We start from the raw sequence: 72,089 nt of genomic DNA on the forward strand, positions 1-72,089 counted from the left end.
AACAGAGGCAGAAAAAGGGAAAATGATGGGTCCAAGGTCACAGAGCAGGTCAGCCAGAGACAAGAACAGAGCCCAGGTGACCTGACAGCCAGTGCACCACAGCAGAGAGAGTAAACATACACCGTTTACTACTGTCCTTTGTTAGACGCAGCAGAAGTGCTGCTGGAGCAGCCATAAATCAATTTGGGAGCAGAGAATCAGCCGTCTAGGCATAGAGAGTTTGTGGGAAAATGGCAGATGAGCTGCTATTCACGATTCTAGTTGAGTCTACGTCATATTGTCTGCAAAGGGGGAATCAAGCTGTTAGAATTTTAGTTTCAGTTTTATACCTGTTTTGAGCTTGTTGATGTGGTCGCATGGGACCTTCTTTACAAGAATTATTGGATTTGGAGTGCTTGTTCCATCCTTCATATTGTATTTTATCAAGCCACCCCATGGGCAAAATCCTAAATGGGATAAAGTGATGCAGCTCCACTTGACTTAGGTGGCTGACCATTTTATTAACAGTGTGGCAATGTGACTTATTGATTGTCAGGAGGCAAGCAGCATTAACACCTAGTCATTGTAAGTGATGAGTTCTGTGCACCTTTGACATTCATATAATGAGATATTAGGGAAAGGGGATCAGGGACATTCCCACTGTTGCTCTCATCCTGACCATTATCCATCTCATCTCTCCACAGCCATCACACGATGTACTGAGGAAGAAAATGTCCAACCAAACCGTCGTGACCAAATTCTTCTCCTAGATTCTCTGATGTTCCTGGAACTGCAGATTTTAATTTTGGTGATTCCAGTGCTTCACCTGATATCCCGCTGGGAAACTTTCTCATCATCACAGCCAGCCCTTGACCATCCCCTTCACACCCCATGTACTTCTTCCTGATGAATCTGTCCATCCTAGACCTCAGCTCCATCTCTGTCACCATCCCCAAATCCATGGCCAATTCCCATGAACAGCAGATCAATTTCATATTCTGGATGCGCCACTCAACTCTTTCTAGTCGCTGCCTGTTTCAGCAGGTTTTGCCATACTGACTGTCATGGCGTATGACCGAGATATGCTGTCTGCCAACCACTGCACTATGAGATGGTGATGAACAGAGAGCTTTCAGTCCAAATGGCAGCCAGTGCCCCTGGATCCGTGGTATTCTACCTGCACTGCTAAGACTGGGAACACATTTGCAATATCTTTCTGTGGAAGGCACACTGGTGGATCATCAGTTCTTCTGTGAAATTCCCAGCTACTCAAGCTCGCCTGCCTGGACTCATACCACTTTGTGTCGGGTTTCTTATCTTTAGTATGAGCTTAGCCTCCAGCTGCTTGCCTTTCATAATTGTGTCATATGTCTTGATCTTCAAAGCAGTGCTGAGAATCTCTAAGCAGGGCTGGCATAAAGCCTTCTCCACCTGCCTCCCTCACCTCAGGTCTTTGTTCCTCTGTACTTCTGCCTTTGGCCTACCTTGGAACCCACCTCCAGCTCAACATCAGGTCTGATCTACGGCTGTCTCATTGTGTTGCCACCAGTGATGAATGCGATCATCTACAGCATGAGAAAACAGAGATCAAGGATACTCTATAAATGGATAGCTGAAAGGTTAATCACTAAGAACAAAATGTCCATATTTCCTCCTTCAATAGCAATTTCATTCCTATGTGTCTTTATAAATATAATCAGTTTACGACATTATTGCTTCCATGAGAAAATACTGTGCAGTCATTTATGAGAATTGGGTATTTCCACTAGTAAAAATACAGACAAACATGACTCAAGAATAAAAGGAGTTTCTATATAAGTTTGGCATATAATGTAAATAAGATCGTAATCTATCTATCGGTACTGCTACCAATTACCATAGTATCTGAGACCGCGTTTGCAAATCAGTAGCCATAGCAAAGTCCATAGGGAGGTGTCATAGGTTTATTCCCCACTTTGAAATTTAGCGCCCAAAAGATGGGGACCTGGATGGATCCTTCTAAGCTTAAATCAGCTTAGATCTGGTACTTCCTGCCACCAGCCAGGTTTCCAGTGTTTTCCTACACACTCTCTGTTCCCCTTTCCATGGGGAACACAACCAAACTCCTGATCTTAACACAAAGGGAAATAAACCATTCCCCACCTTTCTTTCCCACCTGTCCCTGGTGAGTCAAACTAACTCCCTGAGGTTTCAAACAAGGGAAAAATCAATCAGGTTCTTAAAAGAAAAGCTTTTAATTAAAGAAAGAAAATATAAAAACTCTCTGTAAAATCAGGATGGAAGTTTACAGGGTACAGCTTATAAAACAAAAGGGACCCATCCCCATAGCTTAAGTACAAGTTACAGCAAAACAAAAATAAAAATATGGTTCCAGCAAACACATATTTGCAAATACAGAAATTAATCAAAAGACTAATTTGCCTTCTAATACTCACTATACTGCATGAAGAGGAAGATTCAGGGGTTTAGGTTTGATATACTGCCTAGCTGAGATCCAAGAGAGAATGCTGCACTGAAACACTAGGTCTAAATAAAGACTTCAACCCTAAACTATCTTGTCTTGATTTTAACCCACAAAATCTAGCATTGAGGCTTAGCAACTAGTGAGACTTAATCTATCCATCTGTTCTGCTGATAGAAATATCCTTCTATTGCCTTATATTTTGGGATAATAACAGATTATATCAATGCATTTGTTCTTTTGTGTTTTTGGTTTGTTTTGTTTCTGTTATTTGTGTATTTAATAAGCATTTTTATTGATTTTTGCTAAACTGGTTGGTTGGTGGTTCATGGTTTCTTTGTTTTAGGAGGTTTTGAAGGTGGAAAAGTTTGAGGAGATTATGAGTGTTTGGTGAGACAGAATTTTAATGTTTGTCCTGTCTTGGGAGTGTCAATATGTCACTTCTTTGATGGAGTTTTCTGAGCAAACTGAAGGCTTACTCCCCACAATGATAAGAATGCAAAAGGGGGTTTCTGGTGGCTAAGTTCCTGCTGAAATGGATTATGTGTGTATACTGTTGGGATATTATTGTATTAAAGATGTTAGGCATCTTTTAATATTTTAACCTAAAATGAATATGTAAAACTGTCATTCTTGCTATGGTGGAAAGGCTGTTTGAAAGAAAAACTTTTTCCAGAGTTTCCTAAAGAAAATCTGACTCAGAATTAGAAACAAATTAGGTTTCCATGGAAGTGATTGGGGTTTAGCTCACATCAACAACATCAAGATTAGGCCAATAGCCATACACAAGGATTCAGATTTGGCTGACAGCACTGAGAAAGTGAGGTGACAGAGATGTAAGGGTCGATTTCTTAACGTGCTACAGATTCAGCACCACAATGCAAAGTTTAATACTGATGGAGGTTCTGGCCCAAAGTCTCTGGGCTACACTTAGTAGCGACATGAACAATGGTGGTAAGTTTCTTGTCTGGGGTCATTTTATTCTAACTCTGGTTTGTGCACTGCTCTGATGTGATCTACTCACTTCTAAGCTGAGAGATGATCTCAGAATCTTGGGCCAGTTATTAGTATTAGAATATCATTTTTGTGCATGGTTGTGTACATCATATATATGACAGACAAAAAGCAGAGTATGTGATTAAGTAGACAGACAGACAGGACCATTCCTTTGTCTTAACACACAACCTTTTTTTTTAGTCATAATGATGATTTCTATTTGATTGTGAATTATGTTAGTTAGCTAGATAAAATAATTCGTATGGAAATTATTATTATTCTTTTTCCTATTAATGATTGTCTATGTCCAGATCATAATTTTCTTACAAGCTAATTCTTATTGGAACAACCATTATTTAACAAGGATTTCTTTTATGACTATAACTTACTCCATCGCACATTTACAAACAGCTCATCAAAAGTACTTGGTGCCAGACTCTGACACTGTCTCCCATTTCTCTCCTTTCCCAGTCAACTAAAGCCTTACAATTGCTGCATTGGAATTACTCTCCCTTCTGGCTTCTTTTTTTCAATAATTAGGATTCTGGGACCTGACGTGTCAGTGACTCTTTGCACCACACCGATGAATGAGTAGAGAGATGAGAGATCAACATTGACAAGGACTTGCACAGAGAAAGGATGCAGTGCCACTGTCCATGTCATCAGTGTGAGGGGTATTCTCTCTCTGATGTGAGGGTCCCACAGTCACTCCAGTTGAAGCGGTTCCACTTTGGAAAATAATTAAAGAGTTATTGAGCAGGGGAATTGGGACACTGGTCTGCAGGTGAGTGCGCTCTGACCACTAGGCTACAGGGTAATTCTCATGTTCTCTCTCTCTCCCTCTCCTGACTCCAACGATTCTTTAATTATTTAACCAAAGTGGAACAACTTGAACGGATTGAGGGGAGCCCCACATTGAATATCCCACAGCCCAGTGATTAGGGCACTGGGTGGCAGATCCCCTTCAAATCCCTTCCTCCTTGGGCAGAGGGGAGACTTGTACTGGGGTTGTTCCCATGCCAGGTAAGTACCCTGAACCACTGGGCTGCAAGTTAAACAGAGGAGGGCCTCTCTCCTGACACACAACACCACAAGTGCCTGACCCCAAGGATAGGGTTCCCAGTTATGGATCACAAACAGGGATAGGTGACACCCACTAGCTCTGACCTAGGCAATTATCTCTGTGCAGGAGGTGGGGGATTGGCATCTTGTCATCTCCCACACAGGTTGGTTAGCGCCCCCCACCGCATGCTGGCAAACAGTGGGATCCCATTTAGAACAGGGATCCTGGGGCTCCGAACACAGGCTTTGTGAATCATGGTGATTTTCTAAGTGCCTAAAAGTTAGGTGCTGCAACGCTCAGTGTTAGAATACACCAAGGGCAAGATTTTGGAAAAGGCATTTAGTCTTGTCCAGGTGGGATTTTCAAAAGCATTTAGGTACCTAAATCTGATTGAAATCAAAAGGTGTTTGAAAGTCCCATTAGATGCTTAAATACCTTAAAAATCAGGAGCCTAATTCCTTCTGTAGAATCTATCCTGAGTGTCTGAGATCTCTCAAGAGGCTTTTTAATAATGATCATCCCAGAATGCTGGGGACAGATCCAAAACCATTTTAGTTTTTGAGCTCCTTCCTCTACACTTGAAGGGGCTTTGTAAATGGCAGCCATATCCAGAAATGGGTTCTACAAATGGTCCTGTCAAATCTCTTTAACATGAGCCAACACAGACCCCAGGACCAAACACTCATGAATTTGAGGTTTTGAAAATATAGGCCTTAAGTTCCTATCTCAGCTGGGACCATCTGACCTCTCAACATCATGCAGAACAATCTGGTGCCAGCAGGGTATAAGTAAAAGGTTGTTATTCATCAGATATCTGACAGTCAGTGGTAGGTGGACAGTTTTTGAAAATAAGGCTGCTTTGAAAATACCAGCTGAGGCTTCTTGTCAAGTGGAAACTTATCTCATTGTCAGATTTTACAAATGGCCCCTCTCTTCATCCTTTGGCCAAACAGAAACATCCATCCTCAGCTTTGCAGTGTTCAGCATCCAGCCTTGCATTCATCACTGCCTAGGGCGAACAGGGACCATCTCCTCCGCCAGGCCGCTACTTACCATATGTTGGTATAAGCATAAAAGTTTGTGCCTTGTGATGGCTTCATTAGTGGCTCTTTTAAGAAATGGACTAGGATCTTTGTGCAGTTCAGAAGACGTGTCCTCACTGAGCTTTTAGTTTAGTGCTGTCTGTAGTAAGAGAAAATTAATGTAATGGCTGAGACAGAATGAATGAAATTCTGGGCCATTCATAAGAAACATAAGAATATAAGAAAGGCCGCACCGGTCAGACCAAAGGTCCATCTAGCCCAGCATCTGTCTACCGACAGTGGCCAATGCCAGGTGCCCCTGAGGGAGGAACTCAACAGGCAATGATCATGGATCTCTCTCCTGCCATCCATCTCCATCCTGACGAACAGAGGCTAGGGACACCATTCTTACCCATCCTGATTTTGCTAATAGCCATTTATGGACTTAGCTACTATGAATTTATCCAGTCCCCTTTTAAACATTGTTATAGTCCTAGCCTTCACAACCTCCTCAGGTAAGGAGTTCCACAAGTTGACTGTGCGCTGCGTGAAGAAGAACTTCCTTTTATTTGTTTTAAACCTGCTGCCTATTAATTTCATTTGGTGACCCCTGTTCTTGTATTATGGGAATAAGTAAATAACTTTTCCTTATCCACTTCCTCAACATCACTCATGATTTTATATACCTCTATCATGTCCCCCCTTAGTCTTCTCTTTTCCAAACTGAAGAGTCCTAGCCTCTTTAATCTTTCCTCATATGGGACCTCTCTAAACTCCCTAATCATTTTAGTTGCTCTTTCTGAACCTTTCTAGTGCTAGAATATCTTTTTGAGGTGAGGAGACCTACATCTGTACACAGTATTCGAGATGTGGGCGTACTCATGGATTTATATAAGGGCAATAATATATTCTCAGTCTTATTCTCTATCCCCTTTTAATGATTCCTAACATCCTGTTTGCTTTTTTGACCGCTCTGCACACTGCGTGACATCTCCAGACAACTATCCACGATAACTCCAAGATCTTTTCCTGACTCGTTGTAGCTAAATTAGCCCCATCATGTTGTATGTATAGTTGGGGTTATTTTTTCCAATGTGCATTACTTTACATTTGTCAAGAAAACTCAGTTCTCACTTTTGTTTGGATGCAGCAAAATCAAATACTTTATTATTTCTCCAGTAATTACCATGGAGGGAGAGAGTGCCATAGGACACAGGTCCTGGACAGGTCTCTCAACTGGTAAACAATTACAGCAAGCCTTTATACCTTTACAGACAATTTCTAGCAATAATACAGACAGTAAAAACAACAAATACATTTTGTTTATACATACGTTTTCCTGCTATCTCACTAGAAAACAAGACTGCAAGACTGCACATTGCAAGGTCGTAATAATTTTCACACAATTCACTTGTCTTACATTATCTTGCTTCCTCACGTCACCAGGGTCACAGTTAACCTAACTCATGCTAACTAACATTCATTAAGATCTTCAAAACCTTGTTAATTATTTACTGGCTTCCACACTCCCCTTTTGTACTTAGTACAACAAACATTTCAAATCCCAATTTGCATCAAACCATGGATATCAGATTCTACAGCAAATATGTCAATCTTAGGGTTTCATGGGATGTAATGACAATGTGCATGATCAGCACGAACATGAAAGGTATTGCTATTCTTACGTTATTTACAAGAACAACAACAACAATATAATCCTAAATTAACTAACAACACTACAAATAATAACAATCCTATAGGAATAATATAATGGGGCTGTTGTACAATCGTGAACACAAAGCACAAAACATCATACCTAGTACATAAAGTAACACTCTATAAGCTGTATGAAAGGCATTCCTTCCAGCTTGATATACATTCTAAAAACATGGGAATTTGCCCTTGCAATTCAGAGATTCTTCGAACCTTTGGTAACAATGAAAGCAAATTTTGAAACCAATCAGGTACTATTCTAGTCCAATTAAAATATACCTGAAATCTAAGAGCTACATGTAACATTCTATCTGCAGGCCAGGAAATGATAGGATTGCCTGCAGCAGTGGTAAGATCAATATGTATATCTTGTAAAGTGGTGTCATTAACGCACACACAGCTATCATTAGCTTGAAAAAGTGGGTGTCCTGTCAGGTAGTTCCTTGACCTCCACCCTCTCAACAAATATTGTCATAAACAGTGACAATCTCCCTAGCTTCAGTTTATAGATACACTGAGCTGTGGTGGTTCTAACGGCCAAAATGTCCATTGACTCTCTATTCTTATCCAAAATGTCAGGTGTCAGTCCAGGGGTACTGTCTAGAAATCAGTTGGAGATACCAGGTGGTCTAATTTCCCAGATGTCTCGGTAAACACTACAGTCCCACAGGCATCCTCCCCATGGACCCAGCAGGATTCGGTATGTGGGAGCCCACACCCACCCTAACCGGTCCATATGCTTGGAAGGAGCACTGTGAATGTCCACACTTCCATCCAGAAAGTGTCCAAGCATGTCTTCATGACCACAGATCAGATGGTACACCTGACGTGTCTGGAAGGGCAGTGGGCCAAGTCTGGTCCAGATCCACACCACACACTGCAATACCTTCCCAGCCTCAGTGATATGCACCATCTCTGTCAGTAACTTCTGGGTCATAGAACTAAGGGTGGAAATTACATGTAACTCAGCAACTCCAGCCTGTACTGAAGATAGCTGAGCTTCAAAAAGACTAGTGGCCTTGTAGTTGCCCCAATTTCTTATCATGTTCTGGCCTGGAAGAATAGTCCAAATGGCTACTACACTATTGGCCAGATGAAATAACCCAGCCCACAGGGATCTGGTCAATTCCCTTTTTGTCCAGAGGAAATAACTCAGGCCTTTTTGTTGTGCTAATCTAATGGTAGCCCATTGTGAGCAATCTGGGTATGTAGAAAACTGGATAAGGGCAATGTCAGGTAAAATCCAATTAGGGAGGGCAATACATACTGAAGGATTTATCCAGAACACAGGGCGCAGCCTGTAGAATAAACCCCAAAATCCAATTAATACCACAGTCCCAAGCATGGGTCCCACAAAGTACTTCCTGCCAGTATGTAATTCTTTGTTTCTTCACCAGGGTCAGCCTCAGTGTCCTTTTCAGTCAGGAATTCCTGGACTTTGGCAATGTCAGTGGAGTGAGTGTGTCTTCTTCTTTCCCAAAACAATCGAGGCTTAGCATCCTACAGGGGAGAGGTTTCCAGCACATATCACCCTGTAATAGCTGTGCTCTTTTCTAGAAAAGTCTAAAGGCACAGTTGGTCCGTCAGTGGTCAAGGGAGCTTTTTCCCTGCTGTCCAGAAGTACAGTAGAACTAGAAGAAAGATAGGCTAACCATCAATAGGAAAATTCTTCTGATGTGGAGGGTCTTTGCAGTGAGAATCCTGGGTCCAAGCAGTCAGTTTGTGGCACTTCACAGCTGTGTCGGTAGTCAGCAGGACTGGGAAAGGGCCTTTCCAGCATGGGAGCCAAGGCAGTCTTTCGCTGATGGATCTTTATGCAGACCCAGGCTCCTGGTTCCAACGAGTGGCAAGGTTGCACAGGATCCTTTGGTAGTGCTTCCATCACCTGTGTAAAAAGACTTAACACATTTCATTAGTGCCTGACAATATTTAAGCATTATGTTATCCAGCAAAATGAATGTCCATCTGAGCTGGGGTTAGTGGGGGTGCAGTTGGTAGTCAGCATTGGGTGTCCTGTCAAATTTCATGAGGGCTGAGTCCAGTCGTTCGATTGGGAATGGCTCTCATACACCCTGGCAGTGCCAAAGGAAGGGCATCTGGCCACTTTAAGTGTGTCTCAGCACAAATCTGGCCAGTTTATTCTTTAAAACTTGTTCTGGCGTTCCACTGTCCCAGCAGATTCTGGGTGGTGAGGGCAGTGAGTTGCACATAACTCCTTTACAATCTGTCCAGTAAAATGAATTCCACGATCACTGCTGATACCCACAGGATGGCAAAACGTGGCACAAAAATCTTAAGCAAAATGTCACAACAGTCCTGACACCTGCTTCCCTGCAGGGAAAAGCTTAACCCAATTGGTAAATACATCAACTAAAACAAATACATATCCAGAACCACAACATGTAGACATCGAAATAAAATCAATCTGAATATTCACAAAATTCCCCAAGGAGGAGAGTGGGCTACGCTGCACACCAATCTGTGTAACTGCAACAACCATTTCCTTCCCTTGGTAGGCAGCCAAGCGGTGTCCTTGACTGGGGCCAGCGCATGTTAGCCATTCTCCTCTACTTGGCTTTTTTCTTCATTTAACCTACAAAGGAAACTTTACTCTTCAATTATACACCTTTTTCATACCATGAACACATAAACAGTACTGTTATACAGTACAGAAGTATTATCATTCAATGTATGCCACATATACCCTTTCACTAAAATAACCTTATTACAGAACTTTGGAAGAACAAGCCAGGACAAGCACACCCACTTTGAGAAGTTCACTTAATATAACTTCTAGTCCAATAGCTATCCACCATCCCCAGCCCTCTGGCTAAAAGTCTGAGGTAGCCAGAAGGATCCTCGTACAATATGGAGTGGGAGTGGGTTAACTTTTCATGTCCTTGCTTCCAAAGACTGTCAGTATGCAAATTTTAACAACAATTCTCAATTAAAAGATTTGGCCAATGTAGTTTCTTTCCTTACTGAAGAAAATGTATTATACTTTAGTATATCACATTTTTCTGATGTAACCAAACACTTGTACTCTGTTGAACAAAACAAGTATCTGCATTGCAATGCAACATTTTCGCTTGATGTCAAATCAGACCATCTCATGAAAATATTAAACACAACAATTTTTTTGGCAAACACCACAAAACAGAACATAGAACACACAACATAATTGTGACTGCCAGTAAATCATAGTATGTTGAATGCTGTGTAGCTGGTATTAATGTTCTTTGATTATCTGAAAGACAAAACAGAGGTCCACTCTTCGGGGCAGTTAAATACTTAAAATATACAAATACTCTTGTTGATTCTAGGCAAAACAGAGGAATTACCCCCATATTTTCTCGTATGTGCTTCTTAGACAGCCCTGGTTCAGCGGCCTCTACCTTATCAGTTAGTTAATTTGCATTAACACAGATGCTCTCCGCTTGCTTTTTATTTCTTTTAACTCCTGCTTTTAAACACTGAAAGAAAACATCACCACTTATAGTGCCTGTAGGGCCTAATACAATGTCATTACATAGCACTGTATACATTCTTCAACTGATTTAACAAAATTGTTCATAGCCAAATGAGTGCAATCTAATAATTTCTTTGCCTGAATTCATTCACAAACATGTCAAAGACACCAAAACTGTTCTCTTCTAGCTTTTTCACAAAGTTCAAGTGTTGTTCCCCCCAGCAAACACAGAGTCAATTTTTCATTTTCCCTTAAAAATCAATTGCTTTTCCTTCCAACAGCCACTTTACCAATGCAAATCACCATTCCAAATATCCTCTTGAGTATGTGAAATCCTCATGCTTATTTTCACTTACTCCTTCTTTCCACTACACCCTCAAAAATTTCCAACCTGTTTTCCAATCTCTGTCTGTTGCCTGCCCGTCTGGGCCTGATCCTTTTTCCTCGCTGAATCGTCCCGTCCATGGACACTAGCTTGTTCCACAACCAGTTCTAGCTAGGAGGGTGAGCTCCTCAACTAGCCCCACCCTTCTGGTCTTTTCCCAAAACATTTCTACTCACAAGACTACCTAAGTCCTCCCTAGTAAGGCTTGCCACCTGGGCAAAAATACATGGCCATTCACTTAACACATAATCCAAACCCCTTTGGGGCATACCCAGAGACCCACCCATTTGTCTGATGACACTTAAACAGAAAAGAAAATTACACAAAAAACAAAGAAAATTACAGTCTAAGCCAAATTTTTCTACTTCTATTATATTGTCCGCTACGGGGGGGCGGGACTGTAAAATTTCAGGACAACCTCAGATCTTCATCGCACACATGGCTTCCAATTCTGAGGAATTACGAACGAAGTTCAGTTCCGCCACACACCTAACGCCCAAATTAACAGAGCAGAAAACATCAGTAACCGTTAAACAAAACAGAGCCAAAGCTAAATAGTGCACCAAACCAAATAGTGTTTCCTTATTCTATTAGAGCTCACCTATAATCATGCTATTCTTAACACAAAACACCAACAGTACCAAACAAAGCAAACATAAACTAACAAGGGCAAAACAGATAGATGGTGTAAATTCTGCAATTGCTCACCAAATTGTGATAAATTCCTATTACTAATTTATCCTCATGTCAGGTGATCAAACTGACAGAGCATATAATCAAATTTAAAGCTTCATTAAAATAATAAACAACAATGGAGAGTGTTGGGAATGCTCCTACATCACTCGGGAAAAATATGAATGCCCCAAGCCTTAAGCCACTTTAATACTTACACATATCCAGACTGGCATGTCTGTGTATAATGTTCAGAGAAGGGAAATAGGTGGACGGGAGATTATCCTGTATACAGCTTGTCCAGCATTTCCAACATGCTGCCACTCTTGGGATGGCTGTTCTTTCACACCCTGGAATCTCCTGCGCCTCTTTCAGAGATTCCAGTTCAGGTCAGCTGCCTGTCCGGCTTCAGGGTTGCAAAAACTGTTGGATCTCACTGAACCGTTAAGTTTTGCAAATGCAATCTCAGTTTTGTAACTTATACTGCTTTTTTTTTTATTTTCCACAACCAGTTGGGGCTGAAGCAGTTTTACTTAGCACTTAGCATAGTCCGCACTAATTCATGACCTTGAAGACAAAACAACTTCTCCCTTATCTCAGGGCTGTCGAATTTCAAATTAACCTGTTCCTAGACAAATTGCTCACACTGTAACAGAGGTTTTTCTGTGAATAAAGCTCCACTGAGATATATGATGTTATCTAGATTGAAGGTACTTTCTAATGGGCATTGTTTAAATGAATTTTTACGCGTATACAGATTCCAATTATTTAAATACCTGCAGGTTTTAGGACCATAATGTACGTACATGTAATATGCTGGGGCACCCTTAGGGGGTAAGGTGGAATATTTAGACTGTCCCTTACCCATTTTCCACTCACACAGGAGAGACTCACAAGGAAAGGGGAGGGAAGATGGGTTCACACACTACTAGACCCAGGCAGCTTCCGCCGGACTATGCCAGGCTGAGTCAGCCCACCGTGGGTCGGATCTCCTAAAGATCCACTAGTTACTGGCTAGCCCAGTAACAGCCACTCACACTGGTGTACACACACACACACCCAGGCCTCTTTTTCTTCCTTTTTTTTTTTTTTTTAAACCATGATGCATCTTTACCTGGTCCGGACCAATACCATGAGGCGGTATGACAACCCCTCTTGAGGCGGTAAAAACCCCTCAGCACTGGTGCATTCTAATGCATTTACCTATGCATTACCTTATGCATTACCTTATGCATTTCCTTGGCCAACTCAGCAGTTCCCAGTACTGCAATAAACTAACCTTATTGGGGCCTCTCCCCAATACCACTTTGCATCTGATCCTGCTGCACAGTCAATAAGTTCAGATGGCGTGAGCCCAACAGAGAGACAGACGTCCTCAGGGAAAATCCTCCTCCGATACCCCAATAGAGATTTCAAAAGGTCTCATACCTCTCATGTGGCGCCATGGGGTTCGAAGGGAATGATCCGTAGTAGTTGTTCAGGTCCGTATGCCATCCCGGACGAGCCCCAAATTGTCGAAGAAAAACTCAGTTCTCACTTTTGTTTGGATGCAGCAAAATCAAATACTTTATTATTTCTCCAGTAATTACCATGGAGGGAGAGAGTGCCATAGGACACAGGGTCCTGGACAGGTCTCTCAACTGGTAAACAATTACAGCAAGCCTTTATACCTTTTACAGACAATTTCTAGCAATAATACAGACAGTAAAAAACAACAAATACATTTTGTTTATACATAAGTTTTCCTGCTATCTCACTAGAAAAACAAGACTGCAAGACTGCACATTGCAAGGTCGTAATAACTTTCACACAATTCACTCTGTCTTACATTATCTTGCTTCCTCACGTCACCAGGGTCACAGTTAACCTAACTCATGCTAACTAACATTCATTAAGATCTCTTCAAAACCTTGTTAATTATTTACTGGCTTCCACACATTTATCCACATTAAATTTCATTTGCCATTTTGTTGCCCAATCACTTAGTTTTGTGAGATCTTTTTGAAGTTCTTCACAATCTGCTTTGGTCTTAACTATCTTGAGTAGTTTAGTATCAGCTGCAAACTTTGCCACCTCACTGTTTACCCCTTTCTCCAGATCATTTATGAATAAATTGAATAGGATTGGTCCTAGGACTGACCCTTGGGGAACACCACTAGTTACCCCTCTCCATTCTGAGAATTTACCATTAATTCCTACCCTTTGTTCCCTGTCCTTTAACCAGTTCTCAATCCATGAAAGGACCTTTCCTTTTATCCCATGACAGCTTAATTTACGTAAGAGCCTTTGGTGAGGGACCTTGTCAAAGGCTTTCTGAAATCTAAGTACACTATGTCCGCTGGATCCCCTTGTCCACATGTTTTGACCCTTCAAAGAGCTCTAATAGATTAGTAAGACACGATTTCCCTTTACAGAAACCATGTTGACTATTGCTCAAGAGTTTATGTTTCTCTATGTGTCTGACAATTTTATTCTTTACTATTGTTTCAACTAATTTGCCCGGTACCGACGTTAGACTTACCGGTCTGTAATTGGGATCACCCCTAGAGCCCTTTTAAATATTGGCGTTACATTAGCTAACTTCCAGTCATTGGGTACCGAAGCCGATTTAAAGGACAGATTACAAACCTTAGTTAATAGTTCCGCAACTTCAAATTTGAGTTCTTTCAGAACTCTTGGGTGAATGCCATCTGGTCCCGGTGACTTGTTAATGTTGAGTTTATCAATTTATTCCAAAACCTCCTCTAGTGATACTTCAATCTGTGACAGTTCCTCAGATCACCTACAAAAGCCAGCTCAGGTTTGGGAATCTCCCTAACATCCTCAGCCGTGAAGACTGAAGCAAAGAATCCGCAATGACTTTATCATCTTTAAGCGCTCCTTTTGTATTTTCATCATCAAGGGGCCCCACTGGTTGTTTAGCAGGCTTCCTGCTTCTGATGTACTTAAAAAACATTTTGTTATTACCTTTGGAGTTTTTGGATAGCTGTTCTTCAAACTCCTCTTTGGCTTTTCTTATTACACTCTTGCACTTAAGTTGGCAGTGTTTGTGCTCCTTTCATTTGCCTCACTAGGATTTGACTTCCACTTTTAAAGGAAGTCTTTTATCTCTCACTGCTTCTTTTACATGGTTGTTAAGCCACGGTGGCTCTTTTTTAGTTCTTTTACTGTTTTTCTTAATTTGGGGTATACATTGAAGTTGGGCCTCTATTATGGTGTCTTTAAAAAGGGCCCACGCAACTTGCAGGGATTTCACTTCAGTCACTGTACCTTTTAACTTTTGTCTAACTAACCCCCTCATTTTTGTATAGTTCCCCTTTTGAATTAAAGGCCACAGTGTTAGGCAGTTGAGATGTTATTCCCACCACAAGGATGTTGAATGCTATTGTATTACGGTCACTATTTCCAAGCGGTCCTGCTATAGTTACCTCTGACCAGCTCCTGCGCCCACTCAGGATTAAATCTAGAGTCGCCTCTCCCCTTGTGGGTTCCCATACCAGCTGCTCCATGAAGCAGTCATTTAAAGTATCAAGAAATTTTATCTCTGCATTTCATCCTGAAGTGAAATGTTCCCAGTCAATATGGGGATAATTGAAATCCCCACTATTATTGGGTTCTTAATTTTAATAGCCTCTCTAATTTCCTTAGCATTTCATCATCACTATTACTGTCCTGGTCAGGTGGTCGATAATAGATCCCTACTGTTATATTTTTACTACAGCATGAAATTTCTATCCATAGAGACTCTATGGAACTCATGGATTCGCTTAAGATTTTTACTTCATTTGAATCTACACTTTCTTTAACATATAGTGCCACTCCTCCCCTGCATGGCCTGTTCTGTCCTTCCGATATATTTTGTACCCGGAATGATTGTGTCCCATTGATTGCTCTCAGTCCACCAGGTTTCTGTGATGCCTATTATATTTATATCCTCCTTTATCACAAGGCACTCTAGTTCACCCATCTTATTATTTAGACTTCTGGCATTTGTGTACAAGCACTTTAAAAACTTGTCCCTGTTTATTAGCCTGCCTTTTCTGATGTGCCAGATTCTTTTTATGTGACTGTTTATCATCTGATCCGGCCCTTACATTATACTTCTCATTCCTCTGCTCCTGACTATAACCTGAGATTCTCTATCATCAGACTCTCCCTAAGAGAAGTCCCAACAGAAGTTGAACATCAGATACTAGAAAACTGCAACACTGAATTCCTCCAAGGTTCTATCCTAGTGGGACTGAACTATTGTCCATCACCAATAAAAGTTACTCTTGTAATTAAACCCATGGGGCAAAGAGCTAAGAAAGTGTGGACTGGTTCAGAACCTTGAATCAGCTTCAGATCAGATTGGCAGGCAAAAAATATGGATTTATGAGTGTGCAATGGGCTAGATCCCCAGCTGATGTAAATTGCCACCGACGACAGAAATCAAAGGCCCAGATTCCCAGTTGGTGTAAATGGTCCAAACTACCATGAACTCAATGAAAATGTAACAATTGACACAAGCTCATGACCTGGCCCTTTGTTTTAAATCTTCACCTGTGGGTATCTCTTGGTGACTGACTTCAAGCAGACAGGGCAGCCTGAGCTGTGGGCTCCTCTAGCGAATGCTTCCCAAGAGCTGCTGACACAATGCTGGAGGGAAAAAAAATCTCTGCTCACCCAGAAGTGATTACGTGGTGTTAATTAAGGAACAGGCTATTCCAGGCCAGCTGAGATTCTGCTGCCACTAGGCTCTTAGCTATTGTAGATCATGTGTCTGTGTTAGAAATCCCAGTTTTATTTTGCAAGCACCTTGGGACATGCTTTGGGCTTCTGCCCTGCCTGGTGTTTAGCCAAGGGTCCTTCCAGGGGTGCTTTCATGATGTGAGATCCAGGGCGGGTGCTGTTCTCCCTCTGTGGGGTTAGAGTCGGGCAGGTTGTCAGGTGGTTTGCTCCAGAGGTGAGATCAGAGCTGGGCTTAAAGCCTTGGAGACTGGATTCAACTATTTAGCCCCAGAGCAGAAAGATCCTGGGCTGTGACTGTGTCTGAACCCTGCACAAGCCAGGATCAGCTCTAGAGCTGGGAGGAGTTTTCAGTCTCTGATCCCATTTAGTCCTTCGTCTCTCAGCCAAGACTGTCTAAGGAGTTGACAGGAAGCGCCATCTGTGGAGTGGAGCCCTGTCTGCTAGGGACTGCAGAGATACTCAGGAAATCCAGCAGAGGGACATGGAAACTGCCACTGGAAAATACAGTGATGGGGGCATGAGAGAGAGATGACCAAAGAATCCTGGTGCTGGAGGACCAATTTTTGCTTTCAATTATATATGTGAAGGTATTAATATAGAGACAAATGTTATAATAGATATATGAATTGTAAATGGAACTCTTTAAGACTTTTATTATCAAGCATCTAGAGCCTGTCAGATTTCTTTTCTTGTAAGAACCTAAATATAAGTTACAATTTGAACTCTTTAAGGATTTAACTCTCAGTATAGTCAGACATCTAGAGCCAGTCAGAAAAAAAGAAGGTGGATAATTTTGCATCAGGAATGTTTGCAGGGATTGCCAACCAAAAACAAATTAATTTTCATCTAAAAACTACTGTAAACTGGAAATTGTACGTTGCAAACCAAAGATTATTGGGATTTGCAGGTTTCAACAAAACCAAACCAAACATCTGAGTATAGGAGATACTTTCCCTGAACATCTTTCTTTAGTTCAAAAATTCATTTTCCTACTACTACAAAAAAAATCTAAATTTCCAAGTATCTCTAATTTGAAATGGAGCTTTAAACAAGGGTAAACAGTGAATAAGCAGCAGAGCTGATAGCCACAGTGTATGTTTTCTGTGCACTAGCAGCTGGCTCAGAGTTCACCCACCAGTTAAAGCCAGTCTAGCTCAGTGCTGCCAAAGGACATACATGAGGTAAATGGGACTAGAACCCTATTTCCCGGCCTTGAAAGTTAACAGGATAGACACAGAACCAGGATTAAAAAGGATTTAAGCACCGAAAGAAGGAGAAAGGTGCCTTGTGGGATTTACAATAGTGTCTGAGCAGGTTAGGTGCCTAACTCCCACTGAATGTTCACAGGATTTAGCCACCTGGCTCACTTAGGAGCATTGATAAATCCCAATAGGTGGGAAAACCCTAAATCAATTTCCCCTGAGTTTTTAGCAATGAAAACTTTCAGCTGAAAGCTGATTTTTTTTGGATTTGAAATAAAAAAAATGTTTGTTTTCAGCTTTTTTACCAAACAATCCCAGAATGTTTGAGAAAAACAGACAGATTCTGACAAATGTAATAATAGAAATATGGATTGTAATTCAAACATCTAGAGCCTGTCAGATTTCTTTTCAGCAGAAGGTAAGAACCTAAATATAAGTTACAACGTGAACTCCTTAAGGATTTAACTCTTAGTCTAGTCAGACATCTAGAGCTAGTCAGAAAAAAAGAAGGTGCATAATTTTAAGTTTGCATCAGAAATCAGAAATATTTGCAGGGTTTGGCAACCAAAAACTAATTAATTTTCAGCTAAAAAATACTGTAAACTGGAAATTGTACGTTGCAAAACAAAGAATATTGGGATTTGCAGATTTCAAGAAAACCAAACCAAACATGAGTATAGGAGATACTTTCCCTGAACATCTTTGTTTAGTTCAAAAATTCATTTTCCTACTACTACAAAAAAATAAAAAAAAAATCTAAATTTCCAACCATCTCTAATCTGAAATGGAGCTTTGAACAAGGGTGGGGAACATTAGTTCTGTTCAATAATATCATTTCAATTACTGGAAGGGAAAAATTGACTGAGCAGCAGAGCTGATAGCCACAGTTTATGTTTTCTGCGCACTAGCAGTTTTCGGCTCAGAGTTGACCGAGCAGTTAAAGCCTGTCTAGCTCAGTCCTGCCAAAGGACATACAGGAGGGAAATGGGACTAGAACCCCTATTTCCAGGCCTTGGAAGTTAACAAGGTAGACCCAGGACCAGGATTACAAAGGGTTTAAGCACCTAAAGAAGGTGAAAGGTGCCTTGTGGGATTTACAATAGCACCTGAGCAGGTTAGGTTCCTAACTCCCACTGAATGTTCATAGGATTTAGCCACCTGGCTCATTTAGGAGCATTGACAAATCCCAGTAGGTGGGAAAACCCTAAATCCATTTTCCCCCTGAGTTTTTAGCAAATGGTTTTGAAAGAAAAAAAAAGTTTGTTTTCAGTTTTTTTACCAAACAATCCCAGAATGTTTGAGAAAAGCAGACAGATTCTGAGATTTGTTGTTGTTTAGCTGAAAAACCAATCTCCATTAAAAAGAACACAGCTGAAAATTTCCAACCAGCTTTAAACTTTAAACGATTTGGGGAACATTAATATGACCTGATAAGAGCCTGATTTCAAACCCATTTATTCTATTGCAGCTGTTTGTTTCTCTTTCAAAGGGATGGTTGTGAGGAGGTAACAAGTGAATAAACAGTAAAGTTGGCAGCACACACAATGTTTTATACTGAAGAGCCCCTTTAAACCCTGGGTTAGAGTTGAACAAAGCAACCAAAGCCTGTCTATCCTGATCCTGTTCGAGGACATACGGGAGCTCACTGGGAGTAGAACCCAGACCTCCTGGCCTAGCTCCAAACTGCAGCTGGTTGAGTATAAATGGTGTAAATGGGTGTGCAGAACATAGTCAGAGTAAGACACGAGGCTACATTTCCAAAGGTATTTAGGTGCCTAGTGGGATTTTCAGAAGCACCTAGGAGCTCACAACTCATTGATTTTAAGGGATGTTGGATCCCTGATTCTTTTGAGAATCTCACTAGGTGTCTCAATACCTTTAAAAATCTGCCCCACTGCCCCTCTCCGAAAGCCCTTACAGTCCTAGTAGATAAGGCTGAGAGGGGGAGGAGGGGTTGAAGCAGAGGCAGAAAGAAGGAAAATGACTGGCCCAATGTCACAGAGCAGGTCACTGGCAGAAACAAAGAACAGAGCCCAGGTGTCCTGACAGCCAGTGCACCACACTGCACAGAGTAAACGATAGAACATAACGATGGCCGAGGGATGCTAATAGCCCATGGTTACACGCGGGCAGAAGTGCTGCTCTGGGATTATGTGCCATAAATCAATTTGGAAGCAGGCAACTGGCCATCTAAGCACAGGACTTGGGGTAGAAAAATGACAGAGGAGCTGCCACTTATGAGTCTACGTCATATTGCCCTGCAAAGTGGGAATAAGGCTGTGTTAGCATTCAAGTTTATGAGTTTCATTCCCAAGTTGTGAGCTTGGTGATGGTCGCAATGGAGGGACCTTCTTTGCAAGAATTGTTGGATTTGGAGTGTGCTTTGTTCCATCCTTCGTACTGCATTTTATCAAGCCACACCATAGGAAAAATCCTCAGAAGGGATAAAGTGATGAAGCTCCATTGACTTTAAAGCAGGTGACACAATTTACACTACTGTGATAACACAACTCATTGATTGTTAGAGGCGAGGAGCAGTAACAACACCTTGTCATTGTAAGTGATGAGTTCTGTGAACCTTTGACACTCATATAATGAGATATTAGGGAAAGGGGAATCAGGGACATTCCCTTTGTCGCCCTAATCCTGACCATTGTCCTTCTCATTCCCTCCACAGTCATCACACAGCGTACTGAGGAAGACAATGTCCAACCAAACCACCGTGACTGAATTTCTTCTCCTGGGATTCTCTGACGTACAGGAGCTGCAGATTTTACACTTTGTGGTGTTTCTAGTGCTTTACCTGATATCCCTGCTGGGGAACCTTCTCATCATCACAGCCATAGCCCTTGACCACCACCTTCACATCCCTATGTACTTCTTCCTGATGAATCTGTCCATCCTAGACCTCGGCTCCATCTCTGTCACCATCCCCAAATCCATGGCCAATTCCCTCATGAACAGCAGATCAATTTCATATTCTGGATGCGTCACTCAAATTTTTCTAGTCGTCGTCTTTGTTTCAGCAGGTTTTGCCATACTGACCGTCATGGCGTATGACCGATACGTTGCCATCTGCCAACCACTGCACTATGAGATGGTGATGAACAGGAGAGCTTGTGTCCAAATGGCAGCCAGTGCCTGGATCAGTGGTATTCTCTACTCTACACTGCACACAAGGAACACATTTGCAATGTCTTTCTGTGGAGGCAACATGGTGGATCAGTTCTTCTGTGAAATCCCCGAGCTACTCAAACTCGCCTGCTCTGACTCATACCACTTTGAAGTCGGGTTTCTTATCTTTAGTATGTGCTTAGCCTCAAGCTGTTTTGTTTTCATAATTGTGTCATATGTTCAGATCTTCAAAGCAGTGCTGAGAATCCCCTCTAAGCAGGGCCGGCATAAAGCCTTCTCCACTTGCCTCCTCACCTCTTTGTGGTCTCCTTGTTCCTCTGTACTTCTGCCTTTGCCTACCTGAAACCCACCTCCAGCTCAACTTCAGGTCTGAATCTCATGGTAGCTGTTCTCTATTCTGTGTTGCCACCCATGATGAATCCGATTATCTACAGCATGAGAAACAAAGAGATCAAAGACGCTCTGAGTAAATGGATAGGTTGGAGGTTATTCACTAAGAACAAAATGTCCATATTTCTCCTTCGTAACAATTTCATTCTGGGTTTCTTTATAAATATAATCGGCTGATGACCTTATTACCTCCATGAGAAAATACTGTGCAATGTGTTTATGCAGAATTGGGTATTTCCACTAGTAAAAATACAGACAAACATGACTCAAGAATAAAATGAGTTTCTATATGTTTACGCAGCAATGTAAATAAGATCGTAATCTATCTATCGTGTACTGCTACCACTTACCATAGTATCTGAGACCATTGCCTATAAAATCAGTAGCCATAGCAAAGTCCATAGTGAGGTCTCTGGCTCATCTTATATTTTGGGATAATAACTCAGAATGAGGTATGAATGCTGTCAGGGTTCCTTCCCACTCTGAACGCTAGTGTACAGATGTGGGACCCGCATGAAAGCCCCCTAAGCTTATTTCTACCAGCTTAGGTTAAAACCTGGTATGCTGCCACCACCAAGTGATTTAACAAGAAACAAGGAAAGGACCACTTGGAGTTCCTCTTCCCCAAAATATCCCCTGAGCCCTTACACCCCTTTCCTAGGGAGGCTTGAGAATAGTATCCTAACCAATTGGTTACAAAGTGATCAAAGACCCAAACCCCTGGGTCTTTGGACAATGGAAAATCAGTCAGGTTCTTAAAAGAAGGATTTTATTTAAAAATGTAAAAATCATCTTTGTAAAATCAGGATGGAAAATAACTTTACAGGATAAATAGATTCAAAGATCCCATACAGCCCTCTAGCCTTAGTTTCAAAGTTACAATAAAACAGGGATAAACTTCCTCTAGCAAAGGTAAAATTCACAAGTTGAGAAAATAAAGATAAACTAATACGCCTTGCCTGGCTGTTACTTACAAGTTTGAAATATGAGAGATCAGAGTTCAGAAAGATTTGGAGAACACGGGTTGATGTCCGGTCCCTCTTAGTCCCAAGAGCGAACACCACCAAAACAAAGAGCACAAACAAAAGCCTTCCTCCGCCTCAAGATTTGAAAGTATCTTGTCCCCTTATTGGTCCTTTGGGTCAGGTGTCAGCCAGGTTACCTGAGCTTCTTAACCCTTTACAGTCAAAAGGATTTTGGTGCCTCTGGCCAGGATGGATTTTATAATATTGTATACAGGAGGGTTGTTACCCTTCCCTTTATAGTTATGACAAATGCATTTCTTCTTTGTGGTTTTTATTTGTTTGTTTGTCAGATTTTTAGCTTATTTTTGCTTAACTACTTGGTTGGTTTGTTTCTTTCTTTTAGGAGGTTTTGAAGGTGGAGAGGCCTGAGGAGATAGTGAGTGTTTGGTGAGACAGGGTTTTCAATGTTTGTCCTTTCTTGGGAATGTCCATATGTCATCTCTTTGATAGGGTTTTCTGAGTGAACTGAATGTTTGCCCCCACAATGTGCAAAAGAGGATTCTGCATGTCTTATTTCCTACTGAAATGATTATGTGTATACTGTTGGGATATTATTGTGTAATTAATGATATGTTATGCATCTTTTTATTATTTTAACCTACATGAATATGTAAAACTGCCATTCTTGCTATAGTGGAAAGGCTGTTTTAAAGAAAAACATTTTCCAGAGTTTCCTAAAGAAAATCTGACTCGGAATAATGAGGCCAAATTTGGATTCATAAATCATAGAATCATAGAATATCAGCGTTGGAAGGGACCTCAGGAGGTCATCTAGTCCAACCCCCTGATCAAAGCAGGACCAATCCCCAACAAAATCATCCCAGCCAGGGCTTTGTCAAGACTGACCTTAAAAACCTCTAAGGAAGGAGATACCACCACCTCCCTAGGTAACCCATTCCAGTGCTTCACCACCCTTCTAGTGAAAAAGTTTTTCCTAACATCCAACCTAAACCTCCCCCACTGCAACTTGAGACCATTACTTCTTGTTCTGTCATCTACTACCACTGATTAAAGTCTAGATCAATCCTATTTGGAACCCCCTTTCAGGTAGCTGAAAACAGCTATCAAATCCCCCCTCATTCTTCCCTTCTGTAGACTAAATAATCCCGGTTACTTCAGCCTCTTCTCATAAATCATGTGCTCCAGCCTCCTAATCATTTTGGTTGCCCTCCTCTGGACTCTTTCCAATTTTTCCGCATCCTTCTTGTAGTCTGGTGCCCAAAACTGGACACAGTACTCCAGATGAGGCCTCATCAACGCTGAATAGAGGGGAACGATCACATCCCTCCATCTGCTGGCAATGCTCCTACTTATACAGCCCCAAATGCCCTTAGCCTTCTTGGCAACAAGGACACACTGTTGACACATATCCAGCTTCTCGTCCACTGTAACCCCTAGGTCCTTTTTTGCAGGACTGCTGCCTAGCCACTGATCCCTAGTCTGTAGCAGTCCATGGGATTCTTCCATCCTAAGTTCAGGACTCTGCACTTGTTCTTGTTGAACCTCATCACATTACTTTTAGCCCAATCCTCTAATTTGTATAGGTCCTTCTGTATGCTATCCCTACCCTCCAGCGTAACTACCACTCCTCCCAGTTTACTATCATCTGCAAAATTACTGAGGCAATCCACACCATCCTCCAGATCATTAATGAAGATATTGAACAAAACCAGCCCCAGGACCAACTCCACTTTAGCCCCTCACTTCCAAGAGATCAGGATTTGGCCAATAGACTATATACACAAGGATCGAGATTTGGCTGACAGCACCCTGGAGAAAGTGAGTGTGACAGAGATATAAGGGCCACATTTCCTATCTCAGCTAGACTAGCACCAATGCAGAGTAGACCCATTGTCATCACCAGTTTAATACTAATGAGGTTCTGGCCCAAAGTCACTGGGCAGCACTCAGTAGTGACATGAACACTGGTGTAAGTTTCTTGTCTGGGGTCATTTTGGTCTAGCCCTGATATAAGCGGAAAAGAGCCATCACATGCACTGATCTGGTGTTCCATACGCCATCTTTGGTAGATCTACTCCCATCCAAGTTGAGAAAGGATCTCAGAAGTTGGCCTGTTATTAGTATTAGAATATCATCTTTGTGCATGGTTGTGTACACTACATATATGACAGACAAAAGCATTAGATTAGTTAGAGAGACAGACAGGACCATTCCTTGTCCTAACACACAACCTCATTTAGTCATAATGATAGATTTCTATTTGATTGTGAATACTATTAGCTAGCTAGCTAGATAATGAATAATCTATGGAAATTATTGTGCAAATTATTGTGCTTCTTTTCCTGTTAATGATTGTCTATGTCCAGATCATGATTTTCTTATAAGAACTCCTTATTAAACATTATTTAGCAAAGATTTTTATGACTATCTCTTACTCCATCGCTCATTTACAAATAGCTCATCCTAACGCACTTAGTGTTTGAACTTTGAGCTGTTTTGACTGGATACATTTTTAACATGCTCTGGCTTGCTTCTCTGAGCAAATGGAAGTATCGCAGTCAGGATCCTTAGGCCTATCCTCAGCTGATTTACATTGTCATCGCTCTATTGAAGTCAATAGATCTCTGAGAATTTACACCAGCTGAAGATCTGCTCCAAACACTCATGATTATGAATTTAAAACTCACTTCCTTTGTATATTCTGTACAATGGTCCTGATTCTGCAGCCACTTCAGCCTGTTCTTAACTTTAATCATATGAATGGCCCCATTGAAGGTTTAAAGGTAAACTCATGCTTAAATCCCTGTTGGATACGGGTTAGGGGTATGGATAGGGCTTAAGGCTAACACCAAAGTGGTACCAGACTCTGACACTGTCTCAATTTCTCTCCTTTCCCAGTTAAATAAAGCCCTGCAATTGGTGCATTAACTCCACCAGAGAGGTCCTTTGGGGCCATCTGCCTGTCCCAAGTCAGGGTAAAGGAAGAGGGTTGGGCGTGGGGCTAGCAACTCCACCCTGTAAAAATCAGCTTGCTACAGAAACGCCAACAATAGAGTTAACAGAGACTTTTAGCCTGGAAAAAGAAGGGTCTTCAACTCGAAGATGCATGACGCTGGGTGGTGAAAGCCGCGAGGAAGCCACTAAGCCGATCACCCTTCTTGCAGCCAGGAGGATTACCATCGGCACATGGAACGTGAGGACCATGTACGAGTCAGGAAAGACGGCGCAGGTTGCAGCAGAGATGAGGAGCAACAACCTGACCCTACTAGGCATTAGCGAGACAAGATGGACGCAAGCTGGACAGAGACGACTGTTGACAGGAGAGCTGTTGCTGTATTCAGGACATGAAGAGAGCGACACACCACACACAGGGAGTAGGCTTCATGTTGTCCAAGCAGGCACAGAGAGCACTGATTGGTTGGGAGGCACATGGTCCCAGGATCATCACAGCATCCTTCAGAACTAAAATGAAGAGGATTAAGATGAATGTTGTTCAGTGCTACGCTCCAACCAATGACAGTGAAGAGGAGGACAAAGACTACTTTTACAACAGACTCCAGAAAATATTAGAGACTCTCCCAGACAAAGACATTACCATCCTTATGGGAGACTTTAATGCCAAAATTGGACCTGATAACACAGGATACGAACAAGTCATGGGGACCCATGCTCTGGGAGAGATGAGTGAGAATGGAGAGAGATTTGTGGATCTGTGTGCACTTAACAATCTGGTCATAGGAGGCAGCATCTTTCCTCACAAGCGGATCCACAAGAGTACCTGGGTACGCCAGCAGGCATGACAGAAAACCAGATCGACCATGTCTGCATTAGCAAGAAGTTCAGAAGATCCTTGCAGGACGTTAGAGTTAGAAGAGGAGCAGACGTGGCGTCCGACCATCACTTAGTGGTGGCCAGATTGAAGCTGAAGCTGAAGAAGAACTGGATAGACGCATCAGACAGAAGAGCGAAGTACAACGTCAACCTTCTGAAGGACCATAAGACCAAGGAAGATTTTGGATTGACGCTGAAGAATAAGTTTTCAGTACTACAGGATCGGTCTGAGGAAGAGGAAGACAGTGTACTCAACAGATGGCAGAAAGTGAGAGACACACTTAGGTCAGCATGCCAGGAAGTGCTTGGAATTAAGAAACACCAGCAGAAAGAGTGGATCACAGCAGAGTCCTTGACAAAGATAGAAGACAGAAAGAAGAAGAAGGCAGCAGTCAACAATAGCAGGACTAGAGCAGCAAAGGCCAAAGCTCAAAAAGAGTATGCTGAAGCCCACAGAGCAGTGAAGAGGAATATTAGGAAGGACAAGAGAGATTATGTGGATGGACTGGCAGCAGAAGCAGAGCAGGCAGCATACAGCGGTAACATGAAACAGCTGTACGATACTACCAAGCGACTGTCTGGAAAGTTCAGCAAGCCAGAACGTCCCGTTAAAGACAAGCAGGGAAAGTCTATAACAGGAATAGAACTACAGATGAACAGATGGGCGGAGCACTTTGAGGAACTCCTGAACAGACCAGCACCACCAAATCCACCAGACATCGACCCAGCCAACGAGGACCTCCCAATCAATTGCGATAAACCAACCAGAGACGAGATCAGAAAAGCCATCACCATGATGAAGAACAGGAAGGCGGCTGGACCTGACGATATCCCAGCAGAGGCCCTGAAAGCAGACCTGGATGCCTCAGTGGAAATGCTGTACCCCCTCTTTGAGAAAATATGGGAAGAAGAAGTGATTCCGGCTGACTGGAAAGAGGGATATCTCATCAAAATCCCCAAGAAAGGAGACCTCAGCAACTGTGCCAACTATAGAGGAATCACACTCCTGTCGGTGCCAGGGAAGGTCTTCAACCGAGTCCTCTTAGAGAGAATGAAGGATGCCGTCGATCCACAGCTACGAGATGAACAGGCAGGTTTCCGGCAGAACAGATCATGCACGGACCAGATAGCAACGCTCTGCATCATAGTCGAGCAGTCTATGGAGTGGAACTCCTCGTTGTACATCAACTTTGTTGACTATGAGAAAGCATTCAATAGCGTGGATCGAGAGACCCTCTGGAAGCTCCTTCGGCACTATGGCATCCCAGCAAAGGTGGTCAACCTGATCAAGAATTCATACGACGGCATACACTGTAGAGTGATCCATGGAGGGCAGCTCACAAACAGCTTCCAGGTGCGAACCGGAGTCAGACAAGGATGCTTGTTGTCACCACTTCTCTTTCTTCTCGTCATCGATTGGATTATGAAGACATCCACTTACAAGCGTAGGAATGGAATCCAATGGTCATTGTGGACCCAGCTTGATGACCTGGACTTTGCCGACGACCTTGCACTCCTTTCGCACAGTAAACAGCAGATGCAAGAGAAGACCAACGTAGTGGCAGCCACGTCATCACAGGTTGGCCTCAACATCCACAAGGACAAGACCAAGATCCTTAGGATCAATTCCATCAGCAACGACCCAGTCACACTGAATGGAAGCCCCCTGGAAGAAGTGCAGTCCTTCACCTACCTAGGTAGCATCATCGACCAGCAGGGTGGCACAGACGCAGACATCAAAGTAAGGATTGGTAAGGCAAGAGCAGCCTTCTTACAGCTCAAGAACATCTGGAGCTCCAGAGAGCTGTCTTTGGCAATAAAGATTTGACTGTTCAACTCCAACGTGAAATCAGTCTTACTGTATGGAGCTGAAACCTGGAGGACAACCAAAACAACCACCAGGAAGATCCAGACCTTCATTAATAGCTGCCTCAGAAGGATTCTCCAGATCCGCTGGCCAGACACCATCAGTAACATCCACCTCTTGGAGAGGACCCATCAACTCCCAGCAGAGGAAGAAATTAGAAGGAGAAGGTGGGGCTGGATAGGACATACACTATGCAAGCAGCCAACCAACATCACCAGACAGGCACTGCAGTGGAACCCCCAAGGCAAGCGGAAAAGAGGCCGCCCAAGAAATACCTGGCGACGCGACCTTCAGGTTGATAGCAAAAAAATGGGCTATACCTGGAACCAGCTAGAGCGAATGGCCCAGGATAGAAGACTATGGAGATCTGTTGTTGGCGGCCCATACCCCGGTTGGGGTGACGGGCATGAATGAATGAATGAATTGGTGCATTGGAATTACTCTCCCCTTTGGGCTTCATTCAATAATTAGGATTCTGGGATCTGACTCGTCAGTGACTTTCAGCACCACACCGATGAATGGAGTAGAGAGAGAGAGATCAACATTGACAAGGACTTGCACAGAGAAAGGATGCAGTGCCACTGTCCATGTCATCAGTGTGAGGGGTATTCTGATGTGAGGCTCCCACAGTCACTCCTGTTGAAGCTATTCCACTCTGGAAAAATAATTAAAGAGTTATTGGAGCAGGGGAACTGAACACTGGGTCTCCCAGGTGAGCGCACTGACCACTAGGCTACAGGGTAATTCTCATGTTCTCCCTCTCCCTCTCTGACCCAATGATTCTTTAATTATTTAAGCCAAAATGGAACAGCTTGAATGGATTGAGGGAGCCCCACATCGGAATATCCCACAGCCCAGTGATTAGGACACTGGGTGTCAGATCCCCCTTTAAATCTCTTCTCCTCAGGCAGAGGGGGGACTTGTACTGGGGTGTTCCCGATGCCAGATAAGTACCATAGCCAAAGGGCTAAAAGTTAAACAGGAGGACCTTTTCCTAGTCACACAAAACACCATAGGTGCCTGACCCAAGGAGCGGGTTCCCAGTTATGGATCACTAACAGGGATAGGTGACACCCACCAGCTCGACGTAGGTAACTATCTCTGTGAGGGGGTGGGGCTTGACACACACCCATCTAGTCATCATCTCCCATTGGTTAGGTTAGGCACCTCCCCACCGCATACTGGCAATTGTGGATCCCATTTAGGTGTTTACCTCTCCCCATTCATTGAACAGGGATCCTGGGCTCCGAACACAGGCTTTGTGAATCATGGTGATTTTCTAAGTGTCTAAAAGTTAGGTGTGCAATGCTCAGCATTAGAATACCAAAGGGCAAGACTTAAACTGCAACCATATCCAGAAATGGGTTCTACAAATGGTCCTGTCTCTTTAACAGGAGCCAAACACAGACCCCAGGACCAAATACTCATGAGTTTGAGGTTTTAAAATATAGGGCTGCTCCCATCTCAATTGGGACCATCTCACCTCTACATCAAGCAGAACAATCTGGTGACAGCAGGGTATAATTAAAAGGCTGTTATTCATTGGGTATCTGACAGTCAGTGGTAGGTGGATAGCTTTGAAAATGAGGCTGCTTTGAAAATGCCAGCAGAGGCTTTGTCAAGTGGAAACTTATCTACTGTCCGATTTTACAAATGGCCCCTCTCTTCATCCTTGGCCAAACAGAAACATCCATCCTTCAGCTTTGCAGTGTTCAACATCCAGCCTTGCATTCATCACTGCCTAGGGGTGCACAGGGACCATTCCCCCGCCAGGCCTCTAGTGACTATGTTGGCATAAGCATCAAAGTTTGTGCCTTGTGATAGCTTCATGGTGGCCTTAAGAAATGGACTGGGGGTCTTTGTGCGGTTCCTAGAAGACGTGTCCCCACTGAGTTTTTTAGTTTAGTGCTGTGTGTAGTAAAAAAAAATTTAAAGTAATGGCTGAGAAAGAAAGAAAGAAAGAAAGAAAGATTCTGGGCCATTCATCCCAACAGAAGTTCAAGATCAGATACTTGAAAACTGTGCAACACAGAATTCCTCCAAGGTTCTATCCCTAGTGGGACTGAACCATTCTCCATCAGCAAAAAAAGTTACACTTTTAATTAAACCCATGGGGCAAAGAGCTAAGAAAGTGCGGACTGGTTCAGAACTCTTGAATCAGTTTCAGATCAGATTGACAGGCAAAAAATATGGATTTATGAGTGTGTAATGGGCTAGATCTCCAGCTGTTGTAAATTGACATCGCTCGACGGAAATCAAAGGTCCAGATTCCCAGTTGGCGTAAATAGTCCAAACTACCATGAACTCAATGGAAGCGCAACAATTGACACAAGCTCACTACCTGGCCCTTAGTTTTTAATCTTCACCTCTGGGTACCTCTTGGTGACTGACTTCAAGCAGACATGGCAGCCTGAGCTGTTGGCTCCTCTAGCGGATGCATCCCAAGAGCTGCTGACACAATGCATGAGGAGAAAAAAAATCTCTGCTCACCCAGAAGTGATTATGTGGTGTTAATGAAGGAACAGGCTATTCCAGGCCAGCTGAGATTCTGGTGCCACTAGGCTCTTAGCTATTGTAGATCATGTGTCTGTGTTAGAAATCCCAGTTTTATTTTGCAAACACCTTGGGACATGCTTGGGCCTCTGCCCTGCCTTGTTTTTAGCCAAGGGTCCTTCCAGGGATGCTGCCATCATATGAGATCCAGGGCGGGTGCTGTTCTCCCTCTGTGGGGTTAGAGTCAGGCAGGTTGTCAGAGTGGTTGGCTCCAGAGATGAGATCAGAGCTTAAAGCCTTGGAGACTGGATTGAAATATTTAGCCCCAGAGCAGGGAGATCCTGGGCTGTGACTGTGTCTGAACCCTGCACAAGCCAGGATCAGCTCTAGAGCAGGGAGGAGTTTTCAGTCTCTGATCCCATTTAGTCCTTCGTCTCTCAGCCAACACTGTCCAAGGAGTTGAGCAGGAAGCACTCATCTGTGGAGTGGATCCCTGTCTGCTAGGGACTGCAGAAAGACTCAGGAAATCCAGCAAAGGGACATGGAAACTGCCACTGGAAAATACAGTGATGGGGGCATGAGAGAGAGATGACCAAAGAATCCTGGTACTGTAGGATCAATTTTTGTTTTCAATTATATATGTGAAGGTATTAATATAGAGACAAATGTAATAGATATATGAATTGTAAATGGAACTCTTTAAGACTTTTATTATCAAGCATCTAGAGTCTGTCAGATTTCTTTTCTTGTAAGAACCTAAATATAAGTTACAATTTGAACTCTTTAAGGATTTAACTCTCAGTCTAGTCAGACATCTAGAGCCAGTCAGAGAAAAAGAAGGTGGATAATTTTGTATCAGAAATCAGAAATGTTTGCCGGGTTTGGCAACCAAAAACGAATTAATTTTCATCTAAAAACTACTGTAAACTGGAAATTGTACATTGCAAACCAAAGAATATTGGGATTTGTAGATTTCATCAAAACCAAACCAAACATCTGAGTATAGGAGATACTTTCCCTGAACATCTTTCTTTAGTTCAAAAATTCATTTTCCTACTACTACAAAAAAAATCTAAATTTCCAAGTATCTCTAATTTGAAATGGAGCTCTAAACAAGGGTAAACACTGACTAAGCAGCAGATCTGATAGCCACAGTTTATGTTTTCTGCACACTAGCACTTTAGACTCAGAATTGAACCACCAGTTAAAGCCAGTCTAGCTCAGTGTTGCCAAAGGACATACAGGAGGTAAATGGGACTAGAACCCCTATTTCCAGGCCTTGGAAGTTAACAAGATAGACCCAGGACCAGGATTACAAAGGGTTTAAGCACCTAAAGAAGGAGAAAGGTGCCTTGTGGGATTTGCAATAGCGTCTGAGCAGGTTAGGTGCCTAACTCCCACTGAATGTTCATAGAATTTAGCCACTTGGCTCACTTAGGAGCATTGTTAAATCCAGTAGGTGCCTCTCTCCATCTTTTAATCCTGGCCCACAGATAACATAGAAGCTGGGCTGGAATCAGGTAGCCTTGTGGAGATATTATATGCCCTGTGTTATGCTGGGGTCAGACTAGAGAATTAAAATGGCCCTTTTGGCTTTACCATCTTTGTTTCTGTGCCCTTGCCTCTGGGTCTCTGCTTCTGAGCTGTGCAGGGCTCCAGGGCATGAGTCCTGCTAGCCCTTAGGAAATAGACATGGATACAGGACCGGCTCCAGGCACCGGCTTGGCAAGCAGGTGCTTAGGGCGGCCACTCCGGAGAGGGGCAGCAGGTCCAGTTATTCAGCAGCAATTCAGCGGACGGTCCCTCATTCCCGCTTGGACCTTCCACGAAATTGCCGCCGTAGATCGCGATCACAGCTATTTATTTTTTTTGGCTGCGTGGGGCGGCCAAAACCCTGGAGCCGACCCTGCATGGATAAATCACCTTCCCACAGCAGTTCTTTAATGCCAGTGCGGCTCAAAGCCAGCTACGCACAGCTCGTCTGCAGAGAGCAACAGGTTTGAATCTAGTTCAATCTCAGAATGAGGGGTGAAAAGATTCACAGATACCTGTGCCATTAGCTTCTAGATTCTGGTCTATAGACAGATATTGATCAAAACATCCTAGTACTGGATGACTGAATGTGTCTTCTATTGGGAAAAAATCCACAAAGACTAGTACAGTAAGTTTGCAATTTCAATTAAATGTTATGGGATCAACATACAGGGAAAAATTAAGATGATAAATATGAATTACAATATGAACTGGTTTAAGACCTTCACTATCAGTTTAATCAAATGCCTACTGCTGATTGGAATTTTTCCTCCCATCAGGAAAATTTTTACTTTTCATTGAAAACCCTAAATTCATTCCCCCCATACCCCCGTGAGTTTTTGGCAAATGAAACCTTTCAGATGAAAACTGATTTTTTTTTAAAATTCAAAACCAAAAAAGTTTGTTTTTTTCAGTTTTCAGTTTTTTTACCAAACAATCCCAGAATGTTTGAGAAAAGCAGGCAGATTCTGAGATTAGTTGTTGTTTAGCTGAAAAACCACTCTCCATTAGAAAGAACACAGCTGAAAATTTCCAACCAGCTTTAAACTTTAAGTGAATTGGGGAACATTAATATGACCTGCTAAGAGCCTGATTTCAAACCCATTTATTCTATTGCAGCTGTGTGATTTCTCTTACAAAGGGATAGTTGTGAGGAGGTAACAGCTGAATAAACAGTAAAGTTGGCAGCACACACAATGTTTTATACTGAAGAGCCCCTTTAAACCCTGGGTTAGAGCTGAACAAAGCAGACAAAGCCTGTCCATACTGATCCCGTTCGGGGACATACAGGAGCTCACTGGCAGCAGAACCCAGACCTCCTGCCCTAGTTCCACACTGCTGTCAGCTGAGTATAAATGGTGTAAATGGGTGTGCAGAACATATTTAGAGTAAGACATGGGGCTACATTTCCAAAGGTATTTAGGTGCCTAGTGGGATTTTCAGAAGCACCTAGGAGCTCACAACTCGTTGATTTCAAGGGGTGTTGGAACCCTGATTCTTTTGAGAATCCCACTAGGTGTCTCAATACCTTTAAAAACCTGCCCCACTGCCCCTCTCCGAAAGCCCTTACAGCCCTTGTAGACACGGCAGAGAAGGGGGGGGTGATACAGAGGCAGAAAGAGGGGAGATGAGTGGCCCAAGGTCACAGAGCAGGTCACTGGCAGAAACAAGAACAGAGCCCAGGTGTCCTGACAGCCAGTGCACCACACTGCACAGAGTAAACGATACAACATAACGATGACCGAGGGATGCTAATAGCCCATGGTTACATGCGGGCAGAAGTGCAGCTCTGGGATTATGTGCCATAAATCAATTTGTAAGCAGGCAACTGGCCATCTAAGCACAGGACTTGGGGTAGAAACATGACTGAGGAGCTGCCACTTATGATTCTGGGTGAGTCTATGTCATATTGCCCTGCAAAGTGGGAATAAGGCTGTGTTAGCATTCGAGTTTATGAGTTTTATTCCCAAATTGTGAGCTTGGTGATGATTGCAATGGAGGGACATTCTTTGCAAGAATTGTTGGATTTGGAGTGTTCTTTTATCCATCCTTCATACTGCATTTTATCAAGCCACACCATGGGCAAAATCTTCAGATGGGATAAAGTGATGAAGCTCCATTTACTTTAAAGCACGTGACACAATTTACACTGTTGTGATAACAAAACTCACTGATTGTCAGAGGCGAGGAGCAGTAACAACACCTTGTCATTGTAAGTGATGAGTTCTGTGAACCTCTGACATTCATATAATGAGATATTAGGGAAAGGGGAATCAGGGACATTCCCTCTGTCGCTCTAATCCTGACCATTGCCCTTCTCATTCCATCCACAGCCATCGCACAATGTACTAAGGAAGACAATGTCCAACCAAACCACCGTGATTGAATTTCTTCTCCTGGGATTCTCTGATGTTCGGGAGCTGCAGATTTTACACTTTGTGGTGTTTCTAGTGCTTTACCTGATATCCCTGCTGGGGAACCTTCTCATCATCACAGCCATAGCCCTTGACCGCCACCTTCACACCCCCATGTACTTCTTCCTGATGAATCTGTCCATCATAGACCTCGGCTCCATCTCTGTCACCATCCCCAAATCCATGGCCAATTCCCTCATGAACACAAGATCAATTTCTTATTCTGGATGTGTCACCCAAGTCTTTTTTCTCTTCTTCTTTGCTTCTGCAGATTTTGCCATACTGATCATCATGGCATATGACCGATACATTGCCATCTGCCAACCATTGCACTATGAGACAGTGATGAACAGGAGAGCTTTCATCCAAATGGCAGCGAGTGCCTGGATCGGTGGTATGCTCTACTCTGCACTGCACACCGGGAACACATTTGCAATAGTTTTCTGTGGAGGCAACACTGTGGATCAGTTCTTCTGTGAAATCCCCCAGCTACTCAAGCTCGCCTGCTCTGACTCATACCGCTTTGAAGTCGGGTTTCTCATCTTTAGTCTGTGCTTAGCCTCAAGCTGCTTTGTTTTCATGATTGTGTCATATGTTCAGATCTTCAAAGCAGTGCTGAGAATCCCCTCTAAGCAAGGCCGGCATAAAGCCTTCTCCACCTGCCTCCCTCACCTCTTTGTGGTCTCCTTGTTGTTTTGTACTGCTGCCCTTGCCTACCTGAAACCCACCTCCAGCTCAGCCTCAGGTCTGGATCTCATGGTGGCTGTTCTCTATTCTGTGTTGCCACCAATGATGAATCCAATCATCTACAGCATGAGAAACAAAGAGATCAAAGGTGTTCTGAGTAAATGGATAGGTTGGAGGTTATTCACTAAGAACAGAATGTCCATATTTCTCCTTCAGTAGCAATTTCATTCTATGTTTCTTTATAAATATAATCAGCTAATGACATTATTGCCTCCATGAGAAAATACTATGCTATCTCTTTATGCTGAAATAGGTATTTACACTAGTAAAAATACAGACAAGCATGACTCAAGAAAAAAAGGAGTTTGTATAGATTTACACCAATGTAAATAAGGTTGGAATCTATCTATCATATACTGCTACCAATTACCATAAAAGTCTGTCTCATCTTACTTGGGGGTTCTGTTCCGCGGTTAGCGCGTAAAGCGAAAACCGCGTATAGTCAAAATTCCATTGAGTTCAATGGCGGGCAGAATCGTTCGCACTACAGGTATAGTATTAAAATGGTTGTTTTTCTCTTTTTTTGTTTTGTTTTATTGTTTTTGCCGACCGCGTAAAGTTGATATCGCGCATGTTAAATGTGCGTAAGATGCGACAGACCTGTACTATCTGAGACCATTGCCTATAAAATCAGTAGCCATAGCAAAGTCCCTAGTCAGGTCTCTGCTCATCTTATATTTTGGGATAAAAACTCAGACTGAGGTATCAATGCATTTGTTTTTCGTGTTTTTGGTTTGTGTGTGTGTTTGTTAGATTGTTAGCTTATTTTTGCTTAACAGGTTGGTTGGCGGTTTGGTTTTTTTCTTTGTTTTAGGAGGTTTTGGAGGTGGAAAGTTTGGTGATACAGGATTTTCAGTGCTTGTCCTCTCTTGGGACTGTCCATATGTCATCTTTTTGATGGGGTTTTCTGAGCGAACTGTAGGTTTCCTCCCCACAATGATAAAAGAGAGCAAAAGAGGTTTCTGCATGGCTTAGTTCCTTCTGAAATGATTATGTGTATACTGTTGGGATATTATTGTATTATTAATTATATGTTAGGGGACAAAAAGCCTCAGGTAGCTGTCTTTTATTATTTTAACCGAAATGAATTTCCAACTCAGCTAGACTAGCACCAATGCAGAGTAGAACCATTGACATCACCAGTTTAGTACTGATGATGTTGTGGCTCAAAGTCTCTGGGCTACACTCAGTAGCGACATAAACACTGGTGTAAAGTGTCTTGTCTAGGGTCATTTTGTTCTAGCCCTGGTGTAAGTGCACTGCTCTGGTGTTCCACACGCCAACCCGTGTAGATCTACTCACGTGCAAACTGAGGAAGGATCTCAGAAGTTGGCCTGTTTTTAGTATTAGAAGATCATCTTTGTGCATGGTTGTGTACACTACATATATGACAGACAAAAGCAGAGTATGTGATTAGATAGAGAGACAGACAGGAGAGGGTTCCCAGTTATGGATCACAAACAGGGATAGGCACCACCCACCAGCTTGATGTAGGCAACTATCTGTGTGAGAGAGCAGGGCTTGGCACACACCCATTTTGTCATCATCTCCCATTGGTGAGGTTGAGTGCCTCCTCACTGCATGCTGGCAACTGTGGATCCCATTTAGGTGTTTACCTTTCCCCACTCACTGAACAGGGAGCCTGGGCTCTGAACACAGGCTTTGTGAATCATGGTGATTTTCTAAGTTAGGTGCTGCAACGCTCAGCATTAGGATAATTAAGGGCAAGATTTTATAAGGCATTTAGTTTTCCTGATGCGATTTTCAAAAGCATTTAGGTACCTAAATCTGATTGAAATCAAAAGGTGTTTTGAAAGTCCCTCTAGATCAGGGATAGGCAACCTATGGAATGCGTGCTGAAGGCGGCACACAAGCTGATTTTCAGTGGCACTCACACTAGGGATCCTTTACCCTGGCTTGCCAGAACCCGCAACTACCATCACGAGAGTTCGCTATACCCCCTCCAAGCAGCTGCATGTACTGTTGGGGAGGGGGACTTGCAGGCTGCTACTCACCTATCTGATGCAATGCATCCGAGTCACCGGCACCAAGATGTTATGGGGCTTATTCCTTCACCATCTTACTTCCCTGGTCCTTCTCACATGAACAGAGAGCAACAATACCCGAAGTCCAAAGGCTCAAACAATTCAATGTTTATTGGGGTGAACTTCCAGCAAGCATGATTCCAGTTTCCTTCCTTAGTGTCCCCCTTGCCAGCTCCGACACCACAGAACCTTGTCTGTGTCCCTGTTCCTGTTCCCATCCCCTGTTCCCATTTCCCCCTTTAGCAAAACATGAGCCCCACTCCCCCTTTTGCAAAACATGATCCCAATTTCCCCATCCCCAGTCCCTGTTCCCATTCCGCCCCCCCCCCCCGCTTCCTGATTGACTGCAGACTACATAGTAAACCTGAGTTTTGCTTAACCAATCATTTTACTGTAAAAGCAGCAAAGAGTCCTGTAGCACCTTATAGACTAACAGACCTTTTGGAGCATGAGCTTTCGTGGGTGAATACCCACTTCGTCGGATGCATGTGATGAAGTGGGTATTCACCCACGAAAGCTCATGCTCCAAAACATCTGTTAGTCTATAAGGTGCCACAGGACTCTTTGCTGCGTTTACAGATTCAGATTAACACGGCTACCCCTCTGATACTTGAAATCATGTTACTGAAATTTAACTAACCAATCCTAACATATTGTAACATGGTTATTTAACCAATTATATTTCACCACCTTCATTGGTTTACAACCAACACAATTAATTATACAGCAGACAGAAACAATCACAGAACCAGACAGAGACCATGCAAATTGTTGTGTATTTGGTTGTCATGGTTTTTGTTCCTATGGCAACTGAGTTAGACTATTAGGGGATAGCCCAGCCAGCTTCGGCCGGTTGGGTGAGCTCTGTGTCTGTAAATAAAATGGTAGTTTTGTTAGCTGTCTGCTGTCTGGCCTCAAGTGATTTCTTCCTAAACCGGCTGCCCCCAAGGATATAACACAAATAAACATACAAAACAATACAGAAGTGAGGATTTCACAACTACATCTATACAGACATAAGGGTTTTCCAGCTGTGTCTATTGATAAGTGAGTTCTTGCCAGACAGGATGCTGTTAAACTAAGTTTTTTTTTTACATCTTCTAGGCTCTTCCCTTTCTCTGGAGGTAATAGGAATATCAGGACAGGATTGTATTCCTAATAGCCCAATAGCACCTTATTTCAATGTGACTAGTTTGGAATGTGAGGATGTGACCATACACTTCCCAACTTATGGCTGCCTCTGCTGCTTAGCTGAAGAACCAGGCCTCAGACTGTCACAGTAAGAGAAGGCCATTACACAGACAGTGATTTTGATTCTCTCTTTTATACCTCTATAACTAGCTAAGGGTATGTCTACACTACGAGATTATTCCGATTTTACAGAAACCGTTTTTTTAAAACAGATTGTATGAAGTCGAGTGCACGTGGCCACACTAAGCACATTAATTCGGCTGTGTGCGTCTATGTACCGAAGCTAGCGTCGATTTCCGGAGCATTGCACTGTGGGTAGCTATCCCAAAGCTATCCCATAGTTCCCGCAGTCTCCCCCGCCCATTGGAATGCTGGGTTGAGATCCCAGTGCCTGATGGGGCAAAAAACATTGCTGCTGGTGCTTCTGGGTACAGCCTCACTCCTCCCTCCGTGAAAGCAGCAGCAGCCAACCGTTTCGCGCCTTTTTTCCTGGGTGAACTGTGCAGATGCTATTCCATGGGAAGCATGGACCCTGCTGAGCTCAAGACAGCAATAATAGACATTTTAAACACCTTGCACATTCTCGTGCAGTCTATGCTGAACCGGGACCTGCAAAGCCAGGTGAGGAGTCGGCGGCTACTGCAGAGCGGCGATGAGAGTGATGAGGACATGGACACAGAATTCTGTGAAATTGTGGGCCTCTGCGCTTTGGAGATCCTGCTGGTAATGGGGCAGGTTCTAGCCATTGAATGCCGATTTTGGGCCCCGGAAACAAGCACAGGCTGGTGGGACCGCATTGTGTTGCAGGTGTGGGATGATTCCCAGTAGCTGCGAATCTTTCGCATGCGTAAGGACACTTTCATGGAACTTTGTGACTTGCTTTCCCCTACCCTGAAGCGCCAGAATACCAAGATGAGAGCAGCCCTCACAGTTGAGAAGTGAGTGGCAATAGCCTTGTGGAAGTTTGCAAAGCCAGACGGCTACCGGTCAGTCGGGAATCAATTTAGAGTGAGCAAGTCTACTGTGGGGGCTGCTGTGATGCAAGTAGCCAAAGCAATCACTAAGCTGCTGCTATGAAAGGTTGTGACTCTGGGAAATGTGCAGGCCATAGTGGATGGCTTTGCTGCAATGGGATTCCCTAACTGTGGTGGGGCAATAGATGGAACCCATATCCCTATCTTGGCACCAGATAACCAGGGCACCCAGTGCATAAACCGCAGGGGGTACTTTTCCATGGTGCTGCAAGCACTAGTGGATCACAAGGGTCGTTTCACCAACATCCACGTGGAATGGTCGGGAAGGGTTCATGATGCTCGCGTCTTCAGGAGCACTACTCTGTTTAAAAGGCTGCAGCAAGAGAATTACTTCCCAGACCAGAAAATAACAGTTGGGGATGTTGAAATATTATAGTTATCCTGGGGGACCCAACCTACCCCTTGATGCCATGGCTCATGAAGACATACACAGGTAGCCTGGACAGTAGTCAGGAGCTGTTCAAGTACAGGCTGAGCAGGTACAGAATGGTGGTAGAATGTGCATTTGGACGTTTAAAGGCACGCTGGTGCACATTACTGACTCGCTCAGACCTCAGCCAAACCAATGTCCCCATTGTTATTACTGCTTGCTGTGTGCTCCACAATCTCTGTGAGAGTAAGGGGGAGACCTTTATAGCGGGGTGGGAGGCTGAGGCAAATCACCTGGCCGCTGATTACGCGCAGACAGACACCAGGATGATTAGAAGAGCACACCAGGAAGCGGTGCGCATTACAGAAGCTTTGAAAAACAGTTTCATCACTGGCCAGGGTACGGTGTGACTGTTGTGTTTGTTTCTGCTTGATGAAACCCACCCCCCCTTGATTGACTCATTCCTTGTAAGCCACTCATCCATCCCTTCAATCATAGCTTGCTTTCTAAGGAAATAAAGTCACTCTTGTTTAAAAATCATGTATTCTTTATTACTTAATTATAAAAGGAGGGAGAGAACTGACAAGGCAGCCTGGGTGGGGTTTGGGAGGAGGATAGGAGGGAAGGAAAAGGCCACTAAAAAAATTTCATAATAATGAGAGCCTTTTGGTTGGGATGTCCACTGGGGTGGAGTGGGCGGGTTCACGGAGCCTACCCCCACGAGTTTTTACTCGTCTGGCGGGTGAGGAGGCTAAGGAACTTGGTGAGCGGGGAGGGTGGTTATACAGGGGCTGCAGCGGCACTGTGTGATCCTGCTGCCATTCCTGAAGCTCCACCATACGCCAGAGCATGTCAGTTTGATCACACAGCAGTCCCAGAGTTGCATCCCGCCACCGCTGATCTTCCTGCCGCCACCTCTCATCTCGAGCATCTCTCCTCTCATCTCGAGCGTCCCTCCTGTCCTCACGTTGGTCCCTCCTTTCCTCACAATCACTGGCATCTTTCCTGTACTTTGCTGCCACATCCTTCCACTCATTCAGATGAGCTCTTTCATTGCGGGTCACTTCCATGATTTCCGAAAACATTTCCTCTCACGTCTTTTTTTTCTGCCGCCTTATCTGAGATAGCCTTCGGGATGTAGTAGGGAGGCTTGAAAAATTTGCAGCTGCATGAGGGAGGGAAAAAAGGGAGAGAAGTATTTTAAAAGATACATTTTAGAGAACAATGGTCATACTCTTTCATGGTGAACAACAGTATTCACCTTACATAGCACATGTGTTTTCACTACAAGGTCACATTTTGCATCTTAATATTGAGTGCCTGCAGCTTTGGTGTTAGAGATCACAGATGCAAGTCCGGGCAGCAGAATTCGGCTTTCATGCGGCCATGGTAAGTCATTGTCTTTCGTCTCCTGCAGCCTTCATCTATCCAGCACCCTCCTTTCACAAATAGCAAGCAAAGCCCATTGAGTGCTGCTTCTTTCCTGTTAACGTGCAGCAGCAGAAACCACTCTGTGGCTGGTATCATGGAAGATCACTGCTAAACACCCCCCTTCCACCCCCGAACCGCGTGGCTGGTAGCAGGGAAGATCCCTACTAGCCAAACACGGAAAAGCTCAGCGCCAATCGCCCCCCCCCCCACTTCCCCCCCACCTTGGCTACCTGCAGGGAAGGATTTCTTTTAAGCCACAGGCAAACAGCCCAGTAGGAATGGCCATCTCTGTCCCCTTACTTAAATTCCTGAATTTCAACCAGATTACCATGAACAATATCATTCTCCTGAGGATAACACAGCGAGATAAAGAACGGATGTTGCTTGAATGCCAGCAATCACCGGGACCATACACAGCTAGGCTTTGTCAGGCAATGATACCAGATTACTTGCTACATGCATGGCGTGGTCAAGTGTCCTACCATGGAGGACGGAATAAAGCAGCGCTGCCCAGAAACCTTCTGCAAAGGCTTTTGGAGTACCTCCAGAGGAGCTTCATGGAGATGTCCCTGGAGGATTTCCGCTCCATCCCCAGACATGTTCAGATCAGAGCTGGGCTTAAAGCATTGGAGACTGATTTCAACTATTTAGCCTCAGAGCAGGGAGATCCTGGGATGTGACCGTGTCTGAACCCTGCACAAGCTGAGATCAGCTGTAGAGCTGGGAGGAGTTTTCAGTCTTTGATCTCATTTAATTCTTGGTCTCTCAGCCAAGCCTGTCTAAGGAGGTGAGCAGGGAGCACTCATCTGTGGAGTGGCTCCCTGTCTGCTAGTGACTGCAGAGAGATGCAGGAAATCCACCAAAGGGACATGGAAACTGCTGCTGGATAATACAGTGATGAGAGCATGAGACAGAGATGACCAAAGAATCCTGGTGCTGGAGGATCAATTTTGCTTTCAGTTATAGATGTGAAGGTATTAATATAGAGAAAAATTTAATACTAGATACATGAATTGTAATTCAAACACTTTAAGACTTTTATTATCAAACATCTAGAGCCTGTCAGATTTCTTTCCAGCAGAAAGTAAGAACCTAAATATAAGTTACAAATTGAACTCTAAGGATTTAACTCTCAGTCTTGTCAGTCACCTAGATCCTGTCAGAAAAAAAGAAGGTGGATAATTTTGACTTTGCATCAGAAATCAGAAATGTTTGCAGAGTTTGCCAACAATAAACTAATTAATTTTCATATAAAAACTACTGTAAACTGGAAATTGTACGTTGCAAACCAAAGATTATTGGGATTTGCAGATTTCAACAAAACAAAACAAAACATCTGAGTATAGAAGATACTTTCCCTGAACATCTTTGTTTAGTTCAAAAACTCATTTTCCTACTACTACAAAAAAATAAAAAATAAATAAAAAAATCTAAATTTCCAACCATCTCTAATCTGAAATGGAGCTTTGAACAAGGGTGGGGAACGTTAGTCCTGTTCAATAATACCATAGTTTCAAAACCATTTTTTCTCTTGAAACTGGGTTTATTTCTGTGTCAAAGGGACAGTTACTGGAAGGGAAAAATTGACTGAGCAGCAGAGCCAACTGATAGCCACAGTTTATGTTTTCTGCACACTAGCAGCTTTTGGCTCTGAGTTGACCCACCAGTTAAAGCCAATCTAGCTCAGTGTTGCCAAAGGACATACAGGAGGGAAATGGGACTAGAACCCCTATTTCCAGGCCTTGGAAGTTAACAAGATAGACACCGGACCAGGATTTAAGTACCTAAAGAAGGAGAAAGAGGCCTTGTGGGATTTACAATAGCATGTGAGCAGGTCAGGTGCCTAACTCCCACTGAATGTTCACAGGATTTAGCCACCTGGCTCATTTAGGAGCATTGACAAATCCTAGTGAGTGAGTGCCTGTCGCCATCTTTTAATGCTGGTCCACAGATAACCCAGAAGCTTGGCCGGAATCAGGGGACCCTGGTGGAAACTCTATTCCCTGTGTTATGCTGGGGTCAGACTAGAGGATCAAAATGGCCCTATTGGCTTTATCACCTTTGTTTCTGTGCTCTTGCCTCTGTGTCTCTGCTTCTGAGCTGTGCTGGGCTCCAGGGCGTAAGTCCTGCTAGCCCTTAGGAAATAAAATCTGCCCCACAGCTCCTCTCCAGAAGCCCTTACAGTCCTAGTAGACACGGCAGGGAAAGGGGAGGGAACTTGAAACAGAGGCAGAAAGAGGGGAAATGATGGGTCCAAGGTCACAGAGAAGGTCACTGGCAGAGACAAGAACAGAGCCCAGGTGTCCTGACAGCCCGTGCACCGCACAGCAGAGAGTAAATGATACAACATTTACTACCAGTCCATTGTTAGCCACAGGCAGAATTGCTACTGAGAGCTGTGTTCATAAATCAGTTTGGGAGCAGGCAGCCGGCCATCTAGGCATAGAGGCTGGGGTAGAAAAATTACAGATGAGTTGCTATTTACAATCCTGGTTGAGTCTATGTCATATTACCCTGCAAAGTGGGAATCAGGCTGTTAGAATTTTAGTTTATCAGTTTCAGACCCAAGTTGTGAGCTTGTTGATGGTCGCAATAGAGGGACCTTCTTTGCAAGAATTGTTGGATTTGGCGTGTGCTTTTCTTTCATCGGCATTTTATCAAGCCATACCAGGGCCAAATCCTCAGATAGGATACAGTGATGAAGCTCCATCGACTTTAAAGTTGCTGACCCAATTTACAGTACCGTGGTAATGTGATTCATTGATTGTCAGAGGCGAGGAGCACTAACAACACCTCGTCATTGTAAGGGATGAGTTCTGTGCACCTTTGACATTCATATAATGAGATATTAGGGAAAGGGGAATCAGGGACATTCCCTCTGGCACTCCAATCCTGACCATTGTCCTTCTCATTCCCTCCACAGCCATCACACAATGTACTGAGGAAGAAAGTGTCCAACCAAACCACCATGACTGAATTTCTTCTCCTGGGATTCTCTGATGTTCGGGAGCTGCAGATTTTACACTTTGTGGTGTTTCTAGTGCTTTACCTGATATCTCTGCTGGGGAACCGTCTCATCATCACAGCCATAGCCCTTGACCACCACCTTCACACCCCCATGTACTTCTTCCTGATGAATATGTCCATCATAGACCTCGGCTCCATCTCTGTCACCATCCCCAAATCCATGGTCAATTCCCTCATGAACAGAAGATCGATTTCTTTTTCTGGATGTGTCACCCAAGTCTTTTATTTCTCATCTTTAGTGTGTGCTTCGTCTCTCGCTGCTTTGTTTTCATAATTGTGTCATATGTTCAGTTCTTCAAAGCAGTGCTGAGAATCCCCTCTGAGCAGGGCCGGCATAAAGCCTTTTCCACCTGCCTCCTCACCTCTTTGTGGTCTCCTTGTTGTTTTGTACTTCTGCCCTTGCCTACCTGAAACCCACCTCCAGCTCAGCCTCAGGTCTGGATCTCATGGTGGCTGTTCTCTATTCTGTGTTGCCACCAATGATGAATCCAATCATCTACAGCATGAGAAACAAAGAGATCAAAGGTGCTCTGAGTAAAAGGATAGGTTGGAGGTTATTCACTAAGAAGAAAATGTCCATATTTCTCCTTCAGTAGCAATTTCATTCTATGTTTCTTTATAAATATAATCAGCTAATGACATTATTGCCTGAGAAAATACTATGCTATCTGTTTATGTTGAAATAGGTATTTACACTAGTAAAAATACAGACAAACATGACTCAAGAAAAAATGAAGTTTCTATAGGTTTACACCAATGTAAATAAGATTGGAATCTATCTATCATATACTGCTATCAATTACCATAAAGGTCTGTCTCATCTTACGCGGGGGTTCCGTTCCGCGGTTAGCGCGTAAAGCGAAAACCGCATATAGTCAATATTCCTTTGAGTTCAATGGCGGGCAGAATCGTCCCCACTACAGGTATAGTATTAAAATGGTTGTTTTTCTCTTTTTTTTTGTTTTGTTTTTTTGTTTTTGCCGACCGCGTAAAGTTGATATCGCGCATGTTAAATGTGCGTAAGATGCGACAGACCTGTACTATCTGAGACCATTGCCTATAAAATCAGTAGCCATAGCAAAGTCCCTAGTGAGGTCTCTGGCTCATCTTATATTTTGGGATAAAAACTCAGATTGAGGTATCAATGCATTTGTTTTTTGTGTTTTTGGTTTGTGTGTGTGTTTGTTAGATTATTAGCTTATTTTTGCTTAAGAGGTTGGTTGGTGGTTTGGTTTTTTTCTTTGTTTCAGGAGGTTTTGGAGGTGGAAAGGCCTGATGACATGGTGAGTGTTTGGTGATACAGGATTTTCAAAAAAAGCAGCAAAGAGTCTTGTGGCACCTTATAGGCTAACAGATGTTTTGGAGCATGAGCTTTCGTGGGTGAATACCCACTTTGTTGGATGCAGGATTTTCAATGTTTGTCCTGTCTTGGGACCGGCCATATGTCATCTCTTTGATGGGGTTTTCTGAGCGAACTGAAGGTTTCCTCCCCACAATGATAAAAGAGAGCAAAAGAGGTTTCTGCATGGCTTAGTTCCTTCTGAAATGATCATGTATACACTGTTGGGATATTATTGTATTATTAATTATATGTTAGGGGACAAAAAGCCTCAGGTAGCTGTCTTTTATTATTTTAACCTAAATGAATTTCCCAACTAAGCTAGACTAGCACCAATGCAGAGTAGAACCATTGACATCACCAGTTTAGTACTGATGATGTTGTGTCCCAAAGTCTCTGGGCTACACTCAGTAGTGACATAAAGTTTCTTGTCTGGGGTCATTTTGTTCTAGCCCTGGTGTAAGTGCACTGCTCTGGTGTTCCACACGCCAACCTGTGTAGATATACTCACGTGCAAACTGAGGAAGGATCTCAGAAGTTGGCCTGTTATTAGTATTAGAAGATCATCTTTGTGCATGGTCGTGTACACTACATATATAACAGACAAAAGCAGAGTATGTGATTAGATACAGAGACAGACAGAAAGGACCATTCCTTGTCCTAACACACAACTTCATTTAGTTATAATGATAGATTTCTATTTGATTGTGAATTATATTCGCTAGGTAGATAATGAATAATCTATGGAAATTATTGTTCTTCTTTTCCTGTTAATGATTGTCTATGTCCAGACCATGATTTTCTTTTAAGCAATCCCTATTAAACATTATTTACAGGGGCGGCTCCAGACCGCAGCACGCCAAGCGCGTGCTTGGGGTAGCATGCCGTGGGGGGCGCTCTGCCGGTTGCCGGGAGGGCGGCAGGCAGCTCCGGTGGACCTCCCACAGACGTGCCTGTGGATGGTCCGCTGGTCCCGCGGCTTCGGTGGAGCATCCACAGGCATTCCTGCGGGAGGTCCACCGGAGCCACGGGACCGGCGACCGGCAGAGCGCCCCCCATGGCATGCTGCCCTGCTTGGGGCAGCGAAATGTCTAGAGCCGCCCCTGATTATTTAGCAAAGATTTTTTATGACTATATCTTACTCCATTGCTCATTTACAAACAGCTCATCCTAACACACTTAGTGTTTGAACTTTGAGCTGTTTTGACTGGATACATTTTTAACCTGCTCTGGTTTGCTTCTCTAAGCAAATGGAAGTTTCACAGTTGGGATCGTTAGGCCAATCCTCAGCTGGTTTAAATTGTTATAGCTCTATTGAAGTCAATGGATCTCTGAGAATTTATACCCGCTGAGGATCTGCTCCAAACACTCATGATTATGAATTTAAAACTCACTTTCTTTGAACTTTCTGTACACTGGTCCTAATTCACCAGCAACTTCAGCATGTTCTTTACTTTAATCATATGAGTGGCCCCACTGAAGGATTAAACGTAAACTCATGCGTAAATCCCTATTGGATATGCGTTAGAGATATGGATAGGGCTTAAGGCTTACACCAAACTGGTGCCAGTCTCTGACACTGTCTCCATTTCTCTCCTTTCCCAATCAACTAAAGTCCTGCAATTGGTGCATTCACGCTTTTTTCAATAATTAGGATTCTGGGACCTGATTTGTCAGAGACTTTCGGCACCGCACCGATCAATGGAGTAGAGAGAGAAAGATCAACATTGACAGGGACTTGCACAGTGAAAGGATGCAGTGCCACTGTCCATGTCATCAGTGTGAGGGGTATTCTGATGTGAGGCTCCCACAATCACTCCAGTTGAAGCTGTTCCACTCTGGATAAATAATTAAAGAGTTATTGGAGAAGGGGACTGGACATTGGGGCTCCAAGGTGAGTGCTCTGACCACCAGGCTACAAGGTAATTCTCATGTTCTCTCTCTCCCTCTCTGACCCAATGATTCTTTAATTATTTAATCCAAAGTGAAACAACTTCAACAGGAGCGGATGAGGGAGCCCCACATTGGAATATCCCACCGCCCAGTGGTTAGGACACTCACCCAAAAGGTGGCAGATCCCCCTTCAAATCTCTTCTCTTCTCCTCCTCGGACAGAGCGGGGACTTGAACTGGTGTTATTCCCCATGCCAGGTAAGTACCCTAACCACTGGGCTAAAAGTTAAACAGGAGGGCCTTCTCCTTGTCACACAACTCCATACATGCTTGACCCAAGGAGAAGATTCCGAGTTATGGATCACAAACAGGGATAGGCTACAATCACCAGCTCAACGGTAACAACTATCTCTGTGAGGGAAGTCCCACTAGACGCTTAAACGCCTTAAAAAATCAGGCCCTAATCCCTTCTGTGAATCTAGCCCTGAGTGTCTAATATCCCCTAAGAGGCTTTAACACTATCATCCCAGAAGGCTGGAGATGGATCCAAAACACTATTCCTGAGCCCTTCCTGACACTGAAGGGCTTTATAAACTGCAGTCATGTCCAGAAATGGGTTCTACAAATGGCCCTGTCTCTTTAAAATCAGCCACAAACAGACCCCAGGGTCAAACACTCATGAGTTTGAGGTTTTAAAATATAGGGCGGCTCCCATCTCAGCTGAGATAGGGACCACCTCACCTCTAGATCATGCAGAACAATCTGGTCCCAGCAGGGTGTAAGTGAAAGGCTGTTATTCATCAGATATCTGTCAGATTTTGGGCCAAAAGAAATATGATGAGGTTCAACAAGGACAAGTGCAGAGTCCTGCACTTAGGACGGAAGAACTCCATGGCCCAATCCTCTAATTTGTCTAGGTCCCTCTGTATCCTATCCCTACCCTCCATGACAGGTAAGTACCCTAACCATTGGGCTAAAAGTAAAACAGGAGGGCCTTCTCCTTGTCACACAAAACACCATACATGCTTGACCCAAGGAGAGAGTTCCTAGTTATGGATCACAAACAGGGATAGGCTCCAATCACCAGCTTGATTTAGGCAACTATGTCTGTGAGGGAGCGGGGCTTGGCACACACCCATCTTGTCATCATCTCCCATTGGTGAGGTTAGGCACCTCCCCACAGCATGCTGGCAACTGTGGATCCCATTTAGGTGTTTACCTCTCCCCATTCCCTGAACAGGGAGCCTGGGCTCTGAACACAGGCTTTGTGAATCATGGTGATTTTCTAAGTTCCACAAGTTAGGTGCTGCAAGGTTCAGCATTAGGATACTGAAGGGCAAGATTTTCAAAGGCATTTAGGTACCTAAATCTTATTGAAATCAAATAATGTTTTGAATGTCCGACTAGATGCTTAAATACCTTAAAAATCAGGCCCTAATTCCTTTTGTGAATCTATCCCTGAGTGTCTGATATCCCCTAAGAGGCTTTAACAATATCATCCCAGAAGGCTGGAGATAGATCCCAAGACACTATTCCTGAGCCCTTCCTGACACTGAAGGGCTTTATAAACTGCAGCCATATCCAGAAATGGGTTTTACAAATGGCCCTGTCTCTTTAAAATCAGCCACAAACAGACCCCAGGGCCAAACACTCATGAGTTTGAGGTTTTAAAATATAGGGCGGCTCCCATCTCAGCTGAGATAGGGACCACCTCACCTCTAGATCATGCAGAACAATCTGGTCCCAGCAGGGTGTAAGTGAAAGGCTGTTATTCATCAGATATCTGTCAGATTTTGGGCCAAAAGAAATATGATGAGGTTCAACAAGGACAGTCAGTGGTAGCTGGGCAGCTTTGGAAATGAGGCCCCTTTGAAAATGCCAGCTGAGGGCTTTGTCAAGTGGAAAATGATCTATTGTCAGATTTTACAAATGGCTCCTCTCTTCATTCTTGGCCAAACAGAAACATCTATCCCTGAGCTTTGTAGTGTTCAACAGCCAGCCTTGCGTTCATTGCTGCTTAGGGGTACACAGGGACCATTCCCCCACCAGGCCTCTAGTGATTACGTTTGCATAAGCATCAAAGTTTGTGCCATGTGATGGTGTAGCAGGGTGAACCCCTGCTCCTTCCCTGAAGGGGTTAAAAACAGCCCTGGGAAGGGGCTGTGGCGGGAGAAAACAGCCTTTAGGCTGGGCTGATTGGGGAAGTGGCTGCAGCTGGGGCCACGCCCCGAACTGAGCAACAGGGCCTTATAAGAAGGCCAGGGAAGCCAGAAGCCAAGACAGTCTCTCTCTAGCTATAGAGGGAGAAGGGCCTGGCTGCAGGGAGCTACAGACAAAGTACCTGAGGGGAGTAGGGCTGGGGACAGGCTGAGGAGCTCTAGCCTGGAAAGCCCCAGGCTGTGGCCTAGCACTGGGCTAACAGGTACTGGGGGTTGCAGAGGGCAGCTCAGGGGTAGGCCAAGGTAGCAGGTCCAAACCCTCCTTGCCAGTGATGACTTGGCTGATACTGCAGTCTGCCCCAGGACGTGGGGCTAGACAATGACTGGCAGTAGCCATACACTGAGGCAAGATGGGGATAGAGAGTGGGGGTTCCCTGAGGAGGAGAAACCCTGAGAGAAAGGGGTTACTGCCAGGGAGCAGCACCCCCATGTAAAAGGGCACCAGGTCCAGGGAGGGACATGGGGGGGGGCAGAGAACAGGCGGATCACCAGCCTGCAGAGGGTGCTCCAGAACTGGAACTGAGCTAATTCCCAGAAGCACCTGCAGGAGGTGCCGCAGGGGTGAGTCCGCTCATCTACAGATGGCTTCATGGTGGCCTTAAGAAATGGACTGGGGATCTTTGTGCGGTTCCTAGAAGACGTGTCCCCACCACACAAACATCAACATCACTGGAAATATATTTACACCCTTGTGCTCCATTACTATAGAGAGGTCCAGTAGTATGCAGAAAGGAATCCTCTGTCATATACAGCAAGGGTCCCTCCAGAGCAGGGTAGAAGCACATGTCCAGGGAGTGGTGACTGAGGGAAGCTCGCACAGCTGCCACTTTGACTTCTATATGTACTACTAAAAATGTCGGACTTCATTTGGGCTAATCATTTGGCCGGTTAAGGTTAGGGTTGTGCAAAGAAAATGAGTATACAAGGGGCAAGACAGAAATCTCTGTATATTAAGTCTGGGATATTCAAAGGGGTCTAAGGATGTTAGTTGCTTAACATCTTTAGAGATCAGGACTGTCCCTGGCCTTTGCCCCCTCAACATCTGAAAGGGGATGAGGTCTCAGTTCACACCCCATTTCCATGTGGCTGCTACAAACATTGTATACAGGCTGGCTCGGGAGATAAGAGATGAAGTTGCTGCTTTCACCTTTAAGTTTCCTGTCCAAACCCAGCCCCACTAAGCAGTAGCCAATGGCTAGATCTGCAAAAGCATTTAGGTGCCTAAGTCAAAAACTTACATCCTCAAAACCTCTGCTCAGCTGCTGTCTAACCCTGTAAGTACCTATATTTCCCTGGATAAAGTCCATTACATTCTGCTATTGCAGAGGTTTGCAGATGATCGTATATCAGTTTTATAAACCCAAGGTTTGCTCCAATAGTCTCTTTTTCAAATGATAAGTTTAATGTTTCTGAAGTTCAAGTGAAGCCCAGGCCTTAGAACTTGAGAAGATAGACATGAGGCCAAGATTATAAAGGGATTTAGGCACCAACCTATTCTAATAGGTGCCTACTGGATTTCCAGTAGCAGCTAAGCAGGTTAGGTGCCTAACTCACATTGAATGCCCATGGGATTTAGCCACCTTTCTTACTTAGGAGTTTTGATTAATCTCACTAAGTGCCTGTTTTTATCTTTAGGTGCCTAAATCCCTTTGTAATTCTCATCCACAGATTACACAGAAGCTGGGCTGGAATCAGAAAAGCCTGGTGGAGATCCTAGGAACTGTGATATGCAGGGCAACAGGAACACTGGAGCTGAGGAGACTAGTCCCAGGTCTAACAGGGAAAGGTCTGTGTATCCAAGACTGTAACCAATCTGCAATATCCAGTAGGTGGAGAAAAACTGCTTAAACTAGATATTGTCTGTGTCTAATAAGGTTGAGAGTTGCGTGCTTAGCTTTTATTTTCTTTTGGTAACTTATCTGACTTTCTGCCTATCACTTATAACCACTTAAATTGTATCTTCTGTTGTCAATAAACTTATTTTTATGTTTATTCTTACCAGTGAGTTTGTCTGAAGTGTTTGGTAAATCTGCTCATGTTACAAAGGCTGGTGCATGTCTACTTTCCCTTGAAGTAAGTGGTGAATTAATTAATTAATTAATTAATACAATTCCATTGAGCAGTGCAAGACAGTATATTCCTGAGGAACAAGGCTGGGATCTGGGGGGATCTGGCTGGTGCCTTTCTTTGTGTGATTCGCGAGTGGCTCTGGGAGCATTCATGCAATCTAGCTGGGTTTGAGGCTTCACATGCTGCTGGACTGAGTGGTAATAGCACCTGGAAGGGTTTGCTGCTAGTCACTAGCAAAGCATTGTGAGAGACACCCCGGCCTAATGAGTTTGGGAGCTAAAGCAGTCGCACAGTCCCAGGTTGCTCCCCGGGGAACACTGTCACACACTCCCACTCTGCCTAGGTGCACAGCATGGTGGGAATGCTTTGCCCAAATGATGAGTTTTGGCTGGTGTTGGATCACAAGTCACTTTGCTATTGGGGCAGGGGTAATAAAGGGATGTGTATCCTTCTTGCATGAATCAAGAGCAGCAGAACTGTGCTTGGGATACCCTGTTTGAGGAACTCACCCTCAACTAAACTACCCTTGCTAAGCATGGGACCTGGGTGCCAAAGCCCAGTAGAGTTGAGAGAGTGTGGAGAAAGGTATCTGGTGGTGCGGGCATTGCGTAAGGGTCTTGGATACCATTTGATCCTTCCTCTCTCCACTATGTAATAACAGAGCTGATTAAGACTCAGTGGAGTCTTGTTGCAAACCAATAGAGCTGAAACCACAAATAACCAGGTTTAAACATTAGACTTGCTTTAGGACAGTGTCTCTGATGCACGAGGCTCCCCCAGTAACAGCTGAAATCACTGAGAGCTGTGTTATTTGGTGGGACCTCAAGACATCTCACAGGCTACAGGATGGCCGGTAGAGCAGAGCGGCAGAGGCCAGAGCGAGTGCCCAGACAGCAGAGAGAGCAAAGTGCCTTTCTTTCCGCTCACCAGGGTGGGCAGTGAACTCTACAGACCCTCTGAACTCTGGGTCTTCACTGACCAAGGACAACAGCTGTGAGTGGGGTGCGGTGAAGGGAAGGGCACATTACAGGAACTTTTCATTGCTGGACTTAAGAACCTGAGGCAAAAGAACACTGCCCACCATACTCTGGGGTGAGTGTTTTGCTCATGGTTTATGTTAGGAATCCTGCTTGTGGTGTTTTCCCAAGTTAATGCCAGGTTACTTTCCCCCTTTTTATTAAAAGTTTCTTTTCTACACTCGGACTCTGTGCTCGTGAGAAGGGAAGCGTTGCCTCTAGAGGCACCCAACGGGTGATGTGTAATTGTCCCAGGTTACTAGTTGAAGGCTCAAGGCGGTTTTGTGTTGGATTGTTGAAAAGGAACCACTAGATATTGAACCCAGCCCTTGTTGCTGCTGACTCCAACTGGCAGAAGGGTTACACAGGTTTCTTAAAAATGAAGGGGCAGATTTTCAGTTGGTCTAAATCATGATTATGTAGCTAAAACTCATCTTCTTTGAATATTCTGAACTAAGGCACCGATCTAGCAAAACACTTAAGCAAGTGCTTACGTTTAAACAGATGAGTAGTCCCACTGAAGACTGAAAGTTAAAGTCATGCTTAAGTGCTTTTGGGGATTTGGGCATATGATTGAGATTCTCAACTGGGCCTATGGTAATTAGACATGCAACTCCTGTCGATTTCCAGTGGGAACTCAGCACCCAGCTGCCTTGGCAGGGCCGGCTCTAGGTTTTTTGCTGCCCCAAGCAAAAACATTTTTGGCTGTCCCCCCACCCCAGCCCTGGGCTACCCTGCCTCCCCTGCTGCCCCAGCACTGGGCTCCCTCCTTCTCCCACACTAGTGCACTCCCCCCACCCACACACCCCTGCGGCCCCAGCCCTAGGCTCTCCCCTCAAACCTACACCCACCTGCTGTCCCAGCTCTGAGTCACTAGTAACTCGTTCCCAGGGTGGTTCATTCAGTAGGAATTTTGGATGTGCACAGAACACAGGCAGGATTGGTTCCCATGTGGTTACAGAACTGCAGCAAAGTGGAACAATTTTCAGCTTGTGTGATTGGAGGATATCTGGATGCATATTATAAGACTGTCCTACATAAATGAGGAAAAGTTGAGGTGTCTTTATTATTCTTTTTTCCACTCCTTGTTTCTATGGGGAATTTGCCAATGCAATATCACTGTCTTCCTTTTAAACAAAGAAAACTTAAAAAAAAAAGAAGATAATAGCTGTTGAAAATTGCAATTCCAGTCCTAAAAACCACTGGGAAGCATTTCTTGCTCAATTTTATCTTACTTTTTCTACAGCAAGTTACAGTGGATCCATATATTTGATTTGAGAGAAATGAAGTAACAGTTGCCCAAATTGAGCTTGAGCACTCCTGAATTTTGAGGGTGTTTAAATCTGGAAGGCAGGTGCTAGATTGCCTTTCTGAATATTAGCTAAATCTGGAAAGGAAACATCAATTTCTGCTTCCATGGCTCAGAAGTGGAAATCCTCCTAAGTGCCTGGTACTGTATCTAAAGCTGCTGAAGTCCCCTAGCAGAGCCTCCCCTTTCTTACTTTTCATTTTAAATTCTAGTGGTATCCATGTACCTCCCTTGCTAAGCTTCAGATAGAGAGGTGTGTTGTCCATTTAGTCCACCCATTTCCTTCTTTGGGGGCTGCAAGGTGAGGTCACACCAGCATCCCTAATGCAGTCTGGGGATGTCTTCTGAAGGGGACATCTGGGGCAAAGCCTATTCCTTGGGCATACTTGTTCCCCATTCACACTGCCATCCCCTTCTAGCAGCTCTCAACTCACAGCAAGCTGCAGCATGGCTCAAGGAACTACAGCTCCCAGGGTCCCATGGATTCTCAGTTCCCATGCTGGATCCCCAGCTGCTCTGTGGCTCCGCTTCTGCAGGGTTGTGAGAGGGGAGGGTGTGAGTTAAAAAGATAAAATAAAAAAAAAGGATGGTTCAAATGCTGCCCCTTATAAATATGCTGCCCCAAGCACCTGCTTGTTTTGCTGGTGCCTAGAGCCGGCCCTATGCCTTGGGCCCTTTGAAAATCCCATCCCAATTGTTTCAAGTTCACTGTGTCCTTGAACATTCATGGCTGCATTGCTGGAATATTCATGGAATGTAACCACAAAGGGGCCGTGAACTCACCTGAATCAAATGTATTTTAAAATTAAAATTACTATTCACACAAATATGTTTTGCTGTCTTCATTCAGTTCTTCAAATGACAGGGGGTAGGAGCTCACTAAAGCTTCTGGGAGTCATAAATAAAGGTGGGGCTCGCAAGTTTTGTATCTTGTAATGTAATGCTCTATTTCAGTAAATACCAATGTCCATCCATTTCCTATCAGGGCAAACTCCTGCATACACAACAATAACACTCCAGAAGTTAGGCCTCATTAAAACACTGTACAGAGTCTCTTTGCTCATCTAGTAATTTAGTCTGCAGTGTAACTGGAATCTGCTGAGGCACATGAGCAAACAATAGGTGATTCATTGACATGGAATTGTCTTCTCATGCTACAGCCCAAGTCTCTTGACCTTCATGAGGTGCCTATGGCCTATCTAGTTTTCCAAGCTTAGAAGAAGCCTTCAAACATGGCCCTAGGCTTCCAAGCTTACTTACCTCTATAAACAGAGAGAAGTTAGTACTTTCTGATGTCTTTCTGGTGGCCTGTATGAAATGCACTAGGGATCTTTGTCCAGTTCCCAGAGGACGTCTCCCCATCACACTAATATCAACATTACTGGCAATAATTTGCAACGTTGTGGTCCATTACTATGAAGATATCAGAGATATGGAGGAGGAAATGTCTTTTCATCTACAGAAAGGGTCCCTCCAGGGCAGGGTAGAGGTACATTTCCTGGGAATGGTGAGCGGGGGAAGATTGCACAGCTGCCGCCTGCACTTCTGTGTGGTCTGTTGAAAAATGTCAGACTTCAGACCCTTGCGCTAATCATCAGACCACTTAGGAGTAGGGTGATACTAAGAAAAATAGGAGATAAGAGTATGACAGAAATGTCTGTATATTAAGCCTGGGATATTGAAAGGAATCTAAGGGTACGTCTACACTACGGGACTATTCCGAATTTGCATAAACCGGTTTTGTAAAACAGATTTTATAAAATCGAGTGTGCGCGGCCACACTAAACACATTAAATCGGTGGTGTGCGTCCACGGTCCGAGGCTAGCGTCGATTTCTGGAGCATTGCACTGTGGGTAGCTACTCCGTAGCTATCCCATAATTCCCGCAGCCTCCCCCGCCCCTTTGAATTTCCGGGTTGAGATCCCAGTGCCTGATGCGGCAAAAATCATTGTCGCGGGTGGTTCTGGGTAAATGTCATCAGTCACTCCTTCTGCTGGGAAAGCAACGGCAGACAAGCATTTCATGCCTTTTTTCCCTGGATTGCCCTGGAAGATGCCATAGCATGGCAATCATGGAGCCTGTTTAGCCTTTTGTGACTGTCACTGTATGTGTACTAGATGCCGCTCACAGAGGCGATTCAGCAGCGCTACACAGCAGCATGCTTTTGCTTTTGCATGATAGCAGAGATGGTTATCAGCCATATTGTACCATCTACCATACCATAAATTGGTAATAAGATGATCGTGGCTACCAGTCCTTTTGCAGTGTTCCATTTGCTGCTGTCATAAGTGCCCCTGGCTGCTCTTAGCCAGGGGCGCAAAAGCCAAAATTGGGAATGACTCCCTGAGTCAATCCCTCCTTTTTGGTATCTAAAAATAGAATCAGTCCTGCCTAGAATATGGGCAAGTATACTAGAGAACCACTGTATCATAGAACCAAAGAGCACAGCTGCTCTGTGTCAGATCCTGCAGAAATTATGAGCTGTATTCTATTCACAGGGGGTGCTCCTGCAACAACCCCACCTGTTGATTCCGTTCTTCCCTCAGCCTTCCTGGGCTACCGTAGCATTGTCCCCCCACTTGTGTGATGAAGTAATAAAGAATGCAGGAATAAGACACAGTGATTTGTTAGTGAGATATGAGTGGAAGGCAGCCTCCAGCTGCTATGATAGTCCAGACAGGACAGTAAGGAGTGTGTAGGAGAAGAGCCCAGCATCCCTCTGCTAGTTCAGGGGCACTTGAATCTTTTCTTTACACATGAAGGGTGGGGGCTGATGGAGCTCAGCCCCCTGTTTCTATGATGACGATGGCTATCAGCCATATTGCACCATCTACCAGGAAAAATTAGGACCAGGCGCCCTTGGTCGACCTAACAGATGCTGGTCATCATGGTTACCAGTCCTTTTGCACTGCCCCATGTGCCAATAGGCTGATGACGAGGACGGATACCAGTCGTATTGTACCATCAGTCAGCCATAGCGTGGGGGGAGCAAGGATGTTGGTGTTCAGTGCTGCACCATCGCGTCTATCTGCAGCATTCAGTAAAGATAGGGTGACATGTAAAAGAGTCAAGAGAGGATTGTTTTCCCTTTCACTTCTGGGGGTGGGTGGGGGGGTGCGTAAATTGCCGAGCTATGCCCTGACCCACCGCAGACACTGTTTTTGACCCTAGAAGCATTTTGACCCTAGGAGCTCAGCCAAGAATGCAAATGCTTTTCAGAGACTGCAGGAACTGTGGGATAGCTTGAGTCCTCCAGTCCATGAGCGTCCATTTGATTCTTTGGCTTTCCGTTACGCTTGTCATGCAGCAGTGCGCTGAGTCCCTGCTATGGCATCTGTCTGCAGATATTTAAAAAATGATTTTGAATGTCGTCTTCTGTAACGGAGCGCTGATAGAACAGATTTGCCTGCCCTTACAGCGATCACTGATTAACTGCATCACCACCCGTGCTGATCAGAGCTCCACGCTGGGTAAACAGGAAATATTCAAAAGTTCGCGGGGCTTTTCCTGTCTACCTGGCCACTGCATCCGAGTTCAGAATGCTGTCCAGAGCGGTCACTGGTGCACTGTGGGATACCGCCCGGAGGCCAATACCGTCGATCACCGGCCACACTAACCCTAATCCGATATGGTAATACCGATACTAGCGTTACTCCTCTCGTTAGGGAGGAGTACAGAAACCGGTTTAAAGAGCCATTAAAATCGATATAAGGTGCCTCCAACCCTAAAACCGGTTTAAACGCGTAGTGTAGACCAGGCTTAAGAGAGTTAAGCATCTAACTCCCATTGTGCAGATGATGGGCATTGGACACCTGTTTCCCTGAAACCACCTGAAAAATTGTCATAGCTCACATCCTGGAGCAAGTGTCCACTGTACTGTTCCAGATTCTGCAGCACCCACACCCCCTTGGTTCTACTGTAATCACACAGGATTCTGCAGAGTAAGTAATTCCACTGGACTCAATGAGACTCTTTCTTCTCACCCTCATCCTGGTGTAAATAAAGAGTAACTCTAGTAGAGTAAATGGAGCTGTTTCTCCTCTTACTCACCAAGTGTAATTAAACAGGGTTAGGCCATGTCTACACTATGGACATTACAGCCTTTACCTTTATTGCCATGTCTACACTTCAGACCTTACCACCTTTACTGCTTTTGTCAGTAAAACTTTTGTTGGTCGGGTGTTTTTTCACACCCTGACTGACAAAAGTGGTAGTGTAGACAAAGCCTAAGGTGGGGGCTTTTGGTTAGCCTATTGTTAGTTTTCTTAATTGAAAGATGAATTCACAGCCATCAGTCTCAATGAGGTCTGCCATTGATCCAGTCATTAGAACCTCACAGTTTAACAATACAAGACGGCAGAAGAAAACTGGGAGTTATGGAGAGACTTATAACTCCGGAAGCCCTTGGTCAAATGACAACAAATTTGGAACTCTAATGCTACCCCAGGCCTGCCTCAGGCACCCACATTTCAAAGCTATCCGAGTAACCATTCATCTTTAATGCACTTACAAAAAGCTTTAAACCATACAAAATGTTGGGAATGGAAATCCTCTGTATTGGCACAAGTGTACAATAAAACATGTAGATTTTCTGAAATTCCGTTCTCATTTTGGGTCCTGTTGTGTATTTGGTTGTCATGGTTTTTGTTCCTATGGCAACTGAGTTAGATTATTAGGGGATAGCCCAGCCGGTTTTGGCCAGTTGGGTGAGCTCTGTGTCTGTAAATAAAATGGTAGTTTTGTTAGCTGTCTGCTGTCTGGCCTCAAGTGATTTCTTCCAAAACCGGCTGCTCCCCCCCCCGAAGGATATAACAAGTGGCGTCGAGGATGGGATTCCAGTGCTGCTCCAGTAACAGAAGGAAGTAGAAGTCAAGGTAAAGAACAAACAAACAAAAAAATGCTTGTTTGCACTGACTGTGAAAGTGAAACTAAAAATCATGGCTACTCTGACCAGGCCACTGGAACCTTTTCATGAGAATATAGAGCAGTGGCATGTGTATACTGAGCGTTTTGAGCTTTTTTTTATTGCAAATGACATTACAGAAGCGAAGAAGGTGCCAATATTCTTAAGTGTTGTAGGGGCTAAAACCTACTCCCTGCTACACAGCTTACTACACCCTGTTAAGCCAGCAACTAAATCTTACAGTGACATTGTGGAAATCCTGGGGTCCCATTTTTCCCCAAAACCACTGGCAATTGCTGAAAGATATAGGTTCCACAAAAGAGACCAAAAGGAAGATGAAACAGTTGTACAATTTGTAGCCATTTCAAAAAAGCTAGCAGAACACTGTGAATTTAAAGAAATGTTAAATGATGCCCTGCATGACAGGTTAGTGTGTGGCCTGCACAGTGAAGCTATACGGAAGCGCCTACTGACAGAGGCTCAGCTTACCTTACAGAAGGCTGTTGATATTGCTCTCTCCATGGAAGTGGCTACAAGGGAGGTGCAATACATCGGTGCATCCCCTAGGGTGCAAAAAGTGTCACAAGAACCGACCCACAAAACTGTGCAGAGTCAAGAATGTTACCGCTGAGGTAAGCCGGGTCACCAGGCATCAGAATGCTGGTGTAAGGACCTGGTGTGTCGACACTGTGGCAAAAAGGGACACATTGAGTGTGCCTGTAAACAAAAGAAAAAGAGGCCTGTGGTCTGGCTGACAAAAAGAGGAACCCTGCATACCCTAGAGCAGACCCAGGATGATCAAAGTGACACCTCATCGCAAGAGGAAGTGCCACTGCATGTTTTGTCTTTGGCAATGGGCTCACATGAATACTGGGTAACCCCGTTATTGGATGGCAAACCAATACGCATGGAACTGGAAACCGGTGCAGCCGTCTCGCTGGTCTCCGAGACTGTGTAAAAAGAAAAGCTACAGCATCTTCCGCTTAAGGCAACAAAAACTGCTCTGAAGACGTATACGGGAGAAGCTGTGCCCATGTTGGGCACTATTGATGTTAAGGTGGAGCTCAATGGACAGGCTGCTAAATTGCCACTGTTTGTGGTGAGAGGTTATTACCCAGCCTTAATGGGTAGGTCTTGGCTTGGGAAGATTCAACTGAACTGGGCAGAAGTGCACCGGATGACTAAAGAAGAAACCAGTCTAACCCCTATACTAAGGAAATATGCTGCTGGTTTTGGAGATGATTTGGGAAGTATGAAGGGAATCACTGTGACATTGAACATTAAACCTGACAGTCCACCAAAATATCTGAAAGCCCGAACTGTGCCATATGCCATCTGGCCGAAAGTCTAAGCGGACCTGGAGCGCCTGGTCACCAATGGAGTCCTAATACCAGTTACCCATAGCTCATGGGCCACTCCTATCGTTCCAATAGTGAAGAAAGAATGCTCTCTCCGGATTTGTGGTGATTTTAAAGTCACTATCAACCCAGTGTTGTGTGCAGAGCAATACCCGCTTCCCCGCATTGATGACCTCTTCGCAGGCCTGGCTGGGGGACAAAAGTTCAGTAAGATTGATCTGAGTCAAGCATATTTACAGATGCACGTCGATGAAAAGTCCCAAGAGCTGTTGACTATTGTGACTCATAAGGGGCTTTATCGATACTGTCGCCTACTCTTCGGAATAACGTCTGCTCCTGCCCTGTTCCAGAGGGCTATGGACCAGATCTTGTGTGGCTTGTCAGGAGTTCAGTGCTATCTGGATGATATCCTGGTCACTGGAAGAAATGAAGAGGATCACTTAAAGAATTTAGAGGCTACCCTACAAAGACTGGAAGAGTATGGCCTACGAGTTCGCAAAGACAAGTGTGAATTCTTCAAGCCCTCTGTTGAATATTTGGGACACATCATTGATTCTGCAGGTCTTCATAAGGCCCCTGCAAAAGTTAAAGCTATTGTGGAGGCTCCCCCACCTCGAAATGTAAGCCAGCTGCGCTCATTTCTAGGACTACTGAACTATTATGGAAAGTTCATCTCACAGTTAACCACACTGTTAAAACCACTTCATGAGCTCCTTGGGCAGAACAAGGCCTGGAAGTGGACTGAAGCCTGTGATGTTGCACTTAACAAAGCTAAGGATGCATTGCTAAATTCTGAAGTTCTAATGCACTTTGATCCATCCTTACCCCTACAATTGGCCTGCGATGCCTCCCCTTATGGAGTGGGAGCAGTCGTGTCACACATTATGCCTTTGGGAGAAGAGAGACCTATTGCTTTTGCTTCACACACTCTAAGCAAAGCAGAAACTAACTATGCCCAAATCGAACATGAGGCATTAGGAATTGTTTTTGGAATTTGGAAGTTTCATCAGTACCTGTTTGGGCGAAAGTTTACTCTTCTCACAGACCATCGACCTCTGACGTCAATTTTTGGACCCTACACAGGCATTCCCCCATTGCTAGTCGTATGCAACGTTGGGCATTGTTACTTTCAGCACACACATATGAAATCAAATATCGGAAATCCACTCTGAACGGCAATGCAGATGGCCTCTCAAGGTTGCCTTTGCCGCTCAAACATCAAGGTAGTGCCCAAAATGAAATCTTCTACTTTGAACAGGTAGAGAATACACCCATCACTGCTACTCAGATAAAGAAGGCAACTCGCGTTGACCCAGTATTGTCCCAAGTTATGGACCTGGTGATGCATGGAAAATCTCGACAAACCTCTCTGGTCTCACCCGACCTTGTTACATACATGTCCAGGAGGACGGAGTTATCGGTCCAATCTGGTTGTTTGTTGTGGGGGAGACGTGTCATTATTCCACCACCACTGAGATCACAGATGTTAGAACAGCTACATTCCGGTCACTGTGGAATAGTGCGCATGAAGGAAATTGCACAAAGCTATTTTTGGTGGCCTGGATTGGACAGTGCTATTGAAGAGAAGGCAAAAGCTTGTATGTCATGTCAGGGTGTGAGGAATGCACCCCAGTGGGCACCCCTACACCCATGGGACTGGCCTGAAAACCCGTGGCAATGTATTCACGTTGACGTCGCTGGCCCCCTTGAAGGAAGCATGTTCTTGGTGGCAGTAGATGCCCATTCTAAATGGCCAGAAGTCTCTATAATGCAGTCCACTACTGCAGAGAGTACTATCCAAAAACTACGAGGACTCTTTAGTCGTTTTGGTCTGCCAGAACAACTTGTGAGTGACAACGGTCCGCAGTTCGTCTCTCAGGAGTTTCAAAATTTTATGAAGGCAAACGGGATACACCGCATTACGTCAGCGCCATATCATCCATCCACCAACGGATTAGCTGAAAGATTTGTGCAAACAATGAAACACGCTTTGAAATCAGCAAGGGGACAACACTCCGTTCAAATGAATCTGGATACCTTCTTACTTTCCTACAGAAACACACCTCATGCTACGACCCACGCATCTCCGGCCTTTCTAATGATGGGACGACAGCTGCGCACTTGCTTTGATCTGCTGAAACCTTCTGAACCCCAACAAATTGTGCAACATCAGCAGCAAAATCAAGTTATCAGACGAGCACCCAGAGCAAAAGAGCGAACCTTTAGCCCGGGACAGCCAGTTTTGGCTCGGAATTATACTTCCAGAGCTAAATGGGTCCCTGCCACAATCATCACTCAAACAGGACCTGTTTCCTACACAGTCCGGACTGCAGAGAATCTTACCTGGCGGCGACATGTAGATCAGCTGTTGCCAGGTCATGCCAGTCCTCAGGACACATCTGCAGTTGAGGGGTCTGACTTCACCACTTCTGGTGAGACACCGAATCACAAATCACCTGTTTCTGACTGTTCTCCTCCATTACTGCCGGTGGCTGAGATACCCCTTTGCCCAGCACAGCTGAGCACCTCCTCACCTGTTCGTGCTGCAGACCCAGAGCCCATGGTACTTTCGGGTGCAACACCACCAGAAGTTCGCCGTAATCCACCTAGAGACAGAAGGCCTCCTCATCGGCTGGATCTTTAGCTAGGGTGAACCCACGGTTATGGGGCAAAATAATCCCCAGGGTTTAGCCGGGAATGGAGGCAGTCTACCCTCCTTCTCTAGTCTAGTGTGTGTTTTATTTAGGGGATGTTCTTATTAGGAGGGGAGGAATATGTTGTGTATTTGGTTGTCATGGTTTTTGTTCCTATGGCAACTGAGTTAGATTATTAGGGGATAGCCCAGCCGGTTTCGGACGGTTGGGTGAGCTCTGTGTCTGTAAATAAAATGGTAGTTTTGTTAGCTGTCTGCTGTCTGGCCTCAAGTGATTTCTTCTTAAACCGGCTGCCCCCCCAAGGATATAACAGGTCCCCCAAAGATTTAGTGGGGACCATGCACTACATTGGGTAAAATTCGACAGATTGAGACCATTTTGTCCTGCATCACATCAGTAGTTTGATCTCTAGGTTTGAGCAAAACCAAACAAACCTAGGAACTTGTAACTGGGCTCAAATCTCCACAACCCTTACCTCATATGACCCCAAATTTAGGTCACTAACTCTACCCTGCACCCTCCTAATGCACATTAAATTTCAAAAGAATCTGACTAAGCAGGTGTTTATTTTATTTTATTTTATTTTATTTTATTTTAAGAAAGGAGGACATTTAAACAGAAGTCATGGGGCAACCTTAACTATAGGGGTGTTCCTGTGATGGTAATAATATTCATCAGTTCATTTACTGTCTGGGTACCCATCTTGCAGGTTTCTATTAACCTTGCTATTGGAATATTCCATGAGCATTGAGATGGGATTGTGATGTCCAGCAATGAGAATCTCAGATACAGGAACAAACAAAAAGCTAGACATCACGTCACAGATATTCAGCTCATGTCACCTGGCCTGGTTCCATAGCACTATGCCAATTTACAGTCACTGAGGAAATGGTCTAATCGACTTCAGTGGGGCTGGGGCTGATTTACACAACAGCTGTTTGGGGATCTGGACCCTTTGACTCCAAGGCAGCTAGAGGTGATTTACAAAAACTGGGGCTCTGACCCATTCACTCCAGTGGAGCTACCCTGATTTGAACTAGTTGGGGATCGGAACCATTGATAACAATAGATATAGGGCTGATTTATACCCTCTGGCTCTTTGTATTTCATCAATTTCTCTGACATGAATGTCTAGTGTAAATTACAAATTTTTAAACAGAGCATCTGCAGCCAAAGGAGCCTTTTATTTTAATGTTGTCTGCAGAAATGATAAATGTTATTACTAAGAAAGAAAGAAAGAAAGAAAGAAAGAAAGAAAGAAACTTGGGCTATTCATCCCAATAAAAGTTGAAGATCAGATGCAGAAAATCTCTACAACACTGTTCCCAGTGGGAATGAATCACTCTGTCACTCTTACAAGTTATACTTGTAACTAACCCCAATGGACAAAGCGCTGGGAAAGAGCAGACTGGTTACGAGCATTTGACTCTTCTTTGGTTCAGTTCACAGGCAAAGAATATGGATTGGAAACTGCATCATGGGCCAGATCCCCGGCTGGTGTAAATGGATGTAGCTCCATGGAAGCTCCATGGAAGTCAGATCCCCAAGTGGTGTAAATAGCCCTCACTACTCAGAAGCCAGTGAAAGTGTATCAATTTACACCAGCTCAGGACCTTGTCCTTAGTTTTAGTGTTTGTCTCTTAGTGACCAACTTCAAGCAGCCAGGGCAGCCTAAGCTGTGGGTTCCTCTGGTGGCTGCATCCCAAGTGCTGCTGGTGCAATGCAGGAGAAAAACATATTTGCTCCCCTAGAGGTGATTATGTGGAGTTAATGAAGGAACAGTCTATTCCAGGCCCGCTGAGGCTCCGGTGCCACCAGGCTCTTAGTTATTGTAGATCCCATGTCTGTGCTACAAATATATGTTTTATTTTGCCATCCTGTGGGGACCCCCTTTGCAATCCAGCCCTGCCTTGTTTTTAGTTAAACAGTCCTTCAAGAGATGCTGCCATCGTGTGAGATCCAGGGCAGGTGCTGTTCCCCCTCTGGGGGGTTAGGGTCAACTAGGGCAGGTTGTCTGGCTGGTTTGCTCCTGAAGTGAGAGCAGAGCTGGGCTAACAGCCCTATAGACCAGATCCATCTATTTAGCCCCAGAGCAGGGATATCCTGGGCTGTGACCTCATCTGAAACCGGCACAAGCCAGGATCAGCTCTAGAGCTGGGAGTGTCTTTCAGTCCCTGACCCCATTTAGTCCATCGCCTCTCAGCCAAGCCTGCCCTAGGAAGGAAGCACCCATCTGTGCTAGGAGCTGCAGAAAGACCTCCGCAACTCAGGACATCCAGCGAAGGGACGCAACAACAGCTCCTGGATAATACAGTGATGGGGGCATGAGAGAGAGAGAACCAAACAATTCTGGCAGTGGGTGCACAGATAGATAATAACAATGATTCCTAACACTGCAGGATCAAATGCATCGCAAATTGGAATAAAGACCAACAAAGTAAGTTTTCTATTTCAATTAAATATGTTAGAGTATTAATATATGAGGCAAATTTAATATCAGAAATATGGATTGCAATTAGAACTCTTTAAGACTTTTGCTATCAAATTATGCAGACATCTAGAGATGATCAGGTATTTTTTCACCAGAAAAAATTGACTTTTCATTGAGGTTGTGAGAACCAAACAGTTTCAGCCTAAAACTGTTGGTAACTGGAAAATTTCAGTCATAATCAAAAAAAATGTTTTCATTTTTATGGCTATCAGAGACTTTCCATGAAAATATACTCAACTGAAAACTGAACTTTCCTTTGAACTAAAGTAAAATTTTTCTGACTACTCCTAATTGGAAACGTAGCTTTAAGCCAGGGTGGGGAACATGAATATTGTCCAATAACACCACAATTTCCAACCCCATTCCCTCTATTGCAACCGTGTTTATGTCTGTTTCAAAAGGGTAGCTGCAGGATGGTAAAACTGAGTAAGTAGCAAAGTTGGTAGCCCAATTGGCACTAGAAAAGGTTCAGAAAAGGGCAACTAAAATGATTAGGGGTTTGGAGAGCCTCCCATATGAGGAAAGATTAAAGAGGCTAGGACTCTTCAGCTTGGAAAAGAGGAGACTAAGGGGGGATATGATAGAGGTATATAAAATCATGAGTGATGTGGAGAAAGTGGATAAGGAAAAGTTATTAACTTATTCCCATAATACAAGAACTAGGGGTCACCAAATGAAATTAATAGGCAGCAGGTTTAAAACAAATAAAAGGAAGTCTACTTCATGCAGCACACAGTCAACTTGTGGAACTCCTTGCCTGAGGAGGTTGCGAAGGCTAGGACTATAACAGCGTTTAAAAGGGAACTGGATAAATTCATGATGGTTAAGTCCATAAATGGCTATTAGCCAGGATGGGTAAGGAATGGTGTCCCTAGCCTCTGTTTGTCAGAGGATAGAGATGGATGACAGGAGATAGATCACTTGATCAATGCCTGTTAGGTTCACTCTCTCTGGGGGCACCTGGCATTAGCTACTGTCGGTAGACAGATACTGGGCTAGATGGACCTTTGGTCTGACCCGGTACGGCTGTTCTTATGTTCTTACAGAATGTGTTTAAAACATACTAACCACTTTAAACTGAAGCCCAGAGAGTTGAAGATCCCAGACAAAGCCTGTCTTTCCTCACCCTACCCAAGGACATGCAGGAAGTTGATGGAACTAGAACCCAGCTCTCCTCTTCTACCATCATAGCCTCTGTCCCACACTGCTGCCTGCTAAACAAAAATACTGTCAACAGGTTCATAGAACATGCACATGGTAAGATACAATCCATCCCCAAAAGAGTTCGCATTCAAAGTACACAAGACAGACAAAGAGAGGGGGAGGAAAGAGAGGCAACAGTGACTGCTCCAAGGTCACAAAAGTGACAGAGGAAAGACTAGAACTAAAGTCTCCTGGCATTCACTGACTCACACAGAAATAAAGTCACAGAGGGAAACCATACAACCTAACAGTAACTGAGTGATGGTAGTAGCCCATTAGCACCCAGCAATGGGACTGCAGCTGGGATCTGGTGCCATAAATCAATGTGTAAGTAGGCATCAGGCTGTATGTGAGATGTAGGGGTGGATCATCACAGAAAAACTGCTGTGTGGGAAGCTGGGTGATTCTATCCTGTATTTCTCAGTTAAGTGGGAATCAGACTATGCTGGCATTTTAGTATTTTAGTTTAGTTGGCCAAGTTGCGAGCCTGCTGTCTGTCGCAATAGGGGCATAATTTTGGCTAAAATTGTTGGATTTGGGTTGTACTTTGTTCCATCATTCATGCTGCATTTGATCAAGCCACATCTTGGGCCAGATCCTCAGATGGTGTAAACTGATCAGTTCCAGTGACTTTAAGGGAGCGACACTAATTTACACTCCTGTGATAATGTACCAGTGTAGTGCTCTGGTTGTGAGCGGTGAGGAGCCCTCACTTCTCCAGTCAATGGCAGTGACAAGTGCTGTGCACCTCAGTAGATATTATGGAGAGGGGAATCAGAGTCATTCCCTCTCTCACTATAACCCTGACCCTTGCTCTTGTCCTTTCCTCCACAGCCATTGCACGATGAACTAAGAAAGAAAATGTCCAACCAAACCAACATAACTGAGTTCCTTCTCCTGGGATTCTCTGATGTTTGAGAGCTGCAGATTTTGCACTTCATGGTGTTTCTAGTGATTTACCTGGCAGCTCTGACAGGGAATCTTCTTATCATCACAGCCATAGCTCTTGATCACCACCTTCACACCCCCATGTACTTCTTCCTGATGTGTTTGTCCGTCCTAGACCTCGGTACCATCTCTGTCACCATCCCCAAATCCATGGCCAATTCCCTTATGAACACCAGGTCCATTTCCTATTCTGGATGTGTCACACAAGTCTTTTTCCTTGTCTTTTTTGCTGAAGCTGACTTCGCCTTACTCACCATCATGGCGTTTGATCGATATGTTGCCATCTGCAAACCACTGCACTATGAGACTATAATGAACAGGAAAGTTTGTGTCCAAATGACAGCCAGTGCCTGGATCAGTGTAATTCTCTATTCTTCATTGCACACTGGGAACACGTTTGCAATAACCTTCTGTGGAGGCAACATGGTGGATCAGTTCTTCTGTGAAATCCCCCAGCTCCTCAAACTAGCCTGCTCTGACTCGTACCTCAATGAAGTTTGGGTTATTGTATTTGGTATGTGTTTAACCCTAAGTTTCTTTGTTTTTATAATTGTGACATATGTTCAGATCTTGATCACAGTGTTGAGAATCCCCTCTAAACAGGGCCGACATAAAGCCTTCTCCACTTGCCTTCCTCACTTCATTGTAATTTCCATGTTTCTTTCCACTGCTACCTTTGCCCACATAAAACCCATCTCCAGCTCTCCGTCAGGTCTGGATCTCATGGTGGCTGTTCTCTATTCCGTGCTACCGCCAGTGATGAATCCGATCATCTACAGCATAAGGAACAAAGAAATCAAAGCTTCCCTGAGGAAACTGACTGGGTGTAGATTATTCAACAAGAATAAAAAGTCAGAATTTCTCTTATGAACTTGGATTTATCTGTATTTTTTTTTACAAATATAATCAACTGATGACATTATTGTCCCCATGAGAATATGGTGTGTGATTTTTTGATGCAAAATATTGTATTTATTGTGGTAAATCCACACTTGCTCCATTATACAAGTATAAGTAAGATGAAAATCTATCTATTTCATACTTTTATACTGCCACCCCTTACCATGTTATCTGAGTAAAATAAACAGGGCCGCCCAGAGGGGGGGGGGCAAAGGGGGCAATTTGCCCCGGGCCCCAGGCTCCGCAGGGGCCCCCAAGAGAACAGCGGAGGCTCCCGCCTCCGCCCCTCTCCTGGAGCCTTAGCACATCAAGAGGCGTGTCTCAGCCGGGGCCCTTGAGCCCCGCCCCACACCGCGTGGGGAGGGGGCGGGGCTGGGAGCTCCGGCCTGAGCTCTGCTCCCTCCGCTGGGCCCAGAGCTCCCAGCCCCGCCCCCTCACCACGCGGCTCTGAGCGGGACGGAGCTCAGGCCCCGCCGGGGACACGCTGCGGCTGTTCAGCCGAGACGCTGAGGCTGCGCGTGAGGAGGGAGCTGGGGGTAAGAGGCGGGGGGGGGTTGGCTAAAGGGCAGGGAGCCCTGGAGACAGTCAGGGCAGAGGTTGGGGGAGGGGACAGGGAATGGGGGGGGTGGATTGTGGGTGTTCTGGGGGGGGTGGATAGGGTCAGGGCCGCCCAGAGGAGGCGGGGCAAGAGAGCGCTCCCGGTCTTCGCCGGCGGGGGGTCCTTCTGCTCCGGGGCGGAAGGACCCCCCTCCCACTGGCGAATTACCGCTGAAGCGGGACCCGCCGCCGACGTGCAGCCCGGTCTTCGGCGGTAATTCAGCAGCGGGGGGACCTTCCGTTCCGGGACCCGCCGCCGAAGTGCCCCGAAGACCCGCGGCGGGGGGTCCCCCGCCGCCGAATTACCGCCGAAGACCGGGCTGCGCTTTGGCGGCGGGTCCAGTTTCGGCGGTAATTCGGCGGCGCGGAGCTCCCGCCGCGGGTCTTCGGGGCACTTCGGCGGCGGGTCCCGGAACGGAAGGGCCCCCCGCCGCCGAAGACCCCGGGCCCCCGGAATCCTCTGAGCGGCCCTGAAAATAAAATAAAAACACATCAAATCAGTAGAAAGTACCCAGTGGGCTTCATGGAGTCTCTGGTTCTTCTCCTTTTTGGGGGGGGGTCAAAACTTTGCTTGGGGTATGATAGCTTTGGGGTTTCTGTTTGTTGGTGTGACAGAGAGGGATATGACAGAATCAGATCATGAGCTCTGTTTTTTTACTATCTGGGTAAATATTGGCATGGTGACTGCAGAAGCCTGGGCTTGCTCAATAGCAGCCTATCAGTCTTTGTTCATGGCAGCTCTCTTACCTGAGACAGGTGCATGTTACTTTGCTGGAGGACTATCACTCAGAGAAATCAAGATTGAAGTCTGAGCCCTTTGATTTTTGTTGCCTGCTGCATGGAACAAGTTTTTTGCTGTATAAGGAGTCTGCAAGTGATGGTGGTGGGGATCATGACTGGTGGTTCTGGATGTCTTAATTTTAGTACATGACAAAGAGACAGGGGACCTATTTAAGTGCAGAGTCCAACCCTGTGTCAGGTGCCAGCCATAATTGCATGTAAGAAGGACTTGCAGCAGTTCTATCTCTCTAAGGATTCCACACTGCCACCCATTTCCAAGCTATCTGAGCACCTTCCACATAAAATCAGTAGCCATATCAAAGCCCCTAGTAGATCCTGAGAAGCCAGAGACATTTTGTTCTTCTTTCCAGGTAAAAAATATGATTGTGGTATCAGTGCAGTTGTTTGGTTCTTGCTTCTTTCTCAGATTTTTTTTTATTATTATTATTTTATCTTTTGGCAGAGACAATAACAGGTAGTTCACGTGTAGAGCTGGATGGAAATTTTCCAGTGAAACTGAGTTTTGTCCAAAAATGCGGATTCCTAGATCTCAAAGAGTCAGAACTCACAAACTTTTGAGTTCCATGAACTTTCAGTGAAGCAAAAGCAGGTTGGTCACCGAGCCCTACCTGCCTGCCAAACTGGGGAGCCTGGTCTCTCAGGATCCATGGCTCCAGGGCAGCCCGGCCATGCCAGGGCTTTCAACCTCCCTACCACAGAGCCAGGAGACTGAAAGCCGTGAGATTCCCATCTCTAACTGTGGCTCAGAAGCAGGGAGCCTGGGAACCCGTCTCGAGCCAGGGCTCTCAGGACTTCTGGGCCCCTAATTCAGGCTTTGTGAATGCCGGTGATTTTAGAACACCGAAGGGCCAGATTTTTAAAGGTATGTAGGTGTCTTGTAGGATTCTCAAAAGCAGGAGTTTGCGGGGTTGAAAGTGTAGGGCTGCTCCCATCTCAGCTGAGATAGGGACCCTCTTACCTCTAGTTCACACAGATCAATTTGCTCCCAGTTAAAGTTTATTCCATTCACTGGATATCTGACAGTCGACAGTAGCTGGGCAGCTCTGAAAATGAGGACCCTTTGAAAATACCAGCTGAAGACTTTGGGAAGTGTGCATCACAATTTATTTTCAGCTCACGGGTCACATCAGTAGAGAGATTATCTTGTGAACACTTTCCCTCTCATTCATGATCACACCAACTGCCTCAACTCCCAGGCGCAGTTATGGGGACCATGTCCCTTGCCCATTCAAGTTCACATAATATGCCGGCAAAAGCTACAACAATTGTGGGTATGGAAAGGTTATATTAGGAAAGCATTTGGGGATGGATTAAGGCTTAAACACTATAGGCCAATCTCCAAGGCCCAGCTCTAGGAGTCATGGCATGGCAGCAGACTCTCCACTTTTATTTTCTAAGCAATAGTAATTTTCTACTCCTAGTGGTTGGCAAGAAAAGCTTGAAAGTGTAATCCATGCCTAAGACAATAGCGAAGTGTAACCAACAAAGCAATGTCCGCCTGAGTTTGCAGAGAACCTGGGCCAATCACTCTGAGAGGGGGGAGTTGCCCTGAGTCAACCAATGTATCAATGCCTGCCTGAGTCTGCAAAGAGCCTGAGCCAATAGCTGTGAAAGCAGAGGTCTACCCTGAGTGTAACCAACACAGTGACTCCAGTTTGAATCAGTAGAGAGTCTGGGAGGGTGATGTTAAGCAATGAAAATCACAGCTACAGAACAAACACAAAATTAAGCATCAATGCACAGATACACAGCTCATGCAAAATGGCATAGCTCTTTAGCACTATGCCAATTTACACCAACCAGGGATCAAGACCCATTGACTTCAGTAAAATTAGTGACGATATACACCAGGTGGGGATCTGGCCCTTCAAATCTTTTTTAAAATGTCATTCAACATTGCACATGCTGCTTGATGAGCCATCATCTGAGATAAGAAAAAAATGCAATTACAAAGAAAGAAAGAAAGAAAGTTGGGCCATTCATCCCACCAGAAGTTGAAGATCAGATACAGAAAATCTTAGTAATACTGAATTCCTCCAAAGTTCTGTCCCCAGTGGGAATAAATCACTCTGAAACCATTAAAAGTTACACTTCTAATTAATCTCAAAGGCAAAGGACTAAGAAAGTGCAGACAGGTTAGGAACTTGTGACTTGTCTTCAGTGCAGACCCACAGGCCCAGAATATGGAATTGAAACTGGGT

The 72,089-nt window shown here is 44.4% G+C and overlaps 1 protein-coding gene and 2 pseudogenes across 1 annotated transcript; all 3 read left to right on the forward strand.

The window, feature by feature from the left end:
- Positions 1-749, forward strand: part of LOC120383668 — an 18,553-nt pseudogene extending 17,804 nt beyond the window's left edge.
- A 19,648-nt stretch (positions 750-20,397) lies between these two features.
- On the forward strand, positions 20,398-21,395 carry LOC120383669 (annotated as a pseudogene).
- A 12,887-nt stretch (positions 21,396-34,282) lies between these two features.
- Positions 34,283-35,248, forward strand: LOC120383814 (olfactory receptor 14A16-like). The gene has a single exon (XM_039502083.1). It carries the CDS (start codon positions 34,289-34,291, stop codon positions 35,246-35,248), a length of 960 nt encoding a protein of 319 aa, XP_039358017.1. The 5' UTR covers positions 34,283-34,288.
- Positions 35,249-72,089: the final 36,841 nt, after the last annotated feature.

Source organism: Mauremys reevesii, linkage group 15 (genome assembly GCF_016161935.1).
Source record: "Mauremys reevesii isolate NIE-2019 linkage group 15, ASM1616193v1, whole genome shotgun sequence".
NCBI classification, from domain to species: domain Eukaryota; kingdom Metazoa; phylum Chordata; order Testudines; family Geoemydidae; genus Mauremys; species Mauremys reevesii.

Coding starts and splice junctions, on each gene's coding strand:
- LOC120383814 (XM_039502083.1), top strand. CDS start 34,289: ATGTCCAACCAAACCACCGTGATTGAATTTCTTCTCCTGGGATTCTCT.